At 37.8% G+C, this 72,089-nt stretch overlaps 3 protein-coding genes across 4 annotated transcripts; 1 reads left to right on the top strand and 2 right to left on the bottom strand.

The window, feature by feature from the left end:
• The first annotated feature begins 25,702 nt into the window (after nucleotides 1–25,702).
• On the top strand, nucleotides 25,703–28,217 carry LOC127074423 (probable 2-oxoglutarate-dependent dioxygenase At3g50210). Its single transcript, XM_051015738.1, has 12 exons — nucleotides 25,703–25,971; nucleotides 26,044–26,159; nucleotides 26,268–26,386; nucleotides 26,466–26,529; nucleotides 26,619–26,686; nucleotides 26,768–26,826; nucleotides 26,920–27,064; nucleotides 27,183–27,202; nucleotides 27,295–27,341; nucleotides 27,508–27,588; nucleotides 27,660–27,749; nucleotides 27,832–28,217. The coding sequence occupies exons 1-12, from the start codon at nucleotides 25,938–25,940 to the stop codon at nucleotides 27,961–27,963; spliced, it is 975 nt and encodes a 324-aa protein (XP_050871695.1). The 5' UTR covers nucleotides 25,703–25,937; the 3' UTR covers nucleotides 27,964–28,217.
• Nucleotides 28,218–28,337: 120 nt separating this feature from the next.
• Nucleotides 28,338–31,219, bottom strand: LOC127074422 (uncharacterized). Its single transcript, XM_051015737.1, has 3 exons — nucleotides 30,718–31,219; nucleotides 30,519–30,625; nucleotides 28,338–29,339 (listed from the first exon to the last, which is right to left on the bottom strand). The coding sequence occupies exons 1-3, from the start codon at nucleotides 31,078–31,080 to the stop codon at nucleotides 28,604–28,606; spliced, it is 1,206 nt and encodes a 401-aa protein (XP_050871694.1). The 5' UTR covers nucleotides 31,081–31,219; the 3' UTR covers nucleotides 28,338–28,603.
• Nucleotides 31,220–54,649: 23,430 nt separating this feature from the next.
• On the bottom strand, nucleotides 54,650–56,394 carry LOC127074420 (probable WRKY transcription factor 15). Of its 2 annotated transcripts, none has more exons than XM_051015735.1 (3): nucleotides 55,563–56,394; nucleotides 55,296–55,424; nucleotides 54,650–55,001 (listed from the first exon to the last, which is right to left on the bottom strand). In XM_051015735.1, exons 1-3 carry the CDS (start codon nucleotides 56,267–56,269, stop codon nucleotides 54,842–54,844), a joined length of 996 nt encoding a protein of 331 aa, XP_050871692.1. In that variant the 5' UTR covers nucleotides 56,270–56,394; the 3' UTR covers nucleotides 54,650–54,841. The 2 variants fall into 2 exon arrangements, with proteins under 2 accessions (XP_050871692.1, XP_050871693.1); XM_051015736.1 differs by having other exon boundaries at nucleotides 55,296–55,421.
• Between the last annotated feature and the right edge of the window lie 15,695 nt (nucleotides 56,395–72,089).

Raw genomic sequence — 72,089 nt, 5'->3', positions numbered from 1 at the left:
TTTTTGCAAAAATGGTCAAAGTTTTGAACAAAATTAGTTCACACAAAGAAGATTTTGAAAATGGAGGGAGAGATTTTGAAATTAAAGAAATGGGGAGAAGACGAAGAGGCTACCCTATGCACAAAAATTAAAAGTTTAGAGTTGAAAAGATCTTACCAAATGGGTAGCAATCCAATAGACAAGTATGTCAATAGAAACCCAGAATTCCCTTGGACTTTTTAGAATCAAACAACACACAAATGCACAATTATAACATCTTGAAGATCTAGGCATCAAATAAAGATGGCCTCATCCAAGCTTATACACTTCATGATCTTCTTCAAAATAGCCCATGTAGCAGATGAATTCCACAAGTCACAGGTTCAGAATAACAGCTTTGCAATGATCATGTTGCAGATGAATCTGGAGGGATCTTCAAAGATGTATCATATGAATTTAAAATTGCAAGCACTTGGTTCTTCAACAAATTGGCATTGGCCAAGTCCATTAGCTTAGGGAGGTTGCCTAGATTCTAAGTCCATTTGTCCAAGATCAAGCCAACAGTCCACCAAAAAGTTTTTTAATGTTTTTTGTTGTTATTATGTACATTGATGGTCAAAAACCACACAAACAAAAAAAGTATATACAAACAAAATATATCACACAATATGGTCCAAATGGACAAAGTAAAAATTACATTAACATAAGCAATTAGAATGACATGTACAATGGCAAATGAAATAGAGTGCTAAAAATAAATTGCATTAAAGTAAAAGCTTGAAATTAAAAGTTAATAGTTAGTAAGTTAGAAGTTAGTTTTGTTTTGCTTTTGCTTTTTTCATTTCAAGACATTCTTTGGAGAACACTCAACCCACTTGTCACAAGCATGGATCCTTGAACCAAAACATCTTCCAAAGGAAGGAAAGAAGGCCAAGTTTCCACACAATACCATGAAAGAGGGGAGACTTACAATCTCACTAACTAGAATGCTTATGCCTTTTATGTCACATATTTAGCGCTATGTTAAGCAATCGTAATTGGACTTATGTAGAAGTCACAACTATTTGAGGCTGGGCAATAGACTTTTGGTGTTAATGCATGTTGGAGACATAGTATTATGAACTATGCTCATGAAACATACCACACATACAAAATATGCAAAAGGTGTGGCCTAATCTCATCCATACTCATGTCAATTTTTCAATCAACTAGCATTAGGACTTTGAGATGTCATAGGCCAAATGGAAATGAATGAATGAAGAAGAGGAATGAGATGAAGTGGGAAGGGGATGAATGAGATCACAAATTGGTCAAAGGAGGACTTTTACCAAATTAATATCATTCATTCATTTTGGGAGATGGAATGTACATTCCATCAATCCCCTAAATCCAATGATATTAACTTAACAAAGTCAAATCAACTTTGACCAAAGCCCATCAACAAACAAGCAAACTCAATTAAGTCAATACAAATGGTCAACACAATTCAAATGGCATTTATTCAATTAAAAACAATAAGATAATGCATTAAAATCAAATGTGTTTTGTCCAATTCCTAAAATCTCATCAAAAGACCAAAGAAATGACCATGAGATTTATCATAGGTTAAACAAGGTCAAAGGACCTTGGAGAAAAAATTTCATAATTTTTGGACATTTAAAAATATTTTTAAACAATTAAAAACAAATGAAAAGTCAATTAATTCATGAAAAATATCAATAATGATCCAAAAAAAATTTTAATTCAGAATATGGAAGAGAAAAATATTTGAAATTTTTTGGTGAAAGTCCCATATTTTTTGGATCAATATTGAATTTAATATGAATTATTGAAGAAAATGCAATTAAATTAAAAATTCAGAAATTCTAAATTACGTGGACCATCAGATCTCCCTCATTAATTGAGGTGGCAGATCTGATGATCCAAAACGCGCATTCCACATGCACCTTAGTCAACTGCTTTGTACCGATGGTAATTAAAACGAACGCTCAAGATTAAAACGTGGGAGAAGGATCCTATGGTTTAGAAGCAAGACACCTCATCGCCGGAGCCAGAGCTCGGGTCATCTTCCCCGATGAGCCTCACCAGACTGGTCAACATGAACCCTCACCAAAATAAAAAACAGGGACATGATCTTGAAGAAAAAATGGCACGGAGCTCGAATCTGATCTACTAGATTGAATCTTAAAGATGCATGTCTCAACATGGCGTTTGTTTCTCAAATAGAATCTTCCAAAGTCACAGATTCCTTAGATGATGATCAATGGATTCTATCCATGCAAGAAGAACTTAATCAATTTGAAAGAAATCAAGTATGGATCTAGTTCCTAGACCAAAAGGTAAGCATGTCATTGGTACTAGATAGATCTTTAAAAATAAGCTAGATGAAAATGGTATCATTGTAAGGAACAAAGCAAGATTGGTAGCCCAAGGCTATAATCAAGAAGAAGGTATTGATTTTGAAGAAACTTTTACCCCGGTTGCTAGACTAGAGGCAATTAGATTATTGTTGGCATATGCTTGTTCTTTGAATTTTCAGTTGTACCAAATGGACGTTAAAAGCGCATTCCTAAATGGATACATACTTGAAGAAGTTTATGTAAGTCAACCTCCAGGTTTTGAAGATTTCAAACATCCCAATCATGTGTACAAACTCAAAAAGGCCTTGTACGGATTGAAGCAGACACCAAGGGCTTGGTATGATAGGTTAAGTAACTTTCTTTGTGATCATGGTTTCGAAAAAGGTAAAATGGATACTACTTTTTTTATCAAAATAATTAACCATCATACTATTTTAGTGTAAATTTATGTAGATGACATCATATTTGGATCCAAAAATGAATCCTTATGTGAAGAATTCTCAACAATCATGCAAGGAGAATTTGAAATGTCCATGATGGGTAAGTTAAACTACTTCCTTGGGTTGCACATCAAGTAAACAAAGGATGGGATATTCATCAATCAATCTAAATACTGCAAAGAACTTCTAAAAAGATTTAACATGGATGCTTGCAAAGATATAGCCACTCCAATGGGATCAGGGACATATCTTGATCAGGATGAATCCGGAACTCCAATTGATATCACTAAGTATCGAGGTATGATTGGTTCCTTGTTATATCTAACGGCTAGTCAACCTGATATTATGTTTAGTGTTTGTTCATGTGCTCGATTTCAAGCATCTCCAAAGGAATCTCATCTCTCTGCTGTAAAGAGAATAATGAAGTATCTCAAAGGAACATCCAATGTGGTTTATGATACCCCAAAGGTAGTATATATAGTCTTGTTGGTTTCTCTGATGCATATTATGCAGGATGCAAAATAGACAGAAAAAGCACGAGTGGAACATGTCACATTTTTGGAAATGCTCTAGTTTCATGTTCATGTAAAAAGAAAACAAGTGTGGCTCTTAGCACCGTTGAAGCATAATATATCTTCGTTGGTAGCTGTTGTGCTCAAATTCTTTGGTTAAAGCAACAACTTCATGACTATGGTATAAACCTAGGAAGCATCTCTCTCAAATGCGACAACACAAGTGCAATCAATATTTCAAAGAATCTGATAATGCACTCAAGAACCAAGCATATCGATATACATCATCATTTCCTAAGGGATCACGTTCTCAAAGGCGACATTGAAATATCCTTCATTGATGCCCAAAATCAACTAGCAGATATCTTCACTAAACCATTGGTAAGAGATGCATTTTATAAAATCAGAAGGGATCTTGGTATTCTAAGCGAAAGTAACATCTAATCGAATCAAGATCCTCGAGTGGTTCATAAACAAGGTGCATGCACTCTTCCTCACATAAATTTATTATTGATTAGTAATAAATAAATGTTCGATTTTGTTGCTAGAAAATGTTTTCTTTATAAAGTGTTTTATCTGATGTGTAAATTTTTAAATTTTTATCAAAATGATTTTTATGTCAATTGATTGCTTTTCAACCCTCAATCGATTGGTTCTTATTTTGTGTTCAAATTTTTGTACAGTAACTTCTTCCAATCGATTACATGTTTGCATCAATCGATTGGTCCAAAAAAATTCTCAATTTTTTTTTTGTCGTAGCTGTTGCATACGCGAAAAACAACCGGCGGGAAAAAGACACAGAGCCGCCACCGTGCGTTATTTATCCCAAAGGAGGGAAAGGAAACGCTCAAAGTAAACCTGGAAAGGGAATGATCTTATGACCGGAGATTGCAAGGATCGGGAGTCGGTTATGCAAGGGGAAGGTATTAGCACCCCCTCAGGTCCGTCGTACTCGACGGGATCCACGCTCATAAGAATAGAATAAGGTTGCTGAATAATTGCTCAAAAAGAATGCACACACACTGGAATAAAACACAGATGGAAGAAGACGGAGAAAGCGGACTCGGCAGGATGTCGCATCCTGGGCCTACGTAGTTTGGCAGAAACAAACATCAGAGTCAACGTAGTTCGGGGAAACGGGAAATGTGCTCGCTAGGACATCGCATCCTATGCATACGTATCTTCTCTAACCAGAGCAAGAATCAGAGCACTCGTAGCTCGGCTAACACACGCCAAATAGACCGCTGAAAACAAAGACGCTGAGACGTCAGAGCAAACGCACAACTGGAAACGGAATGCCAATCGCTGGTCTTACATCCAACTCCACACGGAACAAACCAACGGGAAACCGAATGCCAATCGCTGGACTTACATCAGACTCCAAACAAACAAACACCAACAAGAAACCGAATGCCAATCGCTGGACTTACATCAGACTCCAAGCACACACACAAGAAGAAGAAGGGTCTCGATTGCAACTAGGGCAAGAGAAAGGGAAGGTCTCAATCGCAACGAGGGCGAGAGAACAAGATCAAAGTTAGTCGTCAGTCAAACTCGACAAGACATCGCATCTCGTGCCTACGTATCTCACTTGGACATGAGAATCAGAGTTGTCATAGTTCGGCTAAACTATTTCTGTTTGTTTTGTGTTTTTTAGGTGAACAACGTCACTACGCAATCTACCGGATGCTCGACCTTGGGAGACTTACTCACCTGTAGTAGAAGGAGTTAACGTGTCCTTAAGAGGGGATAAAGTTGGTTTGTGTTTTAGGAAAGCTCACGCAAGAAAGGAAGTCCTAGACGAAGGAACCGTGCTACCTTAATTGACATGCAAACGAGACTATGCGAAGTCTAGCAATCCTATAGGGATACAAGCACACCACACAAACACATACAGCATGAAGTAAACACACCAACAAGGGGCTCAATCATCAAGGGTGAGGCTTTAGTCAAGGGGTCATATCAACCTCGATAAACAAGCCAATTGGAAAGGTATCTGAGGCTCTTAACCACTGACAGTGACCGTCAGGGTGAGCAGATGAAAGGTAATGAGGATAAGACCTCATAGCTCTTAACCTGGGCCTGGGTGAGCTTCAATCAATGAAAACGTGGGAGTCCAGAATGTGGGACTCTATTCCACTTGACTGACTCTATATACAAGGATCTTGGGTGTTTATTCAAATGCATCAGCACGTAGTGCGAGCAAGATGAAAGACTCAACTGAATAGCAGGGGACTGACTGCTAGTCCCTTCTATCTGCCAATTGCCTCTTCACTTAGGAGGACTTGAAGTACATGGCATAATGAATAAACAAACACAGTCATTTCCTCTTAAGGAGGACTTCAGCCAAATGCCTGCCAAACAGAAACGACAGGGCTTCCAGACTACATGGAGTTAGAGAATGATTACCTAGGTGGTATGCCAACCACAAGCCAAGCAAAGCAACTCAAGCAATGAGTTAAAGCTACTAAAGTACCTGTAAGAAAATCAAAAAAGTCAATATTCACATTCAGACAAACCAACCAGACAGTCAACAGTGAGACAACCAATATACACAATGCAAGTCAACAACCCAAGTGAATTCATCACCAAGGAACCTACAACACAAGAAAGGTTAGTGGACAAAGAATTTTGCATCTCAATTCATGAGATCAACATAAACCAGTGGGACTAGGAGCTTGAACCTGAAATGCAAAACTCAAAAGATGAGTACAAACCACTAGCACCAAGGCTAGGGTCAAAGGCAAAGTAAAAAGTCAAAGCAACAACCAATATTCAACATGAAGCATATTTAATCTATCATGAACATGTCCTAAAAAGGACCAAGTCAAAAGCATTAATAAAAGTCATCACATGAGCAAAATATGGCAAAGGCAACTTCAAGGCACACAATTGGTCATCAAGAATCAAAATTCCATATTAAAACAGAAATGACTCAAACAATCATGAAAAATTTTATGAGCATACAACATGTCAAACATAATCATCATGCAAAAAATTAGAATCAACAGAGCTCAATTGATATGGCAATGAAAATGAATAAGATCACCATCAAATTGTGTGACACACATTGTCACACCATACAATCATGTGTCCAAAACAGAGATGAAAAATGAGAAAAATACACAACCAAGCCTAAAAAATCATGCAAGATGTTAGGAAGCAACACACCAAATTTCAAATTAATTGGCCAATTATTGAGCATTTCACAATAGAATGAATGAAGCAAGTCACATATGCATACATGTCCAAAGAATCAATCACATTTAAAATTCCAGAAGTGGTAAAATCATGAAATCACACCGCAAAAATACTAGACATCTCAAGGATCATGTAGAAAAAAATTGAAAATTAATTGGACTCCTATACTATTTTTTATGATTTTTTGAATAAGCATGAAAGAAATGAAATAAATGGAAAAACATGAAAATATTATGAAAATAAAATGGAATTTGGAAACAAGCCTCAGGCGGATTCGAACACAGGATGTGAGGCTCATGGAGCGCCTCCTCAAAACGCAGTCGTTTTGGCTATGAATAATTGAAATGAAAAAAAAAAAGGAAGCGCTCGTGTGGTATCGAACCAGGGACACACGGGATAATAGTGCGCTAACAGTAACCTTGCAAGCCTGAACCAGAGCAAACCCTAGCCTACAGTGCACGGCGGCTCCTACGGTGGTTTCCACCGTCTTCTTCATGAAGACGGTGGCTGAACAGTAACGCGCATAATTTTTTTTGCAGAATTCACAAACCAATACATCATTCGAAAGGTTATCATGCAAGGAACACGGATCAAGCAATATTTAAGTCTAATAATCCATGGATAAGGAGAATCGATCAAAAACATTTATGCACTCAAACTTTCAATTCAACATATCTCAATGAATATTGCACCATTTTTAATTCTAAAAGCATCAGTGTGATCAGCATGGAGAGAGCTATCTAAACATGTGCATAACAACAAGAATTAAGATGTTCGAAAATCACACCTCTTGAAAATCAATCAATGGCAGCAGTGGATTCAAAGGCCTAGTTGTGTCCAAATCTCTTCTATCAACCTTGTTATGAAGTCTGATGTAGAAATTGAAGCTTGAAACGAACTAGATCTTGATTAATTTGCCACTTCCATCTTCATGTTCTTGAGCTTGCACACCTTGATTCTTCACCAAATGCTTCAATCAAGAGCTTGAATTCTACCAAATGATGATCAGAGAACCAGAATATGCAATAAAATCAATGGCTTATGTGAAGAATTTTTGAATTTAGATTGGGAGAAAAAATGGAGGGAAACTTGGATCTAGATCTAGAATGTGAAAACTGAAAAATTCTGTTATGATTAAGGCTTTATATGACATGCTAATCACTTTGCAAATGGTAATTAGGCTTGGCTAATGAAAAGTTAATGAAATATGAGGTGCATGGAAAAATTGGAAAATTCACCCTATGCATGCAACATGAACGTGAACAGTACCACATTACCATTCAATTACACTTAAAATCAACTTAGGAACACAATGGAATGATCAAAAGGCTCATGTGATGCACCAATTTTAAATTCTTCATTTTCCCTCCAAAAATCACATGCATGGGCAAATGATCATATGAACAAATTTCATGCAATGCAATGTTGGATTTGGAAAATATGAGTCACAAGGAGCATAATGCAAAAAGAGGGACTCCATTTGGAGTTTTGGATCAAAAGTTATGACTCTTGGAAGTTCCATGCACACTTGACAGTCATTTGACCATATCTCCTCAACCATTCATCAGATGCTCATGATCTTGGACTTTTTGGAAATGAGAGAGAAAGATATTCAACTTTCATGTTGGACAAAATTTCATTTGAATCTCCTTTGGTGTTGGAAAGTGAAGTTGAAAGTGGTCCAAAAACTTGCCATTTTTGGAAACTTGAAATTACAGGTCACTTTCCATTTTGGGAAACTTTTGATCTGGCCTCAAATTCTTCAAGGTAGAGGTTTGACATGATGAATAAACCTCTTTTGGACATGAATGAAGTGTCTCAAACCATTTCTCCACCTCCTGGCCCTCAGTTGACTTTCAGTTGACTTTTATGGGCCTCAGATGACTTGGCAATGCACTGATGACTTTTGAGCCTCTAACACCTGGTCAAGTTGCTTCAAAATGAACCTTGATTCATATAAGCTCTTCAAAATAATCATGTGGAATTCATCTCAAGGAAATGCTTGGTCTCTTGCACTGGTGAATCCTCTTGATGCCAGTTCTAGTTGCTAGGATGCAATGCAATATGCAATGTTAATGTAATGTTAATGACCTAAAAATGACATGAATGCATGAATGTGGGGTGCAAATTTGAGGTGCTACAGCTGCCCCTATTCAATCAACTGGGAACCTGAACGGATGAGAGCAACGGCTGTCAGACCTTCAAGGTACACAGGGATTGAATACCAAAGAACCGTGGAATTTGCACTCTGTGGGGAATGATCAAAGAAAACCGTCGACTTGATATACACTGATATCAAGGAAAGCGAGCCATTTACCGATGGCGGCTGTGAAACAGTCGACTTGATATACACTGATATCAAGGAAAGCGAGCCATTTACCGATGGCGGCTGGAAACAGTCAACTTTATATACACTGATATCAAGGAAAGCGAGCCATTTACCGATGGCGGCTGGTGGAACAGTCGACTTGATATACACTGATATCAAGGAAAGCGAGCCATTTACCGATGGCGGATGGTGGAATAGTCGACTTGATATACACTGATATCAAGGAAAGCGAGCCATTTACCGATGGCGGCTGGTGGAACAGTCGACTTGATATACACTGATATCAAGGAAAGCCAGCCATTTACCGATGGCGGCTGGTGGAACAGTCAACTTAATATACACTGATATCAAGGAAAGCGAGCCATTTACCGATGGCGGCTGGTGGAACAGTCGACTTGATATACACTGATATCAAGGAAAGCGAGTCATTTACCGATGGCGGCTGGTGGAACAGTCGACTTGATATACACTGATATCAAGGAAAGCGGGCCATTTACCGATGGCGGCTGCGACTGGGGAGGAACAAGATGTTCACAACTGGAACCAGACAAGACGTTTACCGACGACTCTACTGGGGATTTTGATATGTACCAAAGAACGGATACATGACCAGACATTTACCGATGATTGGGAAAAAGATACACAACCAGACGTCAACGGACGAATGGGAAAAAAACTCGACGTTTATCGACATCGAAAGATGATGTTTACCGACACCAACAAAAGGACGACCAGACATTTACCGACGACTGGAAAAAGATACACAACCAGACGTCTACGGACGACTGGAAAAACTCGACGTTTACCGACATCGAAAGATGATGTTTACCGACACCAACAAAAGGATGACCAGACATTTACCGACGACTGGAAAAACTCGATGTTTACCGACACCGAAAGATGGTGTTTACCGACACCAAAAAAGGAACGACCAGACATTTACCGATGACTGGAAAGGAACTTAATGTTTACCGACACCAACAAAAGGATGACCAGACATTTACCGATGACTGGAATGAACTCGACCAAACATCAACGGATGAATGGGAGAAAGAAACCACGACCAGACGCCAACGGACGAATGGGAAGAGAAACTCAACCAGACATCAACGGATGAATGGGAGAAAGAAACCACGACCAGACGCCAACGGACGAATGGGAAGAAAAACTCAACCAGACATCAACGGATGAATGGGAGAAAGAAACCACGACCAGACGCCAACGGAGGAATGGGAAGAGAGCGGATGTTACGAACATCGAAAGATGATGTCTACCGACAACAAAAGAAAGGAGACCCACACGGGGATCAACACGACACCTACTGGTATCACAGGGATGACATCTACATATGTCAAGACAAGGCCAAACACTTGTCGGGGACTACTCTGGGGGAGTCAAACTTTCCTTTCACGAGCGGGTTAGGAAATAAACCTCTCTGGGGATTACCAATCCTGAATGCTGTCAAGAGCAACTACAGCAAACGTGTCATACAGATGTTGAACAATGATTCACCTCTGCTGGGGAACTGATCCAAGCTTGCAAGATGCCAAGGGAGGAAAACTCCTGCTGGGAAAGCTAACGATCACTTTGCTGAGCACACCATCTCTGGTTCGATCTTCCAACTATGTGGGGAAGAACACTGCTGGGGGCGCTTGCCAATCTGTCATTCTCGGGACGGTAGAGAAACCCACTCAACTAGGGAGTCACTTTCTGGGCAAACATCAACCCCTCAACTATGCTAGGGAAACCAATTCTGAAATCGGCCCGGACGACCCAACGTCGGGATGCTAAACTCCTCTGAGCAACACCTTCACCGACCATCTCAATCCATTCTCGGATGATAACCACGGCTCGGAGCTAGCTTATGCTTGCAATGTTGATGCATGAGTTTTTTTTTAGTGTAATGCTCCATAATCCTGGAAATGCTACGCAATTAATGATGCAATATGCTATGCTTATCTAAATGATGAATGCATAAAAACATATCCCCCTCTGGGGACAGCACGAGCCACCCTACTGGGGAGCTCGATGAACTCTGATGAGGAACTCAATGTCACTCCCATCTCCACCCTGCTGCGGAATAGCATTGTTGCTGGGGAAAGGATAATCCTCACTAGGGACGACTTCCGACCGATCTCTGCCGGGGATTATCCATGGTGTTTAACCAAATCACAAACGATCATGATGGACGCAGTTGTTCGTTTCATTCCCTCTTTTTCCTGGACCGCCCTTTCGGGTTTTCAGTCCACCGGGATACCCTTTTTTTTGCCCAAGCCGCCCTTGTGGGGTTTTCGACTTGCCGGGTGTACAGTTTCTTTCTTTTTATCCCTAATTTTTGCCCGAACCCTTTTCATTATTTTTCTTGGTTCGCCGGGATGCCCTTTTTTGCCTGGACTCTTTTATTCTTTTCGTCCAGCGGGTCAATTTTTACGAAGTATCTTTTAACTGCGTCCGCATTTACAGGGGACAGGAAACCCTCACCATCCATGGTCGTCAACAACAAGGCTCTGCCAGAGAAAACCTTCTTGACCACGAATGGGCATTCATAACTGTGTGTCCACTTGCCCCTACGATCGTTCTGAGGAGGAAGGATCTTTCTCAACACCACCTCTCCCACACGACACCCACGAGGTCGCACTTTTCGGTCCAAAGCACGCTTTGTTCGCTGTTGGCACAACTGCCTACGACAACGGTTACCAGCCTCTTTTCCTCAATCAGGCTCAACTCTGCATACCGAATCTTATCCATTCAGCCTCTTCTAATTTTCATCCATCAGGACTCTCCATGATGGGATCTGGATCTCAATGGGTAATACCACTTCTATCCCATACATGAGTGAGAACGGCGTTGCCCCAGTAGACGTACGCACCGAAAAGCGATACCCAGGCTACAAGCTCCATACCCAGCCACCACTGTTGGTGCATTCAAATGTTATTCAGGCAACAAAAGGAATGTGGGATCCTTTCGGCGTAACCAAAACGGTACCAACTCCGCTTCCATTCACGTTAACGACCCCATCAAACATCAGAATCCGTTCGGATTCAGGGTCAGGCCCCTCCTCCGGGATTGGTTCCTCACAATCTTTCGATTTGAGAACCTCGATATCCTCATCAGGGAACTCAAACATCATCGGTTGATAATCCTCAACGGGTTGCTGGATGAGGTAATCAGACAGTACACTCCCCTTTATTGCCTTCTGAGAGGTATATTGAACATCGTATTCTGTCAAAATCATCTGCCAACGAGCAACCCGTCCGGTCAATGTTGGCTTCTCAATGCTGGCTTCTCAAACATATACTTGATCGGATCCATCTTGGAAATCCACAAAGTGGTATGAACCAGCATATACTGTCTCAGTCGGCGACCAGTCTATGCCAAAGTACAACAAGTTTTCACGAGCAGTGAATATATTGTTTCACAGTCGATAAACTTTTTGCTAAGGTAAATTGCATGCTCTTTTCGACCAGACTCGTCATGTTGCCCCAGTACACACCCCATAGACCCTTCGAGGGCTGTCAAGTACAGGATTAATGGTCGTCCCTCCACGGGAGGCATCGGAATCAGAGGTTCCTGCAAATTCTTTTATTTTCTCAAATGCCGCTTGGCAATCATTATCCACCTGACCGTTTGATCTTTTTTTTTTCAACAGTTTGAATATCGGCTCACACGTGGCTGTTAGATGAGATATGAATTGTGAAATTCAGCTCAATCTATCCAAGGAACCACGAACCTCCTTTTCTGTTCTCGGTTCAGGCATTTCTTGCATTGCTTTTTTCTTTCTTCTTTTTGTTTTTTTTAGCAGGATCAGCCTCAATTCCTCTTTCATTCACAATAAGCCTCAGCAACTTACCGGACCGCACTCCGCAAGTGCACTTATTCGGATTCATCCTCAGTCTGAATTGTCTTCACCGGTCCATCAACTTGACCAGATCTACCAAATGCCCCTCTTCTGCTTGGGACTTTGCTATCATGTCATCAACATAGCATCCGATTTCATGATGAATCATATCATGAAACAAAGTCATCCTGGCCCTCTGATACTTGGCACCGGCGTTCTTGAGATCGACTGGCATCACCTTATAGCAAAAAGTGGTGTCATGAACATTGTTTTCTCCATATCATCTGGCGACATTTGATTTGATTATAGCCAGAAAAACCATCCATGAAGGAAAACACCGAGAACTGAGCTGTATTATCTACCAACACATCGATGTGAGGTAATGGAAGTCATCCTTTCGGACTAGCTCTGTTCAAATCTCGGTAGTCCACACGCATTCTCTCGTTCACATCCTTTTTCAGCGTCGGCTTCCACTACACTGGAGGACAGTCTTCTCTCAATGGTAGCTTGTGCCCCACGATATCGGTATCCAACCCTGGCATATCCTGGTACGACCAGGCGAAGATATCAACATGCTCCTTCAACAGGGCTACCATCCTGCTCTCGACATTCGCCTCCAAGGCGGCCCTAACTTTCACTTCCTTTCTGACCTCGTCGGTGCCTGGGTTAACAATCTCAACTCGCTCCTCGTGCGGTTGAATCACCTTCTCCTCTTGTTTCAACAACCTGGCTAATTCCAGCAGATCACAATCTTCTTCGCCTTCTTCTTCGGCAGGATAGATTGGATTGTCGAAGTCATACAAAGGTGTAACCGAATTGTTATCAATGAGATCAGGAGAATAGTTGCATCTACATGAATATTGATTCATGCATTGCTTCTGAGGTCGGAACGAGACAAATCAAAAGGAAGAAAAATGAAAATAAACATTGCCATTTTTTTTATTTTTTAAAACTGCGATAATAAATGAAAAACAGGGAACACCGCTTTTACTACAAAAAACATCCATTTATTAATGATGTAAAATGTTGCAAAATGAAACACATGAGGTGGCCCTTACAATGGACCATTACGTTTCGGGCAAAACGTATGGCTTTCATGCAAACAGAATTGAAAAACAGAAATGTTACTCTTCATGATGAGTGGCAGTGGTGATCTTTGAGGCCTTCCAGTTCCCTGGTACGCACGATTTTATCCACGAATCAAGCTCGCAGTTACTGTCAATCTCTTCACCCACTATACAGGCGTTACCTGGATCCAGCATCCCAGCACTAATGAACGGGAACGGTTGACGACGTCCTCTGTTTTGCTCAGACGAGTCTTGGCCTTCCTGATAGCCAACCCCAAACCTATCAGCTTTTACCACAATGTCTACTACTCTTCCCCAGCCTTGGGCTTCTCCGTTCTTTACCACTTCCATGGCCTGTTTGTAAGAAGAAATGGACAGCTTTTTCTCTTTCTCAGCAACAATGGCATTCTCCACCTTGACGGTTTCAACTGCCTGACATGGTGTTTCACATGGTTCACCATCCATTTCCACCTCCATCATTCTCTGAGTCGTTTCCCTCATCATTGAACACCCATTTGTAGCGACAGCCGCACAACAACTATCACAACCATGGAAAGCTCCACTCTTCATCAGATGCCTCTGGACCACAGCCATTGGAGTTTTTAACTGATCCACATTCGTCTCCTCAATTTTTCTCTTGTCCTTTGACATCACGTTCACCCCCACAGGACCATGCATTGTCACGGGGTTAGCATTAACATCTGGTGTCGGTGCAAAACTGATGGCTTTGGAATCCACCAAATCTTGGACGGCATGCTTAAAAGCTCTACAACCCTCAATGTTATGCCCGGGTGCCCCAGAATGGAACTCGCACCTGGCGTTCTCATCATAATTTGCAGGCCTCCGATGTAGTTCTACAGGAACCAATATCCTTGGCTGAACTAACCCAAGATCCCTCAACCTCTTAAACAGAAAGGTATAAGTCACGGGTGGCTTATCAAACTGACGATCCGTCGTCCCCTTCTTCACTTGGCACCCAGCTTTCTGTGCTTTCTGTTGAGATGGTTGATGTTGCTGTTGTACAGATGAATTACCAGCAGGAATAGTCACTGTAGCAGCATACGGGTGGTAACGATCCCTACCGTGCCCCTTTTTGGCATGCATATCACTTGATTCACCCTCCTTCTTGTGCTGACCATTGCCAGAGAGCTTCTTTACTCCGGACGATGGAGCATTTCCCTGAATTTTCTTTGTCATCAGCCATTTTTCAATCCTCTCCACCCTTTCAGCAATTGCTTTCTGCCCCAAGGCGAGACCTTGCACGACATTGAAAAACTCCCTCATCATCTCTTTCAATTCGAGAATGTCGGCGTTGGGTGGATCCATCAGCTTGGGTTTGTTGCGTATGGCAGGGTATCTGAGCGGGAGAGCTATGTGCACCGGTTAGATACTGACACCTACCAAACAGAAAACATGTCAATATGACTCACATATGTAATGTCATGTCTATCCGTATGAGGAAGATTCTGTCCTTTGACTCTGGCTTCATCGAGACGGATAATAATTTGACAATAACATTCTGACATCAGGATGTCTCTCAACCAGAATCTCAATCAAAAATGGACCTTGAGTATGGATAGACATGGGTTGGATGCAGATGAATGCGAAATGTGAATGATGCAGATGCATGAATGCAAGTCACTGTGCATCCTCCAAGTCATCTGAAGATCAACTGCATTGGACCGGTCTCTGAACTGATTACAATCATCTAAGGGCCCGAGTAACCATAAATCCAACTTGGGGAGTTCCGAATAAAACGGAACTGGAGGACATATCACCTTCATCACAGGAACATCCATTGAACGAATGACAACCAGATCCTCTAAACGAGTACTCTCAAATTCAACCCGGGGATCCGAAATAAACGGAACCCGCCGATAGATATCACGGACAGAACTCCGGCGTCTCAGAAATGATTGTCCATATATCCAACTGAACCATAGTCACCATCAGTACCTGCAAATGATTCATTCCCGCCCCACTCACGGGTATCATCTAGGCCAGGGTAAGGTCAAGAGAAACGCAGGATAAACAACCCTTTCAAGAATATCATTATATACACACCAGATGTATGCAACGATAATACCCCATCTGAATCTGAACTGCTCGTGATATCGTGTTCCGCTAAGTGGCGCCACACCACCCGCTTCCCATGAATCACTCTATTCCTAGGTGTCCTAAAGTTCACTCATAGCCTGGGTATTGGTCCTTTTACCTCTTGTAACTCCCACCCCACAGAGAAACAGATACACAACCAGCACAATGATAATATGATGCATGCAAACACATATGCAAGTATATACAATCATAGCATAATAATAAATGCAATAAATAAAGCAGTAAAAGCAACCAAAATTATCCTAAAGAGCGCTAGGATTGACTCGCTTAGGGAAGATGGACCAGCAAGAGGTCAACTTCTCTAGTGTCCCCAGCAGAGTCGCCAGCTGTCGCATACGCGAAAAACAACCGGCGGGAAAAAGACACAGAGCCGCCACCGTGCGTTATTTATCCCAAAGGAGGGAAAGGAAACGCTCGAAGTAAACCTGGAAAGGGAATGGTCTTACGACCGGAAATTGCAAGGATCGGGAGTCGGTTACGCAAGGGGAAGGTATTAGCACCCCCTCAGGTCCGTCGTACTCGACGGGATCCATGCTCAGAAGAATAGAATAAGGTTGCTGAATAACTGCTCAAAAAGAATGCACACACACTGGAATAAAACACAGATGGAAGAAGACGGAGAAAGCGGACTCGGCAGGATGTCGCATCCTGGGCCTACGTAGTTTGTCAGAAACAAACATCAGAGTCAACGTAGTTCGGGGAAACGGGAAACGTGCTCGCTAGGACATCGCATCCTATGCATACGTATCTTCTCTAACCAGAGCAAGAATTAGAGCACTCGTAGCTCGACTAACGCACGCCAAACTGACCGCTGAAAACAAAGACGCTGAGACGTCAGAGCAAATGCACAACTGGAAACGGAATGCCAATCGCTGGTCTTACATCCAACTCCACACGGAACAAACCAACGGGAAACCGAATGCCAATCGTTGGACTTACATCAGACTCCAAACAAACAAACACCAACAGGAAACCGAATGCCAATCGCTGGACTTGCATCAGACTCCAAGCACACACACAAGAAGAAGAAGGGTCTCGATTGCAACTAGGGCAAGAGAAAGGGAAGGTCTCAATCGCAACGAGGGCGAGAGAACAAGATCAAAGTTAGTCATCAGTCAAACTCGACAAGACATCGCATCTCGTGCCTACGTATCTCACTTGGACATGAGAATCAGAGTTGTCGTAGTTCGGCTAAACTATTTCTGTTTGTTTTGTGTTTTTTAGGTGAACAACGTCACTACGCAATCTACCGGATGCTCGACCTTGGGAGACTTACTCACCTGTAGTAGAAGGAGTTAACGTGTCCTTAAGAGGGGATAAAGTTGGTTTGTGTTTTAGGAAAGCTCACGCAAGAAAGGAAGTCCTAGACGAAGGAACCGTGCTACCTTATTTGACATACAAACGAGACTATGCAAAGTCTAGCAATCCTATGGGGATCCAAGCACACCACACAAACACATACAGCATGAAGTAAACACACCAACAAGGGGCTCAAACATCAAGGGTGAGGCTTTAGTCAAGGGGTCATATCAACCTCGACAAACAAGCCAACTGGAAAGGTATCTGAGGCTCTTAACCACTGACATTGACCGTCAGGGTGAGCAGATGAAAGGTAATGAGGATAAGACCTCATAGCTCTTAACCCGGGCCTGGGTGAGCTTCAATCAATGAAAACGTGGGAGTCCAAAATGTGGGACTCTATTCCACTTGACTGACTCTATATACAAGGATCTTGGGTGTTTATTCAAATGCATCAGCATGTAGTGCGAGCAAGATGAAAGACTCAACTGAATAGCAGGGGACTGACTGCTAGTCCCTTCTATCTGCCAATTGCCTCTTCACTTAGGAGGACTTGAAGTACATGGCATATTGAATAAACAAACACAGTCATTGCCTCTTAAGGAGGACTTCAGCCAAATGCCTGCCAAACAGAAACGACAGGGCTTCCAGACTACATGGAGTTAGAGAATGATTACTTAGGTGGTATGACAACCACAAGCCAAGCAAAGCAACTCAAGCAATGAGTTAAAGCTACTAAAGTACCTGTAAAAAAATCAAACAAGTCAATATTCACATTCAGACAAACCAACCAGACAGTCACCAGTGAGACAACCAATATACACAATGCAAGTCAACAACCCAAGTGAATTCATCATCAAGGAACCTTCGACACAAGAAAGGTTAGTGGACAAAGAATTTTGCATCTCAATTCATGAGATCAACATAAACCAGTGGGACTAGGAGCTTGAACCTGAAATGCAAAACTCAAAAGATGAGTACAAACCACTAGCACCAAGGCTAGGGTTAAAGGCAAAGTAAAAATTCAAAACAGCAACCAATATTCAACATGAAGCATATTTAATCTATCATGAACATGTCCTAAAAAGGACCAAGTCAAAAGCATTAAGCAAAGTCATCACATGAGCAAAATATGGCAAAGGCAACTTCAAGGCACACAATTGGTCATCAAGAATCAAAATTCCATATTAAAACAGAAATGACTCAAACAATCATGAAAGTTTTTATGAGCATACAACATGTCAAACATAATCATCATGCCAAAAATTAGAATCAACAGAGCTAAATTGATATGGTAATGAAAATTAATAAGATCACCATGAAATTGTGTGACACACATTGTCACACCATACAATCATGTGTCCAAAACATAGATGAAAAATGAGAAAAATACACAACCAAGCCAAAAAAATCATGCAAGATGTTAGGAAGCAACACACCAAATTTCAAATCAATTGGCCAATTATTGAGCATTTCACAATAGAATGAATGAAGCAAGTCACATATGCATACATGTTCAAAGAATCAATCACATTTAAAATTCCATAAGTGGTAAAATCATGAAATCACACCGCAAAAATACTAGACATCTCAAGGATCATGTAGAAAAAAATTGGGAATTAATTGGACTCCTATATTATTTTTTATGATTTTTTGAATAAGCATGAAAGAAATGAAATAAATGGAAAAACATGAAAATATTATGAAAAGAAAATGGAATTTGGAAACAAGCCTCAGGCGGATTCGAACACAGGATGTGAGGCTCATGGAGCGCCTCCTCAAAACGCAGTCGTTTTGGCTATGAATAATTGAAATGAAAAAAAAAGGAAGCGCTCGTGTGGTATCGAACCAGGGACACACGGGATAATAGTGCGCTAACAGTAACCTTGCAAGCCTGAACCAGAGCAAACCCTAGCCTACAGTACACGGCGGCTCCTACGGTGGTTTCCACCGTCTTCTTCATGAAGACGGTGGCTGAACAGTAACGCGCACAATTTTTTTTGCAGAATTCACATACCAATACATCATTCGAAAGGTTATCATGCAAGGAACACGGATCAAGCAATATTTAAGTCTAATAATCCATGGATAAGGAGAATCGATCAAAAACATTTATGCACTCAAACTTTCAATTCAACATATCTCAATGAATATTGCACCATTTTTAATTCTAAAAGCATCAGTGTGATCAGCATGGAGAGAGCTATCTAAACATGTGCATAACAACAAGAATTAAGATGTTCGAAAATCACACCTCTTGAAGATCAATCAATGGCAGCAGTGGATTCAAAGGCCTAGCTGTGTCCAAATCTCTTCTATCAACCTTGTTATGAAGTCTGATGTAGAAATTGAAGCTTGAAACGAACTAGATCTTGATTAATTTGCCACTTCCATCTTTATGTTCTTGAGCTTGCACACCTTGATTCTTCACCAAATGCTTCATTCAAGAGCTTGAATTCTACCAAATGATGATCAGAGAACCAGAATATGCAATAAAATCAATGGCTTATGTGAAGAATTTTTGAATTTGGATTGGGAGAAAAAATGGAGGGAAACTTGGATCTAGATCTAGAATGTGAAAACTGAAAAATTCTGTTATGATTAAGGCTTTATATGACATGCTAATCACTTTGCAAATGGTAATTAGGCTTGGCTAATGAAAAGTTAATGAAATATGAGGTGCATGGCAAAATTGGAAAATTCACCCTATGCATGCAACATGAACGTGGACAGTACCACATTACCATTCAATTACACTTAAAATCAACTTATGAACACAATGGAATGATCAAAAGGCTCATGTGATGCACCAATTTTAAATTCTTCATTTTCCCTCCAAAAATCACATGCATGGGCAAATGATCATATGAACAAATTTCATGCAATGCAATGTTGGATTTGTAAAATATGAGTCACAAGGAGCATAATGCAAAAAGAGGGACTCCATTTGGAGTTTTGGATCAAAAGTTATGACTCTTGGAAGTTCCATGCACACTTGGCAGTCATTTGACCATATCTCCTCAACCATTCATCAGATGCTCATGATCTTGGACTTTTTGGAAATGGGAGAGAATGATCTTCAACTTTCATGTTGGACAAAATTTCATTTTAAGCTTCTTTGGTGTTGGAAAGTCAAGTTGAAAGTGGTCCAAAAACTTGCCATTTTTGGAAACTTGAAATTACAGGTCACTTTCCATTTTGGGAAACTTTTGATCTAGCCTCAAATTCTTCAAGGTAGAGGTTTGACATGATGAATAAACCTCTTTTGGACATGAATGAAGTGTCTCAAACCATTTCTCCACCTCCTGGCCCTCAGTTGACTTTTAGTTGACTTTTATGGGCCTCAGATGACTTGGCAATGCACTGATGACTTTTGAGCCTCTAACACCTGGTCAAGTTGCTTCAAAATGAACCTTGATTCATATAATCTCTTCAAAATAATCATGTGGATTTCATCTCAAGGAAATGATTGGTCTCTTGCATTGGTGAATCCTCTTGATGCCAGTTCTAGTTGCCAGGATGCAATGCAATATGCAATGTTAATATAATGTTAATGTAATGTTAATGTAATGTTAATGTAATGTTAATGACCTAAAAATGAAATGAATGCATGAATGTGGGGTGCAAATTTGAGGTGCTACAGTAGCCTCTTCCAATCGATTGTCTCCTTTGCATCAATCGATTGGTCCATCCTATTTTCCTTATTTTTTGCCATGCCAATCGATTGGTCCTTGTGTGTCAATCGATTGGTCCATGAATTTTTTAATCTTATTCTCTTAGCATGCGCATGGTTGATCTCACTGACTCTCTGCATCTCTACTGATGCATTCCACCTATATGTCATTTACTATTTTTTTGTCCTATTATACTACTTTTTCTCTCTATTTTTTCTCCTATTTCTTTTGTCATTGTCACACGTTTACTCTTCCCAAGCCATGTGAATCTTTATTAGGTCTTTATCATACTTTAATTTTTTATTTAATTCTTTTTTTTCTATGGTCCAATCACTTTGACCCTTCATAACTCCTCTTTTTACTACAACTTGGTAATAAAACCATTCTTTACTTCAAAGAAAAATTCAGCATTGTGATAATCGAACCTTTCAAGCTTTTTCCCTTCCTCCATTGCTTCCTTGTGTTCACTTGGAATTTCTATGGCTTCTTAACTTAAGGCAAAAGGAAAAGGAAAGGCTTCAAGCTCTAGAGGCCCATTAGATCTCTCAAGGCTCTTCACCACTAAAAGCCAACAATAAAGGTATGAAAAGTATTTCTTTCAAAAGAAGATTATGAAACCCAAATATGGATCTTTTGTATCTTTTCCGGATGATGTTTTCAGTTTTCCTACTATTTTTGAGAATTTGGGCTTAAGCGAGCTGGTCAAAGTCTTCTACTCTAACATGGTGTTGAAGAAGGGCAAACTTACCTTTGTGGTAAAGGGAATACCAATCTCCATGACAGCCACCGAATTAAGTTCTATTCTTGGTATTCCCTCTGATGGTAATAGGTTTGTTGGAACCAAAACTCCATGGAAAGATTACAGTAAGCATGCTTTTAATTATGGTTTAAGTAGATTATTTGAGCATCAGTTCTATAACAAAAGAAAGAAAAGTTCAGGAGGAGATCTTCCAGAGCGTGTTTATTGGTCTCCGACTAAGTTTACTCTTGATGATAGAATGCTGCATTATTTTTTGGTATATGTTATTGTGTCAAGATACTCTAATCACTGCACTATAACTGATTCTGAAATAATGCTCCTTTATGCTATTAAAAACAATTTTCGTGTAGATTGGGGGCATACCATTCTTTGTCACATGTTTTCCCACAATGAACATGCCGATGGATTACTGTATGCTCATTTTTTAACCAAGATCTTTCATCACTTCAACATCAACGTGGAAAATGAACTATGCTTCTCTATGAACAAGCCATCTTACTTCATTAGCATCAAGCGGATAAATCGGAAAATGGGAGTTATCTTCAACTACCGTACTTGTGAAATCAAATACCTGGACAATGATGAAGTAGAAAACCAGCCTGAGGCACACAACGATGAAGAGATCAATCCTCCTCTTAACCACCCACATTCAGAAGGTCAAACTGTTCAACCTTCAAACCAGATGATTATTGACTATCTTCAAGGGTTTCGAACAAATGTCATGACAGAGATTGGGCATTTATCCTCAAGAATGGATCGATGGGAACTTTCCCAAGGTGGATATCAAGGAGGTGGTTCTAATGATGGAAATGATTTGTGATTGGATCTCTCGTGCTCTTTTGTTGTGTTTTTTCCTTGTCTTTATTAATTTTATGGTTGTTCGTACTGTTTTATGGTCTGCCTTTTTTTGTGGTGTAATATTCAAACTTGTGTGTTGGATGAATGTTTATTTTTATATCCTCCTAGTTGTTATTATGTTATTTTCCTTTCTTTTTGATAATGGCAAAGGGGGAGAAGATTGTATACTTGTTTGTATGCATGTGTTGTTGTCTAACATATTGCGGGAAATCTCAAAGCAAGTCTTGTTATAGATAGGGGGAGTTTTCAAAGCCTTACTTTCAAAAGATAGGGGGAGTTTTGAGTTCAAACATAAAGATTGGTTGTCATCATAAAAAAGGGGGAGAATATAAAGACAAACTTCCAACATGATTTTGATGAAGACAATATTTCAAGCTCTCCATATCAAAAGAAGGAAAAAGAAGGATCCTATCAAAACTTTGCTCAAGGCTTTCATGGATCAAGTTAAGGTATATGAAATTCTTGACATATACACTCTTAGTGCTCAAAGTTTTTTATCATGCACTGTGTCCTCATTATAAAACTTTTTTTATCATGATTATTGTTTAAATGAAGTTTAGAAACATTGCATTTTTTAAAAGCATTTTAACTTAGAAAAATTTCAAAATTTTGTCTGGACCAATCGATTGGTCTTGTATGTCAATAGATTGATCAAAGTTTCTGTTTTAAAATTTTTCGCTTCAAATGCTGAGCTAATCAATTGATCCCTTGAAGCAATCGATTGGTCCTAGTTTTATTTTTCAGTTTTGGCCTATGTCAACCGATTGGGCTTATGAGTCAATCGATTGATCCTGGGAAATTTTTGAAAAATCTGAATTTTATTTCTTCACTCTTTACACCATTTCATCATAACCTTTCATGGAAAACTTCACATCTTTTCATTAACATTTCTCAGAATTCTTTTTAACCATTGCCATGTTATGTTGAAAGGATGCCTTCATACTATAAATACTCTTTAAATCTTCATTGCACATTCACCTCTTTCAATCAAGTTAAAAAATCTCTTTGCATTCTTCTTCTTCTGAATTTTTACATAGAGATACTTTTGAAATACATTTTCATATCATTTTCTTCAAAAGTATTCTTGAGCACTTAGAGAGCATTTTGTCTTGAACCTTCATATTGTGAAAGAGAAGAAGATTCTAATCATTTGATTAAATCTTGTCCACTACAAAATATTCATACTTGTTCAAAATTACTCTATAAAATCCTAAGTACCAAGGATTGTTCGGTATTAGCTGTGGTTACTTATCATCCAGGATTGTTGGAGATAAGTGTCAAGAAAAGGAAGGATTGTTTTCTTTTCTTGTGATATAAATTTCAAGAGGATTGTTCTTGATAACTTTGTTAGACACTTGTTTAGGAAGTTCTAACTATAATAAAATCTCTTAAACATTGTAAGGGGACTGGAGTACTCTCGGTTTGTGAGGGGAACCAGTATAATTCCTGGCGTTCTTTACCTTCTGCACTTTACAGCTTTCATCGTCTAATCAATCCATAAAAGAAAAGAACCATTATCCATAAAATCAAAATAAATTTTCTCAAAGTCCTAATTCAACACCCCCCCCCCCCCCGGTCTTAGGCTCATTCCTAACTTACAAATAGTACATAGTACAAATCGAACAACCTTTCCACTACCTGTTTTCGTGGGCAAGGACTGTACTATTCATCACAATTGTCACTGAATGTGTGGGCGAAAGGATATTATGTTGTATCATTCCTTTCTCATCCAATAGTGGACATCCGCTCAATGAGCTTTCCTCATTTTGCCCTCCAACGGTCACATGCTTACACTATATAAGCATGCACTGGAGACTTGAAGAAATTGTTGATCTACACAAGTATTTTGACAAGTTATTTTTCTTTGTGAAAAGCTATCATCTTTTGTATACAATATTCTTTAAGTAGTTATTATTCATTTGTGTAAATCAGCTTTTGAAGAAGCATCTTGTAACACATAAAAATTTTATTCAAACTATTTGTTTGATTCCTTAAGGAGGTTATCCTTGAGAAGACAAAGAAAGTTGTTCTTTGTGAGTCCTTGAGAAGACTAAGGTTTAGTTGGATCCTTGAGAAGACAAAGAAGGGTATACTTTAAGTTTATTGTAATTTGTTGTTTATAATGGATTAAGTCCTTGTGTATAAGGCAAATCACCTTGGCGAAAGGACTGGAATAGCTTTGAGTTTCAAGCGAACCAGGATAAAAATAATTGTGTTTTTATCTTCTTATTATTTAATTTGTTAGTGATGTTTTTGTTTTGGAAAAAGCTTTTGCTTGTAAAAGCCAATTCAAATCTCTCTTTCTTGTATTTTTTACACCTTTAGCAATTAGGTACTGACAGTAATGAGAGACAAAGTGTTTGGCATAGGCTACTGCAACAGGTGGTGCAGAGGTTCAGGCAGCGACGCGTCTGTGTGCAGGGTGTGCACTTTGCAGTGGTGGTCCCCACCGTATATACTTTTAGTTTCTAAAATATTTTATAGTAGTTCTTTCAAACTAGGGCAGACTCTCTACAAGAGTACTACGGCATAAATTTCAAATTTTGGGACTTAACTTTTTTATTAATATTAATTAACATTAAAAATGCTATAATAAAAATTTAATAAATAAAAACTCAATAAATAAAAAATATGTGTTCGATCAAATGTCAAAATAATTATAATTAATATTTAATTATATATTTGATGTATCATTTTAAATTATTATAGTTATAATTATTTTTTAAAATTTAGGCTTGACTTTTATATATATATATATATATATATATATATATATATATATATATATATATATATATATATATATATATATATATATTATTTATTTATTTATTTATTTATTTATTTATTTAAAATTTTATGCTAAAATATATGGATATATTTGCCCCCACTAATTAATAGTTCGATTCGGCAAATAAATAAAGTATCACACATCCTCTTGTACCCGAGAGTCTCATGTTCCATGTTCTTCTCTCATGCTTCTGTCCATATCAACAAAAATGCCAAAAATTCATTGATTATTTCAAACTATATACATATTTAGTTTAAGAATTATTTCATATATCTAATACTAATATATATATATATATATATATATATATATATATATATATATATATATATATATATATTCTTAAATATTTAATAGTAGTTCTTTCAAACTAGGGCAGACTCTCTAAGAGCACTACGGCATTGATTATTTCAAAAGTGACTGAAGGAGTAAATAATTAAAATGTTTCTTTTTATTGTGATTGTGCTCATTATTATATTTAATGGACTGAGGTCCCAATCCAGTTAGAAGGCTTTCCTGAAAGACAACAATATTAGTTATTTTCATCCATCGTCAATAATGAATAATGAAATATCGCCATAGAATTGAGTCACACACCCTCTCCTTCTGAACAAGTGTCGAATGCATCACGATAAGATATTAGTAAACAACAACAACATCAACAACTTATCATAATTCTCCACACACAATCTAATTCTAATCACCGCCACCATGGCTCTGGACTTCAGTTACATCCTCATAATTGGTAATCCAACTCTTTCCCACTTTTCTTATCACAATTCTCTGTAATCTGACATGCTTACGCCACCTGATGCAGATATTAGTCCTCTTTTAGCCAAATCAGATGACCCAAAAATGGCTCAAGACCCTGAAGTACTTGACGTTGTTGCACAATTGGATAAGGCTTGTACTCAGGCTGGCTTCTTTTATGTGGTAACTAACTAATTCTTCCATCTCTTAACTTTATTACCTAGTTTTTGAATTATGAGATAAAATTGGTTAGTATCTGCATTATATCAGAGATTCATCTTTTATTGACAGAAAGGCCATGGTATTCCTGATACACTTCTCAAAGGGGTTAGAGATATAACGCGCACATTCTTCGAACTTCCTTATGAAGAAAAGGCAAAAATCAAAATGACACCGGCGAATGGGTTCAGGTTTCTTTGTATATAAGTTTCACTTGAGTACTTGTTCCATCAACTTATACTAATACCAGCATAACTTTGGATAATGCAGAGGATATGAGAAGATGGGAGAAAATCTAACTGAAGGTACACCCGATATGCATGAAGCTATTGATGTAAGTCTCGGTGTTTCCTTCGCAGAAAATTAGGTGTCTTTGTTTCTACTGTGTTGTTATAAATTATACTTTTTTTTATCACTTAACAGTGCTATAGGGAAGTGACTAAAGGCATGTATGGAGATCTTGGCAAAGTTATGGAAGGATGCAACCAGTGGTATGATGAAATTGGATTCTCTGAATTGTAGTATGCTTCTGATCCAAAAGGTCTGATTGACTAAGAACATTCATTATGCAGGCCACAAAATCCTCCGAAGTTCAACCTTGTTATGGAGGAATATATTGGTCTTTGTAAAGGCATGGTTTCTCCTTGACTATTTAGCTTTTTCGTCAAGTAAGTTTCTCCGACTAAAGTTGGTTTTCTTAATGTTGTTGTTTTGGTTGGAGCAGATCTTGCGAGGAAAATTATGCGCGGAATTGCTTTAGCATTAGGTGGATCGCCGTATGAATTTGAAGGTGATAGAGCTGGTGATCCATTTTGGGTAATGCGTATAATCGGTTACCCTGGTGTATCAACTGTAAATGACATTGGATGGTAATGAAATCAATCCAGAATCTGAAGCTCTCTTTTTGTTAGATGTTACGTTATTGATGCTGTCTTTTCATTTTTGCTCCTTTTTCTTCTTCATTTCTTTCGATCGAAACAAATCCAGTGGAGCTCACACAGATTATGGTATATAGAAATCTTAAACTTTACATTATGGTAAAGTCTAGAATATAGTTGTAGTCCTTGGCAATGATTTTAGACGCTGCTGTGCTTAACAGGTTTATTGACATTGTTGAACCAAGATGACGATATAAATGCACTTCAGGTTTGCAATATACTGGTCCTTTCTGTTTAACAGATACCATTACTCGGTTATTTGTTGCATTGCATGCAACAATTCTTCCCTTCTTTATGATATTTTGTTATCTTCTTCTTTACTTTCTTGTTTGATACTTTTTCGTTACCGCGTTTATGTTGTCAAATTGTTGAAGGTGAAAAACCTATCTGGCGAATGGATATCCGCATCTCCAGTTCCAGGGTCATTTGTGTGCAACATTGGTGACATGCTCAAGGTATCTTACACTTATATATTGCCTGAGATTTGGTGATGAGTTGATTAAGTGTGGAAGATATATAACTGCAGATATACTCCAACGGTTTGTACGAGTCAACTTTGCATAGGGTGATAAATAACTCCGCAAAATATAGAGTCAGCATAGTATTTTTTTACGAGGTTAGCCCCAATTCGTATTGTATCATTCATTTTTACTCGTCTTTTAAGTCGCTGATATGATTTTTCATGGCTGCCTGCACAGACAAACTTTGATGCTGTGGTAGAGCCATTGGATACATATAAAACAAGGACAAATGGCGACAAGAGGTCTGAAAGAGCCGTCTACGGAGAGCATCTAGTCAGGAAGGTCCTCACAAACTTTGTGGAGGAGTGACTTTGTTCTTTCTCTTTCTAATGAATAATAGGTTAAGTATCGTTGTTAAGCTAGCTCCTTTTATGTCCATATCTACTAAGAATAATGCTAAGTCAAAATCAAGCATTTGATATATGTCAATGCTTTTGCTCTTAAAAATGTATGCACCGAGAACAATTTCAGTACCAAGACTAGACTTGGGATATTCACATCTCACTCTGTTGTATGATATCATCCAAATATATTATTATTAAGCTTGACCCTGCTTTAATGTATCACGAGGTGTAGTAGAGAAATATACGGTTCGGATGAAACATACACAAATCCGACCTATGAAATGTTAAAGATGAACATAAAAATTTGTCAGCTCAGAAAAAGAATCCACGTTTTAACAGTTGTGTGCAACACCACTTCCAATAGGCATAAGAATGAAGCCAAATACAACACAAAATGTGTATTTTATGAAAATGAAAACAATAAACAGGCCTAAGTGATTTGAACCAATCTAATTTCTAATTGTTACAAAATTGTAAATAAGTGTGTAGACATGCTTGCTTTGCTTGGCAGAGCCACCACTCGCAGACCATATTTCACTATGGTTCTGGTTTAAGTTTGATGCTTCTGATTTATAACTTTGAACCCTTGGATAGGTCGTTTGAAGCTAGTTGTGTTGATCTGTGTCTGTAGGCTCCGCTTCAGTACGTTTGAGATAAAGTGGAATTCTAGTACCGGTATCCCTAAGTTGATCGACCATGTCGTAAAGATATTCAAATGTAATTTTATATTGTTTATTAAAATCTTCCCTGATGTGCGGCTGAAGGCTAAACCAATCTCCCAACAATTTATGAACATGAGAGCGTATTATTCTCCATGGCACAGGGTGCTTTTCACAGAGATTCAAATACTCTACTAACAGATCTGCCTGATCCAAATTCCCATCTACAAAGTCTCCTTCACAGCCAGAAACCCATTCGGCCGTGCGAAATCCAGCAAAGAGGGCTGGATTTTCAAGTAGAGTCTCAGCAGAAAGTACCCCTTCAACACCAGTCGCTTCCATACAGTCTTTAACATCATCCATATGCCTTATGTTCCCGTTGGCAAGGACTGGGATTCTGACTGCATCCTTCACAGCCTTGATGGCTTTCCAGTCTGCTCGAAATTTACTGCCGTCCTTCTCATCCCTCGTCCTCCCATGAACAGCTAAAAGAAAACAACCAGCCTCCTCGAGCATCCTAGCATACTTCAATGTGTCGTCTAACTTCGGAAAGAGCCTAATCTTGCATGAAACAGGAACTTGGAGGTTGAGAGCCAGTTTTTCCACTAAAGATTTCACAAGAGGGAGGTTATCCATCAAGAAAGCACCATAGTTTCCTCGCTTTGCAATGCGCTGAGGACACCTACAGAGTCACAAAATATGAAATTAAATTCACCAAAATTTTAATTGCAGTAATAAAAAAGGTAACATCCAAAGGAGCTAGATCAATCACATTGTCGAGCAATACCAAAATACTCTTGAATTTTTGCTTAAGAATGTCATACTTAAACCATGTGTATTAGCCAATTTATTGCTTTTCTTAGTATTTGTGTAGAGACCTTAAATGAAATGAGGGAGTATAACCCTTTTCCTGCACATTCAAGATATCCTCTAGCAGGAACTAATCTCTCAAGGTACAAAGACCAATTTAAGGGGCTGAGATCTCTCTACCAACGTAATCAAGCACGAGATCTTAAGTAGGATTGGTGGGCTTGTGAAAGATTGTAAAACTCAAATCGTTAGCACGACACGTAAGATCCTAATGAAGGGAAAAATGGTAATTTCATATATATTTATACATACACAAAAACATGAAAATTATAATTCAGGCACAAAAAAAGGCCCAGGACGTTTCTTTTTACGTTCGATGTTGACCATAGTGGTGACGAAAACGATCTTTCCTTGATCGTAGCAATCTCAGGCATCCTTGGCACGTAAGATCTTACAATCTTATGATCCAGCAGTCGATCTTGACTATATTGCTCTCTACAATATCTATATACAGATGTTCTTCTACAGACATCAGTTTACGATCAAACGCTAGAATATGTGCTTAGGGAACTAGGTTATCTGTCAACCGTGTCACTTTTATTGCATGGATCATTCCCCAATCACCACCTCCCGCAATACACATCCAAATGCTACAACGCACATAAAATAGAGCTTTAACATTTGTCATATAGAAATCTACGTAAGACTCACACTTCAAAATAAAAGTGATTGATGTCCAACATGACACTCACACGTGCAGTTACATTCAATCCCTTTCATTTTCTAAAATTAATATTAGTGCCAACATGTTAGTGTCAATGCCGTGCCTAATGTGTGCCTAATGTGTGTAGGTGTACTTCATTGATACCAACTAGTGTATCAAACAAAGGCAACCAAGGCTCGAGCATATTCGCATATGTTTTGAATTGCATTTTGTGACAGCAATATTTAACCACTACTCAATGCAACAACAACCACAAATTGAAACAAATTTAGTTATAATCAACAACTCATCACAATAACACAATACAAGGTGCAAACAAAAAATTACCCAAGATTAATATCAACGTAATCACAATAAGGCTCCACTCTGCGTGCAGCTTCCAACAACACATCAGGATCATTAGCACAAAATTGAACAAAAAGTGGTCGATCCTCCTACAAATATTACTCCCAAATCACAATACAACAATACTACAATAACAATAACAATAACAACAGTTATAGTTATGGAAACAGTAACTACCAACCTTGCAAGTGGTAAATTCTTCTTTTCTATACTTTTCAGTTTCGGAGAATATCCGAGAATGCAACATTGGAGTATACGCAGCTTGAGCACCATACTTCTTACACAGCAACCGGAACGGTAGCTCCGAATTATCAACCATCGGAGCAACTATCAGTTTAGGTCGACCCAAGTTGGTCCAATGAGCCCACGCGCGTTGAACGTGTGTGTCTCCGGTAAGGGTTAGGTTACGGGCAGGGTGTTCTTCTGGTTGGATTGAATCCGGATAAGTTCGGGTTTGGGCCATGATAAGTGGATATGGTTGGGCAAAAAAATATCTGGTATGAGAGTGAGAGAGGATAGAGGAGAAGGGCTTTGGATGTATCATGAGCGAACAACGATGGGTTTCGGTAACCAACCCATCGCCGCCAGACAATAATAACGTTAACTCAGAGACCACTAAGTTAGGGGATTTGATTTGAGATATTTACTTGTGTTGTTGTAGTTTTGCAAACGCGTCGTTTTGTGATGGTAAGGAAAGTGATTTTTTAAACTAAAGAATCAACTTGGTGTCGATTATTTAGCAACTTAAAGTCTAAAATATACAAATTAATCCATGGCATTTTAATGTGAAGATAAATTAGTTTATAAATTATAATAAATTAAAATTAATAGAAAATTAATTGAACTAGAAGATTTATGTGAATATTTCTATAATTGAAATAGAAAATTTATTTGAATTTTTTTTTGTTAGATATTAAAATTAAGTCCCAAGAAACTCATAACTTAAGAGATTAAGATCTCTTTCATTTGCTTTTTAAAAACTGTTTTTAATTTTTGAAAATTACAAAATTAAAAACTTGTTTAATTCTATAACTTTACAAAGTGTTTTGTATTTGTCAAAGATTTCAGGTGTACATGTTTTTCTTTTTCTTATAAAAGTTGGAAGACTCAGAGACCTTAGTAGGTTTATAATACGATATTGGTAGTTGGGACTTGCCCACAACGACGAGAAGCCTTGTATAGTGATACTTTTAGATAGTTTATGAGTCTTACTCAAGTGGGGTGAGAGACTCTGCTGACGATTAGTACGGTGGGGTTTGGATTATAATTAGTGGATATGGTTGCACTATAAGATATATGTTATGAGAGTGAGTGGGAAAGAGGAAAAAGGGTTTGGTTGTTTCATGAGCGAAAAAAGATGGGTTTCGGTAACCAACACATCACCGCCAGACAATAATAATGTTAACTCGGTGATGACTCAAGTTACGGGATTTGATTTGGGATATTTACTTGTGTTGTTATAGTTTTGCAAACGCGTTGTTTTGTGTCGGTAAAGATAAGGATATTTTAATAAAGGGGTATTTTAAACTAGAATCAATTTGGTCTTGATTATTTTGCAACTCAAACTCTTTTGTTATCTAGTTAAGTTAGCCCAGTAGATAGTTGTATAGGGACATCGGGTGCAGGGCACATGTTCGAACTCGCAACACCGCACTTATTCATTTTTAATGGGTGAATTTCAGCCACTAGGATATTTGACAAAAAAAAACTCTTTTTTTAAAGAAAATAATAATTATATAATAGTAAAATAAGATTAGTACAATGAAAATCAAGTACAAAGGAAGAATACAAACGACACAAGAATTGTACAAAACTCTTCACCACAAAAAAAAAGCAAGATAGGAATTAAAAAAATAAATGGAACACCAAGTCGAGAACTTCAAAGAAACCATAACCATCGTCAAGCTAGAACTCAGGACAGAGAAACACCATCAATGGAGCAGCATCCTTCTAAATCTAATTAAAATCCACAACTCTCAAAGAAATCAAATCACACTCTCAAACTGTTATTGGGAAAAATAGAGGATAAGGTTCGGAAACCTGAAAAGATGAAGTCATTTTGAGATTTCCAAATGGTCGGCACCACCGAATGTAAAATCATTAAAAAAACCTCTAAATTTAGTCACCCCCTAGGACAAAAAGATCTCGAACAACAAGATTATATCACCCGACAAGACCATTAGCCTCCTTAACCATCCAAAAATTTGATACCAAAGGTTAGGCGACACATTACAAGTAACAGACAAAGGAGAGACAGACTCAATAAGCCCAACACACAACCCACAAGAAAGGCCACTAGGGCCGAGAATTACTTGTTTCTTAAGAAAATTCTCTCAAGACGGGGTTTTATCTTGGATAAGTTTCCAAGAGAATACAACCATTTTAGAATGGGGCCTAAGTGCACCAGATGGAAGCCAATATCTGATCTATATTACTTTCGAAATTGCTAAAATTAGGACTAGCCACAAAAGCACACAATAGGCATATGCAACAATGTAAATCTCCATTTCCCCTTGAAGCCAACTCCAACGGTCAAGCTCCAAATATAAGGAGACTCCATGAAGAGGTTGAAACATGTCATCAACCAAATCCTGCTAATACTAAAAAAGGTGTCTCATCCACTAGAAATCCTAGACCAAAGACCCATCTACCAATCTTACTCGCCTTTCCTTTTTCTTGAAGAAAAATAAGGAAATGTCTGAACAAAGTAACTATAACAGGAGCATCTTCAATCCACTAGTCAGCTCAAAAAGAAGTAAGTAGACTAGAGCCTACCTTTTGTCTTAACACATCTACAAACTAATCAGAAGGATCATTGGATTTAGAACATATGAGAGATATTGATCTCCACCAAGGGGACACTAATAGAACCCAAGACACTCGAACCCCTAAGAAAGAAGTAGTAGCTTGAACCTCATACCTATCAGTCAAGATCTCTCTCCAAATCCTAATAGACTCGGAAATAAGTCATCATCGCCACTCACCTAGCAAAGCCAAGTTAACTAAACGGAGATCACGAACTCTAAACTCGCCATTATTTTTATGTTTACACACATCCACCCAACTAACCTATGGGATTTTATAATTACTATCGTACCTCAAAAATGAGAACATGATCTCACGAAACACAATCACACGCTCGCGGAATGGACTTAACAGAGTCACCACCAAACTCTATTTATGCACAAAGAGAGAAAGGGAAAATATTGATAAAACCCCCAAAAGAACGAAAATGATATTGGTCGTCACAACCAAATCAGGGTTTGAGAGTCGGTTACTCAAGAGAAATGTATTAGCATCCCTCATGTCCGTTGTACTCAATGGGAACCGTTTGGTTAGTTGTATGTGTTAGTGTTAGTTTTCGAAATGTTAGGTTTCTCAAGTTATTAAAGGGAAAAGGATGAGACCAAAAGGTTTATTTTTTATTAGGATGTCTGACGAGACTTTGAATCTCGTTCCTACGTATCTTCGGGTATAATAGAGAACTCAAGGGTTACGTAGTTCTGGATAGAAAATGTTTGTTTATTGGTCGAATTTAGCAAATGCTATTTTGTCTCAATCGACGGAAAAGCATTGCTTACCAAAAATAGGTGAGGAGCGGGCATTTGCATCATATTGAATGGATTTATACATATCAACATTCACGGGAAAACATCACTTATCTCAACTTACACAAATATGGACGAAGTGTTATTTTGCAACGTCTCAAGACAAAAATATATTTCGTTTGTGAAAAGGTTTTGAATATCGCACGGCAGCGAGAAAAAGAGTTTGATGTGTTTGATGTCTTTTTGGGTTGAAAGTAGAGTATTTATGACTTGCAAGATCTTACAACTTGAGTCTAATACTCGAGACTATGACTTGACCTTTCACCCAGGTAGTCTTTTCCTTTCATTTTTGTTATGAAAAAGATCAAAGTTGTTTAAGTTAATCACTTTTGGATTTTCTTGAGAAAGAAGTTTGACGTTGATCGAGGTTTGTTTAGCATTGTGAGATAGTTGTGAAATGATTTGAATTGAAAATGAAACGGTTTGAAAATGATTTGAAAGTAAAGTGAAATTGAGTGGAAGTGGGTTTGGAGCTAAGTAGTGACAACTTGGTGTTGACTAGGTGCTTTTGAAAATGGAACTTGGTATTGACCATGTGTTTTTATTATTTTGAAAGATTGAATTTATTCTCTCTTTTTTATCTATCTTGATTAATGATTTATCTAAAGAAAATAAAAGCATGAAAAATGAATAGAAACTACAAGTAAGGTATGGGGGTATATTTTTCATTTGAAGGATAAGATAAACGAAAATAAAGCAAATAATACTAAAGTAGATGTAAAATACAATGAGCGCATTATAAGAAAGTTCAAAAGTAAGTCACGGGACCGAAAATAAGTCAAAATCAAAAGCAATTGAATTTAGCTCTAAAACTAACTTAAAGTGGATTCATGTAGGAATTAACTCTATAAGAAGTCGAACAACCGAATATATGCTTTAAACAATTTTAGAAAGCTAAATTGTATTTAAACTTCCAAAATTGCAATACTATGAAACCTATGCAATAATTAATTTAATAATCTACTTAGTAAATAAAAAACAAATAATTAATTAAACTACATGAAATGGGATGCGCAAGAATCACCATAAAGAAACAAACATGATAAACATGGCCCAAGGTCCATTTCCAAAAACAAAAAAACAACTCTAATTCTAAAAATAAAATAAACATAATAATAATTAAAATAAAAAAATAAAAAATAACAAGAGAGAAAAAAGGGGCAGCGCCCTATTTATTCAAATCCTCTTTTTTTTTAAGTTTAACAACCCCGTAACAAATTGACACATGACATGCCTTTAAATAAATAAATAAAATATAAAAATATGAAACACCATTTAGCATACACAATATAAGGAATAAATAATCAAGACAAGTTTTCTCTCCCACATATTTTCAACATAAATAAAAAACCCATCTCCAAAACTAACAATCAAACTCTTTTCCATGTCATGCTTCTATATTTTGAAAAAAAAGAAAACTCCCTTTCATTATTTTACAAACTAACTCATACTCTATGAACAATAACAAATTTTAATAGATTTTTTAAAACAAACCAAACCTCAAAGCAAATGAATATGAACATAAAATAAAAATATCAAAGAAAAAGAATACCGAAATAAAGAAAAAAAGCAATGCGAGAAATTTATGGACGGTAACCGAAAATGAGATGGTGGAGCTTGTGAGTTTGGAGGTGTGAGTTCTGTTTGGAGTTGTATTGTTTATGAGGAGGAAGGAAACCAAGCTTATCTTCAAGCTTGTTACTTCTTTTGTTATTCTTTGTTTTCTTTTATTTGAAAGCATGTATTATTGAGTTTGTGTAAGGAAGAAGATGTATTGTTTTGGTGAGAGATGTTGATATATTGTGAGTGATTGATGAGACAGGTATATGTATTATGGTGTGAGTATTTTGTGAATAGTAAAAAGAATATTATGGTGTATGAATCAACATGGGAGAGAGATATATGGAGAAAATATGATATGGCATGATTATGTGTGTTGTAGTTACAAAGTGGTTTTAATGGAAGGAAATTGATTTTGTGAAGTACAATTGTTGCCATTTGTTGCAAACTGCAGTTGTTTGTTTGGACTGATTGTCATGGTTATTGTTGATGTGAGTTTTGTGATGCATAATTGCAGCTTGATTGCTCATGGCTCCTTTTTTACAGGCTGCACTTGTGATGGTTTGGATGATGAGGGCATTGTTGTACTTGAAGTGTTGTTACACTGGATTTGTTGTTGGAACAAATTGATGATTGCAGGTTGTTCCTTGAATTGTAGGGTTATGTGCCTTAATTGTGAACTGATGCTTGTGCAGGTTTAGAATGGTAAGGTTGTAGGTGAATTGGTCTGTTGTAGATTCATGCCATGATCTTGGTTTGTATCATGGTTTGGGGCAGATTCATGTATCTGTTGCAAACATCGTTTGGCATGCACATGGATCAAAAGATGAAATCATGGAAACATGAGGAGATGAATGGAACATAAGGCTGCTCACTTTTGATTCAAATGCACAAAGATCCTAGGTAGTTTTTAGGCCAAGGTTTTGTAATGAAATTATGTAACGCTTGTATGAACTTAAGCTTAACTTGTAATGCAAGAAACTTTTAAATTCAAATTGAATCAAAACTTCAAATCATGCTTTACTTTGATTTTTTTATGAAATGTATCAAATGGATGAAATTTATGAATGTTAGGTCTTCTAAAATGGGTGTGTTGACCTTGGTCAAACTTGATCAAAAAAGTCAATTGTTGACCAAAGTCAACTTTTGGTCAAAGTTGATTTTTTTTATTTTCTTTTATGAATGATATGCTTATGCATGGAATGATCTTAAAACGAATGTATGTATGAAGATTGGATAAAAATGATATCTATAAAAGGATGTGTTAACTTTGGTCAAAGTTGACCAAAAAGTCAACTGTTTACCAAAGTCAACTTTTTTCTAAAATTGATCTTTTGTGTTTTCTTGTATAAATGATTAATGGAAAGAACTTAAATTGAGGTAAATGGACCAATGTATCATGAATCAAAGCAATAAGAAATGACCAACAAAATGTATCACCAACTATGGATCATAGGCAAACTTGTATAGACCAAGATCAAACAACTGAGCAAGGGACCTTAGGCAGATGATTAATGGAAAATGCATGATGAAATGACCAAGAACAAACTCCATGAAGTAGGGTTTCAGTTATCAAGTCAAGGCATAGAAGCATAGGGGCACAACTAGGGTTTTAGGGAACATGCAAGAAGCTACAAGCAAACCCCTAAAGCAAGACTTTCTAAGCTATGGTATCAAGCCTCAAGCAAAGGTCAGATGAAACACCAATGATGAGCACCCACAACTAGGGTTTCTTGGGTCAAAAGGGGAAATCAAGAACCAAAGCCATATAACTAAGGTTTAGGGATGGATGAGGTATCATGACGTAGATTCACAAGGTTAAAGCATACCCAAGGTTAAGGATTAGGGTTTCCCTCAAGGCCAAGGTCAAAGCACAAAGCAAGCAGTCAAATCATGACTTGGACCAGTCATGGAGAATAAGAGAATTAAGGTTGAGGTCCATGGATGACCAGATGAAAAAGTAATGCTTCTAATCAAGGTTCACTATCCAATTAGGGTTTTTAGAGATGAATGAGGAGCCTTGTGTAATCTTACAAGATCAAAGAGTGATTGAAGATGAAAATTAGGGTTTATGGTGAATTAGGAACATCCCAACATGATCAAGAGACCTTAGTGATCCTCAGATATGAACATCATGCCTTAAGTCTATGTAACATACCTTCTTGTTGTGAATGTAAATGCAAATGAGGTGATGAGATAAAGAATGTATGCCTATGTATTAGGGACAAGAAAGGTGTATAGGAGGTAGGTGAATTTGGGGTATGACAGACTTCATAAAGAAGATCTTGTGTGCCCCTCAGGGGCAATATTTCCTATGATGGACTTCATAGAAAGTATCCTTGTCTCCCCCAAGGGCAATACAATTAAGTTATTTGGCTTCACACCTAAGGGACTTAGTGTCTCCTCGGGATGGACAAAACTCAAGGATCTCGTCTGATAGGCGCAATAGACATATAATCTCAGAGACTTGATAACAAGTCTTGCCTTAAGGCTCGACAGAAATCCCGCCCAATTAGGTTGAACGCCTCGCCTGAGAGACTCATAGTCTCATTAGCCAGGCTATATACAATTTGGCTTAAAATACTAAGATTCCCTAGAATAACTACACATTCGCCTAATGGGATCAGTGTTTCCTCGGAAGGGACAAAAATTAAGGATCACGTATAAAGAGGCGCGATGGATATCCAGTCTAAGAGACTTGATAACAAGTCTTGCCTGGGGACTCGATGAAAGTCTTGCCCCAGTAGGTCGAACGCCTCGCTTGAGATACATATAGTCTCATCAGTTGGGCTATATACAATTTGGCTTAAGGGACTGATATTCCCCAGGATAACTACACTATCACTTAAGGGACTTAGTGTCTCTTTGGGCGGGACAAAAATCAAGGATCACGCATAAAGAGGCACAAAAGATATCCAGTATGAGAGACTTTATAACAAGTCTTTCCTGAGGGCTCGATAGAAGTCCCACCCAAGTAGGTAAAATTCCCCTCCTGAAGGACTGGTAGTCTCATCAGTCGAGATATACACATTTCTATCAGGAAGATTCATATTCTCCTGGCTAAGTTAAATTCTCTCTTGAGTGACTTAATATCTTTTTGGGTGGGACAAGAATCAAGGATCACGCCTAAAGTGGTGCGAAAGATATCCAACCTAAGAGACTTGATGATAAGCCTTCCCTGAGGGCTCGATAGAAGTCCCTCCCAAGTAGGTAAAACGCACAGCCAGAGGGACTAGTAGTCTCATCAGCTGGGCTATACACAATTTTGTCTTGAAGACTTAGATTCTTCAAGCTAAGTGTCTCCCCAGACAGGACAAAACTCAAGGGTCACACCTAAGAGGAACAACAAATATCTAACCTGAGAGACTTGATAATAAGCCTTGCATGAGGGCTCGATAGAAGTCCCGTCCAAATAGGTAAAGTGCCTCGCCTGAGGGGCTGGTAGTCTCATCAACTAAGCTATACACAAATTCGTTTGGAAGACTTAGATTCTCCATGCTAAGTTAAATTATCGCCTAGGGGACTTAGTGTCTCCTCGGGCGGGACAAAACTAAAGGGTCACACCTAAGAGGCATGACTGGTATCCAGCTTGTGACTTGATAACAAGTGTTTCCTGAGGGTTCGAGGGAAGTCTCGTCCTTATGGTTTAAATGCCTCGCTTGAGTGACTGGTAGTCTCATCAGCCGAGCCACTCGCACCTCTGCTTAAGGGACTCATATTCCTCTAAGAAGATTAGCTAAGGATGTCAAGTGAGAAAGCCTCCAATTCTCGGGATACTCTCATCATCTGTGAGTGGAAAGACACTTTGTCTTCTACCAAAGGCCTTGTTCCTGAGAGACTATATAATGTTATATTTTCAAAGGGCATCGCCTAGGGCAATGCCCTTGGTCCGTCCTAGGAGAGCCGATGATGAAAGGTTCCCCGAAGTGAGGTAACGCCTCGCCTAAAGTCTTCCCTCTCCCCTACGTGGGAAACATGGGATAATTTGTTTCTAGGGACACGAAGAAAGTCAAGGTCATTAACTCACCCACGACTCCTTTGGAAATATGGATTAAAATGTCCAATATTGACTAAGTGGGCAATGTCCCTTTCTGAGAAAACCCTAGGTCCTAGAGACCTTTATAAATACATTTCCTCTTTAGGAGAAATGCATACACCAAGTAATACACACTCTTAACACCAAAAAAGGAACAATGCTCACTACTATCTTAACACACGACTATTAGTGAGCGTAGGCTTGCCACCAAGCATCATTGGTCATTAGCATGGCCTTTCACCTCATGTGAGAGGGTCTCCTAAATCACCTCAAAACACCATCGTACAAGGCTTCCCGCCTCCGCGGGCAATCCCTCACCACTAAAACATGTTATGAAATTTTGGTATCAAATATGAGATGTCGAAGGTAATGTCACGACACTAATATCTGAGTAAAACAAACAGGATAAAGATAAAGAGTAGTAATGCAAGAGACACAAGCAATTGTTAACCCAGTTCAGTCCAACTCACCTACGTTTGGGGGCTACCAAGCCAGGAAGGAAATCCACTAAATAGAATCAGTTCAAAGACTCTCAGTACACTTCAACAAGTTACAGTCTTTCTCACTTAATCTCTACCCGTGTGATTTCTACCTAAGCACTCTTAGATATGAGAACCCACTCACTCCCCATCAATCACACCTGTGATTTAAAACAACAATTCCTTATGAAAAGAAGACACTCTTCAATTACACACACTTGATTTTACTTAGCAGTTTCAAACAAGTAGACACACACTTGATCTTGCTTAACAACTTTGATCAAGTAGACACACATTCTTGCTTACAAGCTTAGAGTGACAAATTTACAACTCACAAATCAGACCGATTCAATCATCTATGGATGAATTGAACGGCTTACAAGTCTCACGACTAAACAAGACACAAACCCTTATATTCTCTCAATATTTCGCTCAGTATTGGTTGTGTATCAAATCAGGTTTTCCAAGTCCCTTTTTATAGAAGCTTTCAGCTAGGCTTGGACATCTTGAAAACCCTAAAACTATTTTCCAATTAAATCTTCTCATGACAGCTGATTAGATCTCTTTGAAAAATAAGTAAATCGGGTTGTAATTAATGATTCAATGCGCCTGCAAATCAGATCTTCAATCATACATAGATTGCCATTAAATGCGCAATCACATAACACATAACATTCACCCTGAATGTTCTGTGTACAAGATGTCATGACATCGGGTCTGACATCCTGGAATAATCCTACATAATTCCATTTATAATTTCCAGTAGGTACATAATATCAGATGTCATGACATCGTGTATGACATCCTGAAACAATCCTGCATAATTATGTTTTTAAACTCCAGCAGGTACATAGATATCTTATGTTAAGACATCACATGCAACATCTTGTGAACACTCTTTGTTTTACCAAAATTGTTGCCAACACTTAGAACCAACAAACTCCCCCTTTGGCAAATTTTGGCTAAAACATATATTTGTCCTTTTGTTCACAAGAAAAACTATAAGCAATTAAACAACAGTTTAAGCAGTAGCAGAAGCAAACACAGAATTACTAGCTATTATAGCAACTAGTAAAACACACAAATGCACAAGGGTACTTCTTCTCCCCCTAAGTCTGTGCAACACAGACATCTCCTTTGACAATAACATCACCTGTAATAACAACACCTGTAACAATCAGAATATCATTCTGACATCTGCTTCAACATCACCTGTGCACCATATCAGACATCTCCTCCAACATCTGTAAGCAGAACAACATTCAGTCTTACATCAAACACATCTCCTTTAATAATAGTTGTTCATCTGTTCAGCTACATCAACACATACATCTCCACACAGCTCCACATATTTAACATCTCCACATTATCACTTCTCCCCCTTTTTAGTCAAAATTGACCAAAGGTGACCAATTAGACAAAATAAATGTTAATCAGCCTAGCAGAGAATGTCACAACAGATGTCATAACATATAAAATGTTAAAACATAATTGTTAGGAGATACAAACCATAATTATACACAGTTGTGATAGCTGAGATAATTAGAAATCCATGGAACTCGTCAAGAGCCCAAATATTACATAAAGGCATCAGTAAGGACTGCCACAAATTACACACATTTCAATAGAAAAAAACAAATTCTTCAGCATCCAAAGTAGTCAAAACAGCAGGGGGACTAGTCTTCATAACAGCACACACAACAGCCAAACCAACCCAGTCTTCATATCAGGGGGAACCATTACCACTCAGTCTGAGGAAGAAGCATCATCTTCACCTTCAGAATTAGGACTGCCACTAGATTGAGCATTGGACCTCTCACTTGAGGTATTGGCATCTGAATCCTTGGTCTCACCAACCTTCTCCATCTCTTCCTTCTCTAAGTTACTAATAAGAACCTCCAAAGCCTCTTTCCTTGCCTTGGCAACCCTAATTCCAGTATCCAGCTCCTTACAAGTTTCCTTCAATTGATCAATCAAGCTACCTTGAGAGGCAGGCTCCTTCCTTGCAGATGTCATGACAACATCATTGACATGGCTTCTGATGCATGCTTTTCGCAAGTATACGAACGCGTCAGAGTAATATAAAAGATTGTCGAATCCACAAAGACCAAGTGTCAATCTATCGTTATCTATTGTTATGGTGTTTATCAAAGACAATCAAAATAGGTGTTTTTAGAGTGTGCAATGAAAAGTAAAGTGTTGAATAAAGTTCAATTAATAAAGACAAGCTCGAATGTAATTCACATAATCAATTAATAATCCAAGTACTTGCTAATAGAACTACTTATGGACAGTGTTTCCTACTTTGAAAAGATCCTATTTAACAGGAACTGTCGCTTTCGCGTATTCAGAACCGAGTTGTACTCCCTAATCAAACCCTCTTATTGTCACTTATAAAAAGGCGCGCGTTGCGTTAGAGTCGTAAACCTATTTTTAAGAAATATAGTATCTTGACTAAGTTGAAAAGTATTTTAACCTGGATTTCTTAACCAAAAGAGGTTCTTACGAACCAGACTCTAAATAAAAGTAGTGTGAGTGCGGAAAGTAAATAAAAGTGGTGCGAGTGCGGAAAATAAATAAAAGTAGTGTGAGTGCGGAAAATAAATAAAAGTAGTGCGAGTGCGGAAAATAAATAAAGTAAAGCGAGTGCGAGAAATAAATAAAAGTAGTGCGAGTGCGGGAAAATAAATAAAGTAAAGCGAGTGCGGGAAATAAATAAAGTAAAGCGAGTGCGAGAAATAAATAAAGTAAAGACAGTGTGGGAAATAAATAAAGTTAAAGGCAAAGTAATAAAAACCTGCTCCAATCGGAGGGTTGAATAAAATGCAAAGCGGAAATGAAAATGGCGGCAAGATTAACTTCTTTCCGAAGTGCTCCAAACTCGATTACAGACTCGATCACAAACTTGATTACACAATTGTGGTAACACCCCAATGCGAAGCGATTACCACTTTAAAATACTGAATATATGCCTAAGTGAAACAAAGTTTGCTCTAAGTTTGCCTCTGCTCTAAGTTTGGATCTTCCTCTGCTCTAAGTTTGGATGCCTAAACAAGTGAATTCGAGTTTCTATTTATAAGCAAGTAAAATAATGGAAATGACAAGGATGCCCTTCAGTTTGAATTTGGGAGGGAAAACTTTTCCTCTTGTGGCGCCCGCCACAAGGCAAATCTGTGGCGCCTTAGTGGAAGTAGTGGGGAACGTGGCAGTTGAGGGAAGTTGAGCTAGGACACGTCATGGCAGGGTCTATGGCGCCAGCCACAGTGGGAGCCACAAGTACAAAATGCTGAATTTTAGGGTTTTTAGCTCTTTTTCACTCCTTTTCTCGATCGGGGCTCCGATTAAAGTAAAAACCTAAAAACAAAGAGAAACATAGTAATAACACAACAAAATAACAATAAAACTACTAAAATGCATGCGAAATCGGAGTCAGAAATACAGTGAATTTCAGTGTCATCAGCTTCCTTCAAACAACTTGTAGTGAATGGATAGTGGAGGCTTTCTTCTGCTGGGAATATCACTAGTGTTGAGAATGCCTGGTTGGCTCAAGATAATTCCACAGATGATAGATGGAAAGGCAATGAGCATCTTTACTGCATTAGTGGAGGCATGTCTGACAATTTGATCAAACATAAACCTTCCAAAGTCAAAGTTTATCCTGGTTCCAATAGCATAAATGATTCTTCCAAGACCAATAGAGATGGTTGAGATATGATTAGTAGGCACCCAGTTGGCTGAACCAATCTTATGTAAGATGGCATATTTGACAGTTAGCTTGCCAGCTGATAGGTGCTTCTTACTAGGCCACTTCTTAACTTGGCCAGCAGTAATAGTCCTACAGACTTCATTGTCTGTAGCCTCTAACTCCACACCTCTTTCAGTTCCTCTCTCTAGGAACTTGTTGATTATGGTTGGGGAGAACCTCACACATCTACCTCTTACAAACACCCTGCAGAATTCCTTGCTACTCTTTTCAGAAATATCCTCTGGGATATTCACAACAAACTCTTTTACTAACCCTTCAAAGCATTGGGGCAGAGCAACCACAGTTTTCATCAGTCCAGCAGTCTTAATCAATTCCATAACTTCCTTCACCTCTACAGCCTCCTTCCCTAGTTCTTTTTCAACAGCAACCCTCCTTTGAATGACAAACTTCCACTTGGCAGCACCATCCTCTAGATGGAATGAGATGTTGTCTAAGTGCACAGCTGCAACTTTGGATGGGGACTTTTTCACAGTCTGCCTTTTAGCAGGAGAGATGTCTGGGACATCATCTTCGACATCATCATCAGAGTCAGAACTCTCTCTGACCTTCCTCTTCCTAACCTCAACTTTACTCCATGATTTGGAGAGTCCTACACCAGCAACCTTTTTCCCTCTTCTTGTTGTCCTCATTTCAGCCACAGTCTTCCCTTTTCTGGTCCTCAGTTTCTTTGCTACACTTGGTTTCACAAGATGGACCAAGGTGTCATCTTCTTCCTCAGAACTTTCTTCCTCCAGATCAATAACATTCTTAGCAGTTTCATGAGACACATCTGCTGGTTTTACCTAGAGAACATAATCCCTCAACAGCCACTTCCTTCTCTGATCTAGATGAATCATCATCTTTCTCAGCTTGGGGTTCCACCTCAGGAGAGGGGTCCCTTCTAGACAGAGGGGTAGAAACACCCTTGACTGCATGCTCTTCATTCAGAATCCTAGTAACTAGGTTCCTAATGGTACGATCAGTAAAGTGCATGTCATCCTTATGAGGAGATTTATCAGGAATGTTACCTTGGTTACTTCCAGCTATGGAAGAAGGGCCAGGGACGTCACCTGGAATAACAGAGAGGGGAATAACCTCCAAAATATCTTCATCCAAAAACTCCATGGAGGGAGTCCTTCCTTTGTGAGTGGGTTTTGATCCTGATGATGAGGGATGTTGTGACATTTTGTTGGACTTTTGAAAAAAATCTCTTTGCCCTAGCAGAGGTTTTCTGAGAAGTTGGATGAAGATGGAAATGGTTATGTTGAGGTAGCGTGTGGGAATGACATAGATACTAGTTCCAATACTAGGTAATGATTTATCATAAATGTGGCACTTTCTTTTAAGTGGGCAGACAATATTTTTATTACCTTTTCCACTCCACTTTAATTGTTATAACTTCACAAGAAAACAAATCCCCAATTTTCCTCTTACACATTCAAACTGATTATCATCCAAAACCCTTGCAAATTTGTTAGCTAATTGCATTTCATGCTTTGGAGCTATGATTTTGTCTTCCACAAATTCTCTAATGAAGTGATGACAAAAATCAATGTGCTTGGTCCAGTTGTGCTGAATAGGATTTTTGAACATAGTTGTAGCACTCAGGTTGTCATAGTACAATGTCATGACATCGTGTGTGACAATGTATTCAGTCAACATTAGTTTCAACCAACCCTGTTGAGAACAGCTACTTCCAGTTGCTATATCTTCAGCTTAATATATAGCACACACACCATTTTCATCTTTCAAATGTGTAGGAGCAGGTGTCCTTTCACTCTCCATCCCAATCTTCTTAACATTGTTTTTGGCACATTTGCTTTGAGGTAGACACATATACCCTTCTATCTTCTTGACTTGTAGCTCAAGTCCAACAAAGTTCTTTCCAACTTCACACTGCATTTGACTAGCAACATGTTCAATAATCTGATCCATCCTCCTACCAGACCCAATATTGTCTATTTGAGCCATCATGAGCTTTTCTTCTAGAGGTTTCAGACACCAATCTTTGAAGATTTCAACCACATCAGATCTGTTTTTGGTCCAGGTGTATCTGGAGAAGTAATTCACCACTGCACACTTCTTTCCACCAAGGCTTTCCACCTGCATGGGTCCCATCAAATCCATATGGAGGAGTTTCAAACCTTTGGAAGTGATGTCATGTCTGAGTTTCTGGTGTGACATCCTTGTCTGACATTTCCCACAAAACTTTTCTTTCATCAATCTTCAATGTTGAAGTTCCTCTAGCAGATATAATCATCCTCATCCCTTCTTCTTTGACTAAGGTACACTTTCAGGAATAACCAATTTGAGAGCTCCACATATAACAGTTGTCTTTGGACCTGACTCCTTTCATGATCACTTCACTTTCTTTGTTAGTAATCAAACATTCAGTTTTAGTGAAGTTAACATTTAGACCTTGGTCACATAGTTGACTGATGCTTATTAGATTTGCAGTCAAGCCCTTAACAAGTAGGACCTTGTCAAGTTCAGGAGATCCAGGGCAATCAAGCTTACCTATCGCCTTAATTTCACCCTTTGCTCCATCACCAAAGGTTACATGGCTCATGGCATGAGGATGAAGGCCAGTTAGCAGGTCTTTGTTTCTAGTCATATGTCTGGAGCACCCACTATCAAAATACCAATCTTCTTTGGCTGAAACTCTGAAGGAAGTGTGAGTTATTAGACTTGTAAAATTAGTCTTAGGAACCCATTGCTTCTTGGTGACAGGCCTGTGATGTTTGGGTCTTGGTTGATAGTGAGTCTGATGATGAACAGAGCTAGGATAACCATACAGTTTATAGCAGAAGGGCTTTAGGTGGCCAAATTTTCCACAGTAATGGCATCTCCATCTTTGGTGTTTCCCTTTCTGCTGTCTTTCCTTCTGATGTTGTGACATATGATGTGACATCTCAGGTTTGATTTTAATATGGCCGCACTTAGGTTTGGATTTTGGTTTGCAACCAGTGTAACTACACTCAGGCTTAGATCTATTATACCCAATGCCAGATTTGTCTCCTGTTATTTGTCCAGTTTGGAGAATCTTGTCTAAGGAGTCAGATCCATTGTTTAACATTCTTACATACTTGGTCATCTCTTCTAGTTTAGAATTCAAGAACATAGCTTTAGTTTTTAACTTGGAGATGGTTTCCACATGCTCTGCCTTCTCATTCTCCAGCTGTACTATCACTTTCTTCTGGCTTTGACTTTCATCTAGCTTGGAATTCAGAACCACTTCTTCTGTTTTCAATTTGGAGATGGTTTCCAAGTGTTCTACCTTTTCATTCTCAAGTTGAGTTATTACCTTCTTCTGGCTTTCAACCTGTTTACACACCTCTGCACTTTTGTGACACAACTTTCTGTAGGTAGTGGCCAACTCTTCAAAGGTTACTTTATCATCACTTGAGTCTTCATCAGAACCCCATCTTCCAGTCAAGGCAGTCACCAAATTTGCAGACTCTTCTGTTTCACTCTCATCAGACCAAGTGGCAGCAAGACTCATCTTCTGCTTCTTGAGGTAGGTTCCACATTCAGTTCTAATGTGTCCATACCCATCACATTCATAGCATTGTACTTCTTTTCCTTCTTTTCCTTCTTTGGGCTTATCATCTAACCTTGTTCTTCTTCCAACATTGTTGGATTTACTGATGTCAGATGAGATATTCTTGACATTAGCCTTAGATCTTACATCCATCTTTTTCAACAGTCTGTTGAACTATCTTCCTAGCATAGCTACATCATTTGCCAGATCTTCATCAACATCCTGACTATTTTCCTCCTTTGTGTTTGACATGAAGGCTATGCTTTTGGTTTTCTTTTCAGAACCATCATTCATTCCCATCTCAAATGTTTGGAGAGAACCAATTGGCTCATCAACTCTCATGTTGGAGATGTCTTGAGACTCTTCTATGGTTGTCACCTTCATAGCAAATCTCTTAGGGAGTGACCTGAATATTTTTCTTACTAATTTTTCATCTGACATCTTCTCTCCCAGGGCTCCTGAGGCATTAGCAATTTCAAGGTTACTCATATGGAATTCATGAATATTTTCATCTTCTTTCATCCTTAAATTTTCAAACTTGGAGGTGAGCAGTTGTAGTCTAGACATTTTAACTCTAGAGGTGCCTTCATGAGTGGTTTTGAGAATGTCCCAAGCATCTTTAGCCACCTCACAGTTGTTTACCAACCTGAAGATATTCTTGTCTACTCCATTGAATATGGAATTCAATGCTTTAGAATTTCCAAGGGCTAGATCATCCTCCTCCTTGGACCATTGTTCTTCAGGCTTCTTGTCAGTTGTGGCTTCTCCTTCCTTAGTAATTACTGGATGTACCCAGCTTGTTAACACAGCCTTCCAAGCCTTATTATCCTGAGATTTTAGGAAAGCTACCATTCGAGGTTTCCAATAGTCATAGTTAGATCCATCCAAAATTGGTGGCCTGTGGACAGATCCTCCATCTCTCTCCATAGTACCAGAAAGTATTGTCCCTAGATCTCACCCAGAACCAGAGCAGGATGCCTGCTCTGATACCAATTGAAATTCTGGTATCAGATATGAGATGTCGAAGGTAATGTCATGACACTAATATTTGATTAAAACAAACAGGATAAAGATAAAGAGTAGTAATGCAAAAGACACAAGCAATTGTTAACCCAGTTCGGTCCAACTCACCTACGTCTGGGGGCTACCAAGCCAGGAAGGAAATCCACTAAATAGAATCAGTTCAAAGACTCTCAGTACACTTCAACAAGTTACAGTCTTTCTCACCTAATCTCTACCCGTGTGATTTCTACCTAAGCACTCTTAGATATGAGAACCCACTCACTCCCCCTCAATCACACCTGTGATTTAAAGCAACAATTCCTTGTGAAAAGAAGACATTCTTCAATTACACACACTTGATTTTACTTAGCAGTTTCAATCAAGTAGACACACACTTGATCTTGCTTAACAGCTTTGATCAAGTAGACACACACTCTTGCTTACAAGCTTAGAGTGACAAATTTACAACCCACAAATCAGACCAATTCAATCATCTATGGATGAATTGAATGGCTTACAAGTCTCAGGACTAAACAAGACACAAAACCTTATATTCTCTCAATATTTCGCTTAGTATTGGTTGTGTATCAAATCAGGTTTTCCAAGTCCCTTTTTATAGAAGCTTTCAGTTGGGCTTGGACATCTTGAAAACCCTAACACTATTTTCTAATTAAATCTTCTCATGATAGCTGATTAGATCTCTTTGAAAAATAAGTAAATCAGGTTGTAATTAATGATTGAATGCGCCTGCAAATCAGATCTTCAATCATACATAGATTGCCATTAAATGCACAATCACATAACACATAACATTCACCCTGAATGTTTGTGTACAGGATGTCATGACATCGAGTCTGACATCCTGGAACAATCCTGCATAATTCGATTTATAATTTCCAGCAGGTACATAATATCAAATGTCATGACATCGTGTATGACATCCTGAAACAATCCTGCATAATTATGTTTTTAAACTCCAGCAGGTACATAGATATCTTATGTTAATACATCACATGCAACATCTTGTGAACACTCTTTGTTTTTACCAAAATTGCTGCCAACACTTAGAACCAACATGTTATAAACTTAATAAGGCCTCTGAGCCTGTCTTCCATTGCAAGGGAAACACGCACACTTGTATTTTTTGACATATATATATATATATATATATATATATATATATATATATATATATATATATATATATATATATATATATATATATATATAGTTTTTTATTTTCTTTTGCTTAACTCGTACCTTTGTTTATAGAGTTTGAATCTTTATCCTTGAATTTCATGCTCGAATATTATTGGACGTCTTTAGGGACCATGTCCGGCCAAATATCGGTACCCCTTCCCATGTCCCTAGGTCTAAACCTGATTTAAGGTTCACGATAAAAGGGAATTAAAAGATAACATAACTAGGTGGTTATTCCATCGCTTATTTATTCCTAGGATTGGAGTTGTCCTTTGTTCAACCACTTTCATTTGTTGGTTTTGTCCACGGTATCTTCTTGGTCGAAGGACGGATGCCCATATCTTTAAGTTTCTTAATGAAAGATGCCACATTGATTTCCATAGTAGTGGATTCCCCTTCTTTCTTATCTTGTTGTAAGTCTTGAAAAATCCTTTTAGATTTTTTCAAGACTACATTTATGGTAACTTGTTTGCCATGAACGTTATGATTTTTCATTTTTAAATGAACTGAGGAGGCCGTTGCTTTTAGCATCGCTATAAAGGGACGTTCTAACATACAATTGTACACACTTTGGCATTAGACAACCAGGAATTAGGCGTTGGCAGTTCTGGTGTTTCTCCCTTCTCTGAGAGTAACCACTAGCTTCATGTATCCCCATGGGCAAGTCACAGTGTCGTTGAAGACATGCAAATCTGAACCTTCAAATGGCAATAGATTCTCTTTCTTTAGTCCCATTTTTTTAAGAGGTCGGTGTACATAATATCGCAAGAACTACACTCGTCGATCAAAACTCGGGATACGTCAAAGTTGGCTATGATCACTGTTATTTCCAAATGGAATATCTTGTTTGAAATTCCTTACACCTTCTCATTGCCTAGATTTTCGAGGATCGGCTTTCTAGGTTTGTGGTCAGAGTGTCCCCTTCCTTTTTTCTTTTGGATATTAATTTAACAATCTTCCTCTCTACTGTGCCTTTGGACGACATGATTAACTAGGGTGCCCCCAGTTATAAGGTTGACATATTGACGCTTGCCGTTATGTCCTTCACTTTCTTCACTACATGTCTCTTTACCGTTTTCCCCCCGGCTACAACCTCGATTATCTTCTTGGAGGATTGTCTTTTATTTTGAGATTTTTCCCTATTCCTCTTATCATATTTGGTATATTTATATAGCCTTCCTTTCTTGATAAGCTCTTCGTTCGCATTCTTGAGCTGAATGCAATCGCTGGTATTATGGTTATGGCTTTTATAGAAACAACAATATTTTGATCTATCAGTTCGAGCAAATTCTTTGACTGGATACATGTTTCTTATCCCGACTTCTTTAAATTTTGTGTTAACACACTATGTAAGGATGCTTTTGCGGGAAGTGTTTAATGGGGGTGTAGGAGTCAAATTTTGAGCAATGCCTTCGCTCGTGCTCTTCTAAAGATTTTCCAAATTCTTTTTCTACCGTTTAGATGGATCCAGGGATACTTATTCCTATGCCTCCTCCTCCAACCAATAGTTTCTCCTCATATTTAACGTATGGTGTAGCCATACTTAATAATTCTTCCAGACTATGGGCTTCTTTAAGACCAGTTTTTTCTCAGAATGTACGATCAGGTCAGAGTTTTTTTTTGAAGATCCAACATTTGAGACTTTCATTCGTCCCTGTGATGGCTACTGCTACCTTGATGAATCGATTTATATATGTGCGTAGAGTTTCTTTCTTGCCTTGAGTCACTTTGTTGAGGGAAACCACACTCACTAGTTGCTTTTTCTGGAAATAAAGTGGGATGTAAAAGTTTCACAGAACTTGGAGCAAGGATTTATGCTTCCGTCGATGAGGGATTAGTACCAGTTTCGAGCAGATTCTGTTAAAGTAAGTGTGAATAGTTTTCATTTATGTTTTTGCTCGTGTGTTAATAGTCTAGATTGTATGTTTGACGTGTTCCCCGGGGTCTCCATTTTTGTTGTAATCTTATAGTTTGGGGGGTTTTCCAAGGATCATGGAATCATGTTGTCTAAGATATGAGAACTTAGAGGATTCTTTTTCTTTGGTGGAGCCGAAATGGCTCCTTTTATTCCTTTCTTCCTTGCCAACCGACAGGCTTCTAGAGGGGTGTGAATGCTCTTTCTCCCTTCAGAACCGAACAAAGGTGTGTGTTGCCTGCATTCCTGACGACTTGGGGATTTCTGGAGCTCTTCCTGATCCTTCATTGGTCCCATAACTTTATGCCAAACCGCTTATTGGACGATGTAGTTCTTTGGTGAGGCATTGTGCGAGCTCTCTTGTATTCGATTGATCTGTCCACAATGGCCTGGGAGTTTTTTTGTTGGATCATCTGAAGTATATCATTCAACAACTCGTGAGCAACCTCCAATCCTAATTTGGCTTTTTAAGAGCCGAAAATTATGGAGTGTTTTGTGTCCAATGGCTATTGGAGGTGCGTCTAGTCTGATGGATGGTCTGTCTATGTGGAACTTCGAGGCATTCACTACGAGTGAGGGAAGTTGAAGAGTTCCTTGGAGCGTCTTCGGCTGTAGAGAGTTTGATTGTGGAACAATAGGAGTAGACAAAGGAAGGTTTCATGTGATCCTAGTGGCTACAATGGTCTGTTGTTAAGCGATGGAATTGGTTGCTTTTTACACTGCCATTGCTTGACAATTCTTGTGAGACGAATTTGGTTGCAAATTTAGTGAGATTGACTTGGTAATGTAGATTTATGCTCCGATTGTAATAGATATAGATTTGAGATCAGAAGATAGTAATAATCATAGATATTCGATATTGATTTCCACAGACGATGTCAATGTTCTGTGCGAGAATGAAATGATGATTGGATATGTAAATTGAATATTATGTTACAGTGGAGTTTTGATTCCCATGTGGTGGACGAAGCTAACCTGCAAGACTGACACTCTAACGCGCAAATTAGTGCATATAATAAATAGTGTATTTTTCAAATGGAAGTGAATGTATCAGAAAATGACACACTAACTCTATTTTTATAAAGGAATTTATTTGTATTTGAAATGTGAAAAGAAAACGTGGAATGTGGATGATTGCAAGATGAATTTGACGGTATTCAATGAATTATTCCATAAAGTCACGTGAAATTACTTAGGACTATCTCTTATATCTCTGTCATGCTTTTAGTATTTGGTTGCACATCCTCCTAGGAATAGGCAAATGGCCCAGAACAGGGCAAACTATAAGTAAAAAAAATGATCTCTTTGACTTGAGTTGAGTCCTAAGAATAATCGGATTTACAAATACTTAGAAAGACACTCATTCTCAAGTTGAAGTATTTGATTACAACTTTGAACCAAATAATTATATTTATATTTTATTATGGATCTAAACTTAACTTTGATTAAGTTATTCTTTGAATTTTCTGATCTACCCGTACACAAAAGAGAAAGATATATGATTTATTTTATTTTAATTTTGGCACAATGTATGTAATTTATTTACATCTATGACAAATTTGTAATATTATTTCCTGTCATGATAGTGCCAAAAACTCTTGATTGCTTCAAAAGGGCCACTTGTATTACTCTATTCACAATTCCAATAATTGGATTGACATTTTTACCAATGGCCAATTAGAATGCAAAATATGTAGTTTTGCTACAATTCAAAAGAGTTGCACAACTTTAAAGCTTTTCAACCAATAAGCAACAAAACACTTCAAAGTGCAAATGCCGCTACTATTTCGTACTATGAGAATCACGAACACTGAACTTGTTCAAATGATTGCCACAAATGTGTTCATACTTCAATCAAATGGCATAGATTTGGAAGCTATTACACAATTAGATTAACTTGCAAGAAGCAACGTGAAGAAAAAACAAGAGAGAAGATTGATGAAGTAGTATATAGTTATTTTATATGCATGATTGAGGCATAGCACATGCGTGTAAATAATGAAATAGATAATGATGAATGAAGAAAGAGGGACCTATGTGTAGAACAAAGTTGACGTTAAGGCAAAGGCAAAGCAAGCAAAAGAACAAATTTGCAAACAAATGTAGGACCCATTTTTTCAGTGATAAAACTTATCAATTTCACACCCACCCATTTTGACTTTGCCATTGGTTTTCCCACAAGAGTCATTCAACACCTTCCAACCTCTCTTCAATGCACCTCATTTCCTATACCCAACCTTTTTCCTAAAATCCAAAGGGTACAAACCAAATCTTTTTCCATTCAATAAATTATTATAAACTTGTTTGTATACAACAAGGAGTATTTATATAGCTTCGTCAAGTTAATAAAGTTTTAATACTGTTTAATGAATCGGTTGCGATAGTCTCATTTTGGACTTTGAATTCTCTCCTTTTTTTTTCCACTTCATTCTTCTCTTTCCTCTCTATCTCTCTCTTAATCTCACACAACTATTCTCTCTCTAAAACAAAAACGATTTTATAATAATGAAATAAAAAAGAAGACAAGTGAAAAAGAAATGAGAGAATTCGAATCCCTAATTTTACTATCCTAATTGCTCTATTTTTCTTTCTTTGAAATTTTTATGAAACAAATTTATACATTTATGATTACATCCAATGTAGCAATATCTCCCTTTGTGTAGATTTGTTAAGTCGACATATAAAAAAACCTAATGATATTAACTCTTTGATTTTCCCAACTCACCACCCACTTTGATTGAATGATTTGATTCACACGTTTAGCCGTCCCAACTAGCAACTTCCAACCTCTCTTTCTCTTTCAATCTTTTTAGTCAACCGTTCAGTACACGACATGTCCCTCCTCTTCTGTTCAATTCTTTGACTAAGTCCTTTTCATTGCTTTTGTTTTTTCACTTTACTCTTTTCACAATTTCAAAGAAAGAGAAAAAAAAAACCCGTTGAGAGAGCATTATTGAAAAGTACTACTAGTAGATGAGAATCCAAAGATAAATAAAGTCACTAAATAAAGCAAAACAAAAATCAAAATAAGCAATAAATCCCACTTTCTTTTGTTTAACTTTGAGATTCAATTTCACATTCAAATCCGTTTACCAAATCCACCACCATCTTTGACTCTTTTGTACCGGGAAATTAAACAACCACTAAATCTGCATTAATTCTACAAACCATATCCATCAATTTCCATTTTGAAAATGCTGTAACAACATTAAATTAAGATTAAGATGACTCTAAAATGAGATTAGTTGCATCTGCTGCAGAAAGTGAGTGATTGTGTTCTCCTTCATAGGTTACCACCAACATAGATGCATCATCAAGTGCTCTCTCTACATGTTTTCTTGCTGGACAACCTCTCACACTACTGCACTTGTAGTATCCTCTGTTCATTTTCAACAAACATAATCAAAATTCATCATAAATCAACCACTTCCATGTATTCAAAAAAATAAACTAATAACAAGCATTAGCAATAGCAAAAACGACCGCAACAAAACGGTATCGGCACCCGTAAACCTCTATACCGATACTGTAATTTATGGTTTTTAAGTTAAAATAACAAATTATGTTAATTCATACGGCGGCAAGATAGTGTTACAACACCTATACCGACCGAAATCGTGAAAGCTCTTTCTTAAGCATTCATAAATATGAGTCAAAAATTAATTTAAAGTACCTTGGATGAGGTGAACCCTTAATAGGTTTCTGTCCATATTTTCGCCAAGAGTAATCATCTGGTGGAATATCAGCCATCTTCAAGCTGATAGCAGGAACCCTAACAACCCTCTTCAATCTTAATTTTCTACTGTAACCATAACAAGTAAGAGCCCAATTCAGAATATAAGAATGAAAATCTAAAAACAAAATGTTTTTTGTTTATAAACAGAAACTGAAATATAGGGTTTGATTCCTTGAAGAAAGTTTGAAGATTTCATTCACATACCTTTTTTTGGAACAATGACAGCGGCTAGATGAACTACCACACTTTCCAGAACCCAGAGTTTCAGAGCTACACTTTCTTTTCATGGAAGAAGAAGACAGTGGTGGCTTACCAATAGATGAAACATGAGAAAGATTCGTGATCTGAAAAGCTCCAGCCGGCGACGAAGATGACGGTTGCTGTTTGTTGTCTGTGTCGCCGGTGAGTGAGGAAATGAATGAATTAGCAGCGGATGAGTATGAAAAGTTAAGGGTTTTCGATGAGTCGTTTCTCTTGATTATAGCGCGGTGAAGTGTTGTTGTTGTTGTTGGTGGTGGTGGTGGTGGAATCTGTTGAAGAGGTGTAGCGTTGAAGATTGTTCGTTCAGAAGGTTGAGTTTGAGGTAAAGGAGCTTTTCTGAAACGAGCGTGCCCGGTTCTGGTTTTTTCGAGAAGTGAAATAACACGTTTGAATTTGGAAACAGCGATGTCAGCGACGGCTTTGCAGTCTCTTTCAATTTCCATGGAAGTGTTGTTGTTGTTGTTGGGATTTGAAGGTGAAAAGGAAGATGAAGATGAAGAGGTTTGGTATTTATGGCGTGCTTCAGAGAGTAATTTGATGAGTTTCTCAACGCTTTCTAAGCCCGAAGCAGCTTCTTGGACAGCATTTTCTTCGGCTATGGAAGTGAAAGTTTTGGCTGTGTTGTAACCTGTCATGAGTTTTACTGCCATAGCTGGAGCAACAAAACCATCAAAGAAAAAGGAAAGAGGAGAGAGAAAGAAGAAACGGGTGAGAATAAAGAGGGGAGAGAGAGTGTTGACAAAGAAAAGAAAAAGAGTTATGTTTATGACTTTATGTCATGGAAATGTTTGTTTTCCTTAAAAAATTAATTATATTTTGACTACGAGTACTTCTTGAAAAATGCTCTAGAGATAGAGTACATTTTAAGTGTTTAAAGAAAATTAGGTTTTATGGGAATTGTTTTTTATTGTATTGGAAATTAAAGTGTTTAAATTTTTTTGAAGAGTAATTTTTCATATTCGAAATTTTAGAAGTGTCCTTATTTTTTAATATATTATTTTATTAAATTATTTTTGTGTCTCTTTTTATAAAAAAATAATTTAAAATTTAAAATAATGTTGTTCTATTTAGTCTCCATATTGAATTAGTAAGAATCGTTTATAATTTGTTTTTATTTCTCTTATAAATGAATAGTTAACGGAGAATCAATAAATAAAATTGTTTTGATTTAGATTAAGGTTCAATCCACTTTTATATGGCAGATTAAGATACTTGGGTAACTACTGCAATATATACCTATGATACCTATGATGATACGAGATTATTACGATTAATTTGTCAAATGTAGTAATATTTCATTTTTAATAAGCATATTTTTTATTTTATTTTAGTAAAATATTTTTTATCACGTTTTCTAATAATAATCATGGTGAAAAGTGATATGTGATTTTTTATATATTTTTATGTCACTTTTATAGCGGTAGAAATTCCAACCATGGTGAAAAGTGATGTCTGGTCATGGATTTGGATCTCATTACTAAACATTTTTTTATTTTTTTACTTTTTTTTATGCCACTTTTCACCACCGTTGGAATTCAATCAATGATGAAAAGTGATGCCTTCTTATTTTTATTTAAAGATATATAATGTTCTTAGTCCATTCACTTCTGCCTTATACGTACTTAGACGGACTTCATTTTATGCCTCCAAACTTCTTCCATTTACGTAACATTATTCCTCCACTAAAACAAACTGGAAAACATCATTTCTTCCATAAACGAAACTCAAAAATATTTCTTCTATTAACGTGTTTCAGAACTCCGTCATCTCTTCTCTATTTATAGGAAATGTGTTGGGATTCAAATACGTGTGAATTGGATCTGAATTCGTGTGAATCAACTTGGAAAAGTTCAAATCCAAATCGTGTGAAATTTTGGTTCCAAACTCGTGATTTTGGAGCTTTTCAAGCCGTTTCATGGTGTCATCAGACATGTTTGGTCATGGGAAACAAGTTTGCACGTGTGAGAAGTGGTCCCAAGTTGGTTTTGGCATATTTCCACATTATAGGTCACGGTGCAAAATAGAGTTCAAATCACCATGTTCATGCTTAGGCCAAATCTAATCCACTAGTGCGTTTTTTGATTTTCTTTGAGCCAAATGATCACTTTATGGAGTAGAAAAAGATGCAAAAAGAATCAAGTCAAGAGGAGATTTGAGGTGAAAGTTAGATGCTTATGAAGTTGAGGTCGTGACCTGGTTTTTAGGCTGGGCAATTGGTCAAGCACTTTGCAGCATGTTTGGTCATTTTGAGGCCCTACATTCATAACACCATAACTTTTGATTCCCTCGTGCATTTTGAGCCAAACTTGGGCTAAATGATCTTTGACATAAGCTTAACAAAATTCAAAAGTAATGGGATCAAAAGAGTGCTTAAGTTGAAAATGGAAAAGGTGGAAAGTAGGGGTCATGGCAAGGTTTTGATCCATTTTGGAAACTTGGTCCTTTGTACAAATGTGGTCCTTAATGAATGAATTAATATTTAACCCTTGAATCAAAGTTGTAGAGGATCCCAAAAGGACATTTGGCTCAAAGAATCTTATCATTTGGATAAAAAATGAAGGAGTTATGGATTTTGGACCAAAGATATGGCATGCTTGCAAACTAGGTCTAACCAACTTGTACCCCTTTGTGCAAACTTGATGTTTTCTTGCATTCCAAGCCATGATGATGGTATAATGGGCAACCCTTGATGAAAACTTGATTAGGGATTGAGTGATCTTGAAGAAGCTTGAAGATTGGGTGACGTGGCATGAAAATAAACACATGAACCACTTTTGAATCACATGGAGCAAACTTGCATTTCCCTTTACCAAAAGACTTTGGTCTTGCCTTGATTTAAAGCATGATCAACTACATGAGTAACAAGAAAAAACAAGTCCCATCTCTCAGTGAAGTTAGGGTTAGTTGATAAACAAAATAAGATGAACCCCTAATGTTAAGATACAAACCAATAATGTGGCCATGTTTGTGATTCCATGACCAAATGCAATAGTCATGCATGATATGATTTGATGTATGCAAATGAATTATGAAAAAAAGGAAAAAAAAGAGGGTAAATTTTGGGGTTTGATAACTGCCCCTATTTAATCATCTTTAACCTGAAGGTGCAAATTGTGTTAGCTTTTTGGGTGTTCAAGGTGAAAGAGGAGTAAATACAGAAGTAACCGAAAATTTTCCCGAGGAAAGGGAGTTGCAAGGAGAAACAGATAAACTGGGTGGTTGGATTAGCTAGGGGTAAACTGAAATATTCTGTTGGGGAGATAAATTAGCTGCAAAATGAAATGCTTGATATACATGATTGTATGATTGCAATGCATGACTTGTTTATGTATGATGCGTATGCAATGCAGTAGTGGATAGCAGGGTAAGATTGGTTTGGTGAAAGATAGACTTCGACTCGTCGGTACCTACACCAGAGAATCTACAAGGAAAATCTTCCAAGTTACCAATGCTGCTGGGAAAATCCTGCTGTTGAGGACTACCATCTGGCTCTGCTTGGGGAAAAAGGATGCATGACCCAAGTGAGAAGCAGTTGAGACACAAGCGTACGACAAGTGCTTATTGTAGACTACTGATAATTCACTAGGGCATTTTAAACAATCAAATGAATGCATAAAGTTTTTCTTTTGATTTAGATTTTTATTATTCTCAAAGTTTTATGGCATTATGCAATCAAGATTGACAGTTATTTTGCAAACAAAATGCGGAAAAATAAAAAAAAATGAGAATTTACTGAATAATGACTGAATTTTATTGATAGTGGAAAATTTTGTACATGTAGAGTGTGTACAAGGATGCAAAAATACTTAAAGAGGAAATTGCAAAAATTTAAAAACAAACTAAATGGCAATGGGAAATTTGTTTGACTTTCCACTGATCACAACATTGGTTGTTATTTGTTGTAGCACTGAGCTCCAATACTTTGCTTTTATTGACGGTGATTAGATTGATCTGATACCGTTGGAGGTCAAGCTGAGGGTGAGAACATGCTCAAAAGATCACGTCAAGATATAATCAAATTCCTTTATCCCTAACTTTTGTGTTTTTTATTCTTTTATCCACCGGGATGCCATTTTTTCCCAAGTCGCCCTTTTGGGTTTTCAAGTTAGCAGGCTTATATCTTTTTTTGTTTAAGCCCTAACTTTTGCATGGACTTTTTTTTGGTCCATCGGGATAGCCATTTTACCCTAGATTGGTTATGATGAGCACTAATCTAGCGGGCTTTATATTCATTTTTTTTAGGCATAATATTTTTCACTATATCTGAGTTTACCAGCATTAGCAAGTCATCCCCATCCATTATGGTGAGAATGAGAGCCCCTCATGAGAAGTACTTTTTTACAACAAAGGGTCCTTCATAGTTGGGAGTCCACTTTCCCCGAGGATCCGAGTGTATAAAAGAAAGTCTTTTGAGTACAAGCTCTCTGGCTTGGAATGAGCGAGGAAGAATCTTCTTATCAAAAGATCTCTTGAGGCGTCGTTGGTACAACTGACCATGGGAAATGGTTGTCAAGCGCTTCTCTTCAATGAGATTCATCTGATCATATCGGGACTATACTCATTCGACTTCATCGATGTCTGCTTCCATGATGACCCTCAAATAGGGGATCTCAACTTCAATAGGTAAAACCGCTTCCATTCCATATACTAGAAAATAAAGAGTTGTCCCAGTAGAAGTACACACTGAAGTTCTATAGCCATGTAGAGCAAATGGAAGCATCTCATGCCAATCCTTGTATGTCTTGACCATCTTCTGGATGATTTTCTTGATGGTCTTGTTAGTTGCTTCCACGACACCGTTCATCTTGGGCCGGTATGGTAAAGAATTGTGATACTCGATTTAAACTCTTGACATAACTCACTCATCATCTTATTGTTGAGGTTACTATAAATATCAGTCATAATCTTGCTATGAAGCAACTTCAACCCATTTCGTGAAGTAGTCAATGGCAATAAGGATGAAACAATGACCGTTAGAAGCTTTCAGCGTGACCATTTCAATCATATCAATGCCCTACATAGAGAAATGCCAAGGAGAAGTCAAGACGTTCAATGGAGTTGGAGGAACATGGATCTTATCACTGAAGATTTGGCATTTGTGACACCTCTTGACGAAGTTGAAACGATCGACCTCCATTGGTGTCCAATAATATCCAGCCAAAAGAATCTTATTAGCCACATAAGGCCCTTTAGCATGTACACCTTCATAACCCTCATGTATGGACCTTATGATCGTGCTTCCTTCGTGTCTATCCACGCATCTGAGAAAAATATAATCATAATTCCTCTTATACAAACATCCCCATTCAAGAAAAACTTAGAAGAGAACCTTCTTAAAGCTTTATTATCTATGATGGATGTTTTCTCAGGATACTCTTGTCTTTTCAGATATCTTTCGATGTCATAGAACCAAGGTTTATCGTCAGATTTGGCCTCCATTGCTAGACAGTGTGTTGGTTCATCCAAGTGGTCAATATGGATGAAAAGTGCTTCATTCTTCCACTTGAATTTAAACATGGATGAAAGAGTAGCAAGAGCACCAACTAACTGGTTCTCTTCCCTCGAAATATAATGAAAAGTGATCTCATCAAAATTGGGAATCAGCTTCATGATGTGTTCTCTGTACGGAATCAACTTCTTATCCTGAGTTTGCCAATCTCCTCGGACTTGACTGATTACTAAAGCAGAGTCTCCAAACACTTCAAGACTTTTGATTCTTAAATCGGTGGGTTCTTCAATACTATAGATGCACGCTTCATATTATGCCATATTATTGGTGCAGTCAAAGCCTAATTTGACGGTGAATGGAATGTGAAAACCAGTCGGAGATGTAATAACGGCTCATATTCCACTGCCTTTTGCATTAGAGGAACCGTCAAACACAAGCGTCCATCGCTCCCCTGGTCCGGGTTCTTCATCAGGGCCAGGAATATTGCAGTCTCTGATGAAAATCATGTTCCCATCGGGAAAGTCAAACTTGATCGGCTTGTAACCCCACAGGTTAATGAGCAAGGTAGTCAGACAAGACACTCCCCTTGATAGCTTTTTGAGTCACGTACTGGGTATCATATTCGATTAACAACATTTCCCATCTAGCAATTCTTCCACTGACAGCGGGCTTCTCAAAAATATATTTTATTGGATCCATTTTAGACATCAACAAAGTTGTGTGGCAAATCATATACTATCTCAGGCGTCGAGCTTCCCAAGCTAGAGCATAGCAAGTCTTCTCCAACAGTAAGTATATGGTATCACATTCAGTGAAGTTATTGCTCAAGTAATAGATTGCGTGTTCTTTATGGCCCGTGTCATCATGCTGACCCAATACGCAACCCATTGATTCATCTAGCACTGAGATACATGATTAATGGCCTCCCCGGAACATATGGTTTCAAGATCAGTGGTTCTTGCAAATAATTTGTATCTTGTCACATGCCTCTCGACAATCATCATTTAACACGATGCATGTATGTAGTGATGCATGACATTTTTATTTTTATTTTTTTAAGAGTTCCTATTTCGGTAGGAATGTTATGCATGACATGATGCATGTGATGCATGTTTGAATGCAAAACAGGCGATTGGGTGTTTGGGATTTGTCTCCCTTTTTTGAATGTGAGATCTTTTCTATATACCAACATCAATTGGATTTGGTTTAATGAGGATGCTAGCAATGTGGACTTTGGTTTTTTTGGTAGTTGCCAATATGAATTGGACTTTTGTTTGTGAAAGGATTTGACTTCCTGAAACTCGGTCTTTGACGATGCGATGACCAAAGGATATATGAGGATACTCTTGATGCCCCAAGTTTTGATCCCTTGTTGATAAGTTGTATGTTTGTTCCTTAGAACTTTAACTTTTACGCCCGAGGGCTAAGCTAGCCTGCATATGAGCATAACGACATGATCAATGTATGTTGGTTATGCTCTTTCTAAGCCCTAAGGCTTCTGGTCAAGATATATGTTGTAATAGCGTGATCTTCTGACACTTATTTGAATTCAGCAGTTACTAGCATTTGGCGCAGTCTGCCTTGACCAACTTGACAGTATGGAAGAAACTGACCCTTTGCAACTTGTCTTGCCCCAGTCTTTAGGATTTTTGAAGGAATTCTCATATAAAGTAAGCTTTGGGAGTGATTAAATCATGACATGGTCTGAGATGATTTTCCCCAGTGTCTGAATCTTACAGTGGTCTACCCCTGATTAACCGGTTCTTAAAATTGTTCACTTCAGATCGACTGATCTTTGGGAGTTGGACTTCACTGTACTCTTGGGATGACTTTCCCCTGATTGAGTCTTTGATGGACTTGCCCCATCTTTCTAAGATACTTATATTTAGATAACTAACTCTTAGAGTGGTTGATAATGTTGTGTTATCAATATGAATCTGCCCATGTTCGAGGCTTTGAGAGGCTTGCCCTAGATTGACTGAATATGTCAAAATGATTTGTCTCCCTGATCAATTGATACTTTGGGGTTTGTCTTATACTGACAAATTCTTAGGTTAACATAGTCATTGGATGACATGCCCCTGATCCATAGGTTTATAAGGTGGTCTTGATTCGGGTCAGCACCAACGAACGATCAAGTTCCTCTCCGATTGCCCCTTGTTGGAATTTCCCTGATGTAAAGTACTGACTTGCAGTTAAAATTGTTCATTCAAAAAATGGTAATTTTAATGCGATGCTCATGCAGGTTTTGAAAAAATAATTTATTGGAATGACGTGATAGTGTGTGACGAATGGACCATTAGTCCAAACGTAGTGTTGATTTAGCTAGTATGTGAAAGATATAGCGAGAATATCATACCAATACAGGTTATTAGCAAATCTTTTGGAGTCAGTTTACGCAACCTTGCTGTAGTATGCTTTCATAATAAACCTCGCTTCAATTAGGTCTTTTGTGGATTGTAAGATGACCTAGTTCATGGTTTTTGAAACAAAGGATATAAGGCTCAAAATTTGTTTTAACCCACCCTTTTTTTTGTGATGATTGTCCAGTCTTACATTTAGTTAATTCAACACATACATACATATTCTAAGATAGTTCGAAAGTCTAAGAGTGAAGATGATGATTCAATATTTTCTTGAAATGATAGTCACCTTATTTTAATTTTGCCATGGATATCAGTGACCCTTTGATTCTTGATATGGTGGTCACTGAATCTTGTTTTGTTTTGTTTAAGGATTTAACGACCTCATTTGTTTGATTTTTTTTTTGCTCTTTGATCCCTAATTTTTTCCTGGATCTCTTTTGAAGCTTTTAGTCCACAGGGATTTCCCTAATTTTTTCCTAAGTCACAATTGTGGGTGTTCGACTTAGCGGGCTTTCTTTTTCTTTTTTTTTTTGCTAAAGGGTTGTGACTGCCAAGTCATTGGTCATTTAAGAACAACCGTCATAACCTTTGGATTTTTCTTGGTTCTTTCGACACTTCAAGACGTGTGCGAAGAATAGCATGTGGTTGATCCCCAAATGGGATGTTTTATCTTGTAATTCGAATGCGTAGTAAGATTAATTGGACACTATCATGCCCCAGGTTAAGCGTAAGGGTTTTTAAATATGAAAGAAATACCCACCTCTAGGCTCGAAGTGGCTAACTAGAGATTAACTCCTTATCTCTCTAATGTTTGGGTATTTGAAAACAATGCATGTATATTATAAATGGGATTTTATCCGAAAGCATACCGTTGGAAATTATGGGTATTTTGTTTTCGTCATTCTCCCTCCAATTTTTGCTAAAATAATAGTATGATAAAGAAATTGAAGTGGAGAAGTATGTGTTTGTACTTTTCAATAATTGAGAAAAGAGGAATGTGTAGTAGGAAATTCATGATCATCAAGCTATTGACAAGCTAGAGATCAATTAACAAGAGTCACCACCGCATTTTTATTGTTTCCAAGGGAAAAGGGAAAAAGTACGAACAAAACCCAAATAGTAAGAAGTTTTCAAATAAAAACTAATAAAAGTCAGAGATCACAGGTAAGGGGGCTGGTTACACAGAGGGAAGGTGTTAGCACCCAAAGTGTCCTAGGTACTCCTAGGAGCCCTTTTTGTGTGCATATGTATTTTGTACAAAGTGATGTTTACAAACAAATAGAATGGGGGGATGAGAAAAGAATTCATTAATTATATTTTTTTTTGTGTTTGACAAGACCTTCGGTCTTGTGTCTACATACCAATATAAAAATGAGGGATCAAAACCTCGTAGTTCGTGCTATAAATTTCAAAATGAGTGTGTTGATTTTAACCAAAATTTAAGTTTGAAAGGCACAAAGGCCTAAAATGGTTTGAATGAGTTAGTTCTTTTTGTATTTTTGAAAGTTTAAGTCAAGTATAGTTAAGTTTATTCACAAGTTTGATTTAAGAAAATAAGTTTTGAAAATGCAATGGCATAAGGCCAAAGTTTCTATCTTTTTTGCAAAAGTGGTCAAAGTTTAGAACAAAAATAGTTCACACAAAGAAGGTTTTGAAAATGGAGGGAGAGATTTTGAAATTAAAGAAATGGGGAGAAGATGAAGAGACTATCCTATGCACAAAATTTAAAAGTTTAAAGTTGAAAAGATCTGACCAAATGGGTAGCAATCCAATAGACAAGTATGTCAATAGAAACCCAGAATTCCCTTGGACTTTAAAATTAAGCAACACACAAATGCACAATTATATTCTCTTGAAGAGCAAAGGCATCAAATAAAGATGGCCTCATCCAAGCTTATCCATTTCATGATCTTCTTCAAAATAGCCCATGCAACAGATGAATTCCACAAGTCACGGGTTCAAAATAGCAGCTTCACAATGATCATGTTGCAGATGAATCTTAGAGAGATCTTCAAGGATGTATCAGATGAATTTCAAATTGCAAGCACTTGGTTCTTCAACAAGTTGGCATTGGCCAAGTCCTTTAGCTTATGAAGGTTTCCTAAATTCTAAGTCCTTTGCTCAAGATCAAACCAACAGTCCACTCAAAAGTTTTTTAGGGTTTTTGTTTTCATTATGTACATTAAATGGTCAAAGACCACACAAATAACACAAAGTATATACAAATAAAATATATCACACAATATGGTCCAAATGGACAAAGTGAAAATTACATTAACATAAACAATTAGAATGATATGTATAATGACAAATGACATATAGTGCTAAAAGTAAATTGCATTAAAGTAAAAGCTTGAAATTAAAAGTCAATAGTTAGTAGGTTAGAGGTTAGTCTTGCTTTGCTTTTGATTCAAGAAATTCTTTGGAGAACACTTAACCCACTTATCACAAGCATGGATCCTTGAACCAAAACATCTTCCAAAGGAAGGAAAGAAGTCCAAGTTTCCACACAATACCATGAAAGAGGGGAGACTTACAATCTCACTAACTAGAATGCTTATGCCTTTTGTGTCACAAATTTAGCGCTATGTTAAGCAATCGTAATTGAACTTATGTAGAAGTCACAAGTATTTGAGGTCGGGCAATAGACTTTTGGTGTTAATGCATGTTGGGGACATAGTACTAGGAACTATGCTTATGAAACATACCACACACAAAAAATATGCAAAAGGTGTGGCCTAATCTCATCCATACTCATGTCAATTTTTCAATCAACTAGCATTCGGACTTTGAGATGTCATTGGCCAAATGAAATGAATGGATTAAGAAGGGGAATTAGATGAAGAGGGGAGGGGAAGAATGAGATCACAAATTGGTCAAAGGAGTACTTTTACCAAATTAATATCATTCATTCATTTTGGGAGATGGAATGTACATTCCATCAATCCCCTAAATCCAATGATATTAACTTGACAAAGTCAAATCAACCTTGACCAAGACCCAACAACAAACAAGCAAACTCAAATAAGACAATACAAATGGTCAACACAATTTAAATGGCATTTATTCAATTAAAAATAATAAAATAATGCATTTAATTCAAATATGTTTTGTCAAATTCCTAAAATGTCATTAAAACACCAAAGAAATGGCCATGAGATTTGTCATAGGTCAAACAAGGTCAAAGGACCTTGGAGAAAAAATTTCATAATTTTTGGACATTTAAAAATATTTTTAAACAATTAAAATAATAGAAAAATCAATTAATTCATGAAAAATATTAATAATGATCCAAAAAATAATTTTAATTCAGAATATGAAAGGGAAAAATATTTGAATTTTTTTGGTGAAAGTCCCATATTTTTTGGATCAATATTGAATTTAATATGAATTATTGAAGAAAATGTAATTAAAATAAAATATCAGAAATTCAAAAATACGTGGACCATCAGATCTCCCTCATTAATTGAGGTGGCAGATCTGATGATCCAAAACGCACGTTCCATAAAGACCTGAGTCAACCGCGTGACACAAATGGTATTTAAAACAAACGCTCCAGATTAGAACGTGAGAGGAGGATCCTATGGTTCAGATGCAAGACACCTCATCGCTGGAGCCAGAGCTCCGGTCGTCTTCTCCGGTGGCACTCACCGGACTAGTCAAGATGAACCATAAAAAAAAAAAAACAAGGACATGATCTTAAAGATAAAATGGCACCGAGCTCGAATCTAACCTCCAATTACTCCAATTCCAAATACATTAAGAGATATGTGGAATTTAAATTTGAGGTACATGAACTGAGTTGCTTCGATTTGGCCTCAAAGAAACTCAATCTTCTTGCCTACATTGTAGGACTTCAGACAACCAAAGAATCAACGGAATTGAGCAAGAATTTAACAGAATCGAAGAGTTTAAAATTTCTACAAATTACCTTCAATGGAGGTCTGAACTTGATGGATCTTGAGCTTGCTTGCACTTGGACTCACTCTACTTGCTTGTAGGAAGAGAATGGAAAGGTTTAGAAGCAATGGATTCCTGGAGAATTGAATTCCAAAATAGTGGAGATTCAAACTCAAATTCAAATGAATTTATCAGGTTTATCCTATGAGAGTGAAGAGTTTTAAATGGGGGATTAAAGTTGGCGCAATGGTGTTGTTAATTTTGAGCAAATGCAACTCTATTTATAGCTGAATTGGATGATATTTGCACATTCACTTTCACTTTCCAAAATTGGCAAATGATGATGGAATGGTGCATGGGTGCGCATAGGCCCATGAAATGATAGATGAAGGTCCAAAATTGCATATCAGATGGTTTGAAGTTAGCTTAGATTGCAAGGCACCTATGCATTATTGCTTGAAGATTGATTCATGCCAAATGATATCAGCCTGTTTAAGCCATGCACATCCTATGCATTCAAGTCCAAAATGAATGAATTTGAGCTCTTTGGAAAGGTGAGATTAATAGGAACAAGTTTGATGTTGAAAACTTTTCCATTTAGAGCTTGGAACTTGGAGAAATTTGAGGTGGAAGTTTGGAAAAATTTGACATATCAAAATTTTTCTAACTGTCAAGCCATATGCCTCAATATTCCACCTTGCTTAACTTTTTATGGGAGCTTCAAATGAGAAAAGTGTCTTTATTAAAGTTGTAACTCTCTCAAATTCCTTCAAAATGGTCACCAATTTCATGTCATTTGGATTTGAAATGATAGAGTTATGCATTTTTGAAGTTTGGAAAAATCACTTGATCAATGGTATAGGTCAAAAGTGACCTATAATGTAGCCTCATATCACATGCTCAAAAAAGTTGAATTAACTCCCACTACAAACATCAAAGTTGAATTATACACAATGAATTTGATTGTGCAACTTAGAAATCTTTCATATCATGAAAATTGAGCAAGTTATGGCCTTGGGAAGTTGACTTTCAAATTAGGGTTTAGACAAAATGACCTATAATATTTCAACATAGAAAATGATTTTCCAAGAAAAACTAGATCTAGGTCTCAACATGAAAGTTGTTTATAATGTCATTTAGAGTAAGTTTTCTCTTAGGATCATTTTCATATGATGAAAATTGTAGGAGATAGGGTCTAGGGAGACCCAGTTTTGATCAGATGAATTCATCTGACCAACCACCATCAACCAACTTGCTAATTTCCAACTCTCTTGACTTTCTTGGTAGATCATATATGCATAAGAGGATTAACTCTGAAGTGTACTTGAGAAATTTGATCAATTGGTGAGATAGCTTGTTGGAGAAGTTACTCAAGATACCTAGTCAAACTAGGGCTTCCAAGGCAAATCACCCTCAAACTCTTGAAGAAAACTTGATCAATATAACATGTAGAGATCATTGGGACTCATATATGATGATCTAACCATTATTGAATCAATTCTTGGTTGTGCTCTTTGTTCATGAGGGTCTTAAACCCTAGATTTTGACTTGATTAATCAATGAGATCATGCCCTTCCTACAAAAGAGTTAGACACATACAAAGACATATTTTTGGTTTTTTGGTTAGTAAAAAATGATAAAATACAAGTATGATATAATCAAAAAGTGCTTGGTGATCTCTCCCAAAACAAACCCAATGAAAAGGGGTAAGGAGGATGCCAAAATATGATCCCAATGCTAATGCTTATGATGGAAATGCACGAGGGATCTTAAGGTCAAAATTGGGGTCTTACAGCTGCCCCTATTTAAGGACATTCTAATTGAGGAGGTGAAGGTTAAAATCTTCGGCTCAACTCAGTATAATGGGCTTAAATAACAACATGGAGAAACAAATTTTGGTCCCTAAGAGACCTCATGATGCATATGATATGAATGCAAAAGTTAATGCTCTGTGGGGAAATATTGCCACAAAGGAAAAAGAAAATCAGAGAGACCGAAAGTCCACAGGAGCATAATGCATTCCACAAGGAAAACTGACTGGGGATACAAAGACTCTAGGGGGAATAAAAAGGATTTGTGCGTAGGCCAGGCTACGGCTTAAAACTACTGGGGGGACTAGAGGGATTCCACAGAATGGAAAGACTCAGTCGGGGGAACAAAAACATCTGCAGGGGATACGAGTAAGTCAGGATAAAACTGAAGTACTCGAATCATGCAGGGGAAAGCGATTTCACTAAGGAAATGCGCACTCAACTCAACTGGGGAAGAAATAAAGTTCAAGACAGGAGGAGCAGAAATCTATTATCTAGTACCTGTTACTGGGTAAGGAGACAATAAAAATCTGACAGAGAAACTATCCGTCATCGGTTAGGATGAACATATCAAGGATGACTCGCTGGGAACCGCCAGGAGGGAGTATTCATTACTAGTTACTGGGTAAGAATAACCTTGCTGGGGAAAACTGCAGAAAATAGGATTTACAACTACCAGTTACTGGGCAGAAGACCAAAGGGTGAGAGTATCGATTAGGATGAACATATCAAGGATAAACTTAACAGGGAAGATAATCCGTCATCAGTTAGGATGAACATATCAAGGATAGACTTTCCTGGGGATGTTGAGGAGGATACCCGTCATCGATTAGGATGAACATATCAAGGATATACCAACTGAACAAAAAGGGAATTACTTCTATCGAAAATTGGATAGAAAATCGTCGAAGAGAGAATCTGTCACCGGTTAGGATGAACATATCAAGGATAAACTCTGCGAGGGGACAAATTAGGATTTACAACTACCGGTTACTGGGTAGAAGACCATAAGGAGAAGCAAACCCGTCATCGGTTAAGATGAACATATCAAGGATTAGCTCTCAGAGGAACAAAATAGGGATTACAACTACCTTTTTACTGGGTAGAATACCAAGGATGAGAATATCTGTCACTGGTTAAAGTGATCATATCAAGGATAGACTCCTGCGGGGAAAGGAAAGATATCCGTCACCTGGTTAAGATGAACATATCAAGGATATACTTTCAGGGGACTCTATTGAGGAGAAAAAAAGGGTACTTTTGTCGGGTATTGGGCAAGAAATAACAAATTGTAGACTAAGAAGAATATTACCAGTTACTGAGCAACAGACTCTTAGTGGACCAAAATATCTATCTAGGTAAGAGCTAGAAAGAACATGATCAATCAAGACTCAACCTATTTAGGACATAACTCAAGGGGAGTAATTCCATCCAGAAAATCTACTAGAGAGGAAACTGAAATAACAACCATCCACGAGGAAACAAACTCAGTGGGGAAACAGAGAAAGGTTAAAGTCTTTCTGCTTATGGGGCTGACACTCTATAATTGAAGGAGGACAGACACCAGATTTGATATGGGGATAAAGTATCGCCATAACAGAGAATGAGAATCTCAAACAAATCAAATAGGAGATGTAGGATATGCAAAATATGAAATTGTATGAATTTATATGTATATGTACATATGATGATTATGCTGACAAAATGATCACAAAGGATACAGAGGTGTCGCAAAGAAATTGAACCACCGGTACAATCCTCGATCAATCCACAAAATATGGAGACAAACTGCTGGAGAACAGAGAGATCAACATCCCACGGGCTCAACCCTGGCTGGGGAAAGAGGAGATCTGCTGAGGATAGAACAACATCAACTCTGTGGGGAATTTTAGGTCAACACCATAAAAATGGGAGACAACCCTCCAGAGAAAATAAATCAACAAAAGATGCTCAAGAACCAGGAGGAAACTCTGACTGGGAGTAAAGATCAACGACAATTGGTAGGGGACACTTAAGCGATCTACTGGGGAAAATCAAACATCTCTGATGAAGATCCACCTGTTGAGGAAATACGAACTCCACTGGGGAAGGCCGAAACTCTGTTGGGGACAAGGACACGCCACAACTCAGCTGGGGACAAGAACTCGCTGCAACTCAGTTGGGGATAACATCATTCCATTGAGCAAATGAATCAATACAAATGTCTAGGGATACCCGAAGAGTTACTGCTTGGGGAACCTCTGATGCTTCACACTTAAGGACTTGATATCCATTGAAATGCGATTGATATTCCTTTTACTTGTTTTGAAAAAGTTCTTGCTTTTATATTTTAAAGAAAACTTGATTTTGATTTAAAATTTTAATTTCAAAATGATCATAATAAAATTTAAAACTATTGGCTGAAGTAAATAAGAGTAGAAATAATTTGGATGAAAGCTCAACTTTATTTAATAGGATGGTAGTCTGTAAATGACAAGACTCCATAGATTTTACAAAGTTGAAAATGGTAATTTACATGGAAAAGGGTTACATTGAATACAAATGATCCTTAATCCTTCTACCAACTCTTGATATCCACTGTGCTCTTGACCGCTGTTGGGATGATGAACTGATGTCAACTTTCGTGCTCAAAAAAGTCTTCAAAATCACTGAAGATCAGCAGAATGCAGTTACTTGCCGTAATCCCTAATTTTTGCATAAGTTGCCCCAAGGTGGGGTACTCAACTTATCGGAAAATTTCTTTCTGTTTTCATGTCTCTAAATTTTGCCTGGATGCCCTTTCGGGTTTTCAATCCACCGAGACGCTCATTTTTGCCTAAGCCGCCCTTTTCGGGTTTTCAACTTAGCGAGCTATTCTTTTCTTTTTTAGGCGAAGTATTTCTTGACTGCATTTGCGTTCATAGGACGAGTGGACTCTTCACCATCCATAGTTGTAAGAATCAAT

The sequence above is a fragment of the Lathyrus oleraceus genome, chromosome 4 (genome assembly GCF_024323335.1).
Source record: "Lathyrus oleraceus cultivar Zhongwan6 chromosome 4, CAAS_Psat_ZW6_1.0, whole genome shotgun sequence".
NCBI classification, from domain to species: Eukaryota; Viridiplantae; Streptophyta; class Magnoliopsida; order Fabales; family Fabaceae; genus Lathyrus; species Lathyrus oleraceus.
Note: the sequence above shows the minus strand (reverse complement) of the source record. Positions and strands in the feature narration are given on the sequence as shown.

What these genes read in the sequence shown, in the direction of transcription:
- LOC127074423 (XM_051015738.1), top strand. Translation starts at nt 25,938, where the DNA reads ATGGCTCTGGACTTCAGTTACATCCTCATAATTG. An exon ending in CAGTTACATCCTCATAATTG is followed by an intron (nt 25,972 to 26,043) that starts GTAATCCAACTC and finishes CACCTGATGCAG; the next exon opens with ATATTAGTCCTCTTTTAGCC. An exon ending in ACGATATAAATGCACTTCAG is followed by an intron (nt 27,342 to 27,507) that starts GTTTGCAATATA and finishes AAATTGTTGAAG; the next exon opens with GTGAAAAACCTATCTGGCGA.
- LOC127074422 (XM_051015737.1), bottom strand. Translation starts at nt 31,080, where the DNA reads ATGATACATCCAAAGCCCTTCTCCTCTATCCTCTCTCACTCTCATACC. An exon ending in AAGAATTTACCACTTGCAAG is followed by an intron (nt 30,626 to 30,717) that starts GTTGGTAGTTAC and finishes TAATATTTGTAG; the next exon opens with GAGGATCGACCACTTTTTGT. An exon ending in TACGTTGATATTAATCTTGG is followed by an intron (nt 29,340 to 30,518) that starts GTAATTTTTTGT and finishes GTGACTCTGTAG; the next exon opens with GTGTCCTCAGCGCATTGCAA.
- LOC127074420 (XM_051015735.1), bottom strand. Translation starts at nt 56,269, where the DNA reads ATGGCAGTAAAACTCATGACAGGTTACAACACAGCCAAAACTTTCACT. An exon ending in TGTCATTGTTCCAAAAAAAG is followed by an intron (nt 55,425 to 55,562) that starts GTATGTGAATGA and finishes TTATGGTTACAG; the next exon opens with TAGAAAATTAAGATTGAAGA. An exon ending in AAGGGTTCACCTCATCCAAG is followed by an intron (nt 55,002 to 55,295) that starts GTACTTTAAATT and finishes GAAAATGAACAG; the next exon opens with AGGATACTACAAGTGCAGTA.